Source organism: Ranitomeya variabilis, chromosome 5 (genome assembly GCF_051348905.1).
Source record: "Ranitomeya variabilis isolate aRanVar5 chromosome 5, aRanVar5.hap1, whole genome shotgun sequence".
In the NCBI taxonomy this organism is placed as follows: domain Eukaryota; kingdom Metazoa; phylum Chordata; class Amphibia; order Anura; family Dendrobatidae; genus Ranitomeya; species Ranitomeya variabilis.
The window spans coordinates 511774408-511846496 of record NC_135236.1 but is presented as its reverse complement, the minus strand read 5'-3'; the positions used below and the strand labels follow the sequence as shown (position 1 = coordinate 511846496).

Sequence of the window (72089 nt, the reverse complement as noted above, 5' to 3'; positions counted from 1 at the left end):
CTGATAGCGCTGATGAAGGCCTACCAGATGGCGGGAGACAAGACTGAGAAAATGTATACCGATTCAAGGTACTCGCATGGCATGGCACACGACTTCGGACCCATCTGGGCTGCAAGGGACTTCATCACAGCAAGCGGAACAACTGTGGAGCATCATGGAGCCATTAAGGACCTGCTGAACGCACTTCAACTTCCAAAAGTGGTGGCAGTACTAAAAGTCAAAGCGCATGGAAAACTAAACACAGTAGAGGCACGAGGCAACAATATGGTGGATATGACAGCCAAAGAAGCAGTCAAGAGAAGACAATATGGAAAAGTGGAAGAGGTCGTAGAGCCGGACGGCTACTACATAACGACTGAAGACAAAAAACCTGACAAGATGACATCCTGGGATCTGCTCAAAATAGCTGCAAGAGCAAGCCCCAAAGGACAAGAAGGAATGCTGGATGCAGAAGTGAGCAACACATGAAGAAGGAAGGGTATACTCAATGAACTACAAACTCTGTTTACCCCGAAGTATGTACCCTATCGTGGTCCAGTGGGCACATGGGCCCACACACAGATTAAAGACACAGATGAATGATCTGATTGGTGATTACTGGTTCGCTCCAGGGATCCCCACCCTAACAGCCAAGTTCACTAGCAGCTGTCTGACCTGCGGCAAATGCAACCCTGGAAGAATGGAGAAAGTTCCCACACATCGTCTTGCCAGGCCACTGTACCCCTTCCAGAGGATCCAGATAGACCACATCCAGATGCCGCCAAGTGGGGGTTTCAAATATGCCCTTGTGGTTGTGGACATGTTCACAGGATGGCCAGAAGCTTTCCCAGTGAGGAACCAGTCAGCAAAGACTACTGCAAAGAAGCTACTCTCAGAGATGAGATATGCAGCTATGGGGTCCCAGAAGTGATAGAGTGACCAGGGACCCGCATTCACAGCAAACCTCACATGAGAGATCTAGTCAGCAGTAGGGTCAGACTTAGCCTACACACTCCCAATCACACTACTCAGTGTTAGGCTGGTCTCACACTTGCGTTTTTGTCTGCAGCGTTTTTTGCACAAAAAACGCATGCGTTTTTTTCCCCTATATTTAACATTGAAAACGCATGCGTTTTTTTGCACATGCGTTTGGTCGCGTTTTCAAACGCATGCGTTTTTTGTCTGCATGCGTTCATTTTCAAAAATGCTACCTGCAGTATTTTCTTGCGCGTTTTTTTGCCGCGAAAAAACGCATGCGTTTTTTCGCGGCAAAAAAATGCATTGCTGTCTATGTAAACGCATGCGTTTTTAAGCAAATGCGTTTGTTTGCGCTAAAAACGCATGCGTTTTTATAGAAAAAAACCAGAAAACACACTGAAAAGCCACCCACCACCATCAAGGTGATAAAGGGATCCAAACCCTAACCCTAACTCTACCCCTAACCGTTTAATGAACATTTTCTGACAGTCATATTGCCACGTATTTAAGTGCCACGTATCACGTATTTCAGTGCCACGTGGCACATATTTAAGTGCCACGTATTTAAGTGCCACGTATTTAAGTGCCACATGCCACGTATTTAAGTGCCACGTATTTGAGTGCCACGTATTTAAGTACCACGTATTTCAGTTGCACGTATTTCAGTGCCACGTATTTCAGTCACGTTTAGGGTTTTCTTGTTTTTTCTTGTGTTTTTCTATAAAAACGCATGCGTCTAAAAAACGCATGCGTTTTACCGCGTTTACATGCGTTTTTCACACATGCGTTTTTTTTTAAAAACGCATGCAGACAAAAACGCAAGTGTGAAACCAGCCTTAGACACACTCCCAGAGGCCCAGCAAAGCAGTCACCGTATGAAATTTTGTTTGTGTCCAGTCCCAGGTTAGGGGTATCCTTTCCCTCGGCAGCTGACTATGTAATATGATACTTTGTCTGCTTATGTAATTGAAATCACCAAGAAACTTGCTAACATCCATTCTCGAGTTTTTTTCTTCATTGCCAGATCCAGATACAGTGTCCGGTATGCACTCCTAGAAGCCAGGAGACTGGGTGTTGGTGAAAAAGCTTGTAAGGAGAACACCACTCGATCCCAGATCTGATGGTCCTGCTCAAGTGCTGCTGATGACACCAAACTCTGTGAAGCTGGAAGGAAGACCCACTTGGATCCACTCATCGCATTGCAAGAAAGCTCCCCTACCAGAAGATGACATCCAAGCCAGAATGATGTTGCGGCCTGACCGAAAAGATGACCTACCTGATAAAGACTACACATCGCTCACTACACATGCTATTGACTAAGAGACTGATTGCAACGAACCCCCGTTAGGGACAGATCTCCTGACCGCCCATTTGCGAAAAGTCTGTACGGAGTGGGGCACAGGCGTTAGGCTTGTGTCAGTTCGCCGACAGCACAAAAGAGTTGCAGCGCTTTGGGACAGGAGGCTAGGATTAGGGCAAGTGATATCTAAGGGGGGCTTGTGATAGAAATATATATATCATGTAGATCTCACTTGCATGTATACTCCTCTATAATCATATATATATACTTATATGCTCACAGCTAATATATACATTATAATCAATGGTTTAAAATGACTGACACGAACTGATATAACCCAGACAGATCATATGGGGTTTTCCATCCCAAAAAGCGGAATAGTGTCAGATGTTTGGTGACTGCTGATCAGATGTCTCCACTTTGTCCTAGACACAGAACTCAAGTTTAGTTGCTTAATCCGCTGTCATATGAGCATTAGTCACAATATTCCATATATGTTTAGATAACCAATGACAGAGGAGCTAGACAATATGGTAATTAACTAACCACCCCTGACAACCCCTAACCACTCCTTTCTATGTGAAAATATAAAACTATGTATGTACAATAAAGTACCAGTATTGATGGGATGTTGTTCTGACACAATGGTGTTGCAGTCTCATTCCTTTGAGCGCTCAAAATACTCAGTCTAATTGGGAGCGGCCGCAGCACACACAGAGGGATAAATTTATCCAACCCAAGTATTTCCATAACAATGGTACCCTTCGCCACCTTCCTTCCCTTATTCTGCCCCGATGGATGAACAAATAGATTTGGATCAATTCTCCACAATTTAGTTAGTTTCAGGTAGTATAAAATCATACATCGAACATCCAGCATATGGGACTTTAACAAAAGGAGGGGCGCACAATGTCTTGTAAACGGTGGAAGTCAGACACAACTTCGGGCAGAAAGGGTGGATCAAGATTGAGAACTAAGCAATCATCTTTGACTATTAAATAGGGTTCTCTTACTGTATGGATAGTGCCTGTAGTTAGTTCCCCTATGCGCCTTGCTGTGGTAATAGCTACTAGGAAAGCTGCTTTAAAAGAAAGAAACTGAGGGGTGCAGGAGGATAAAAGTTCGAATGGTGGTTGTGTAAGGCCCTTGAGGACTACATTTAGATCCCATGAGGGGATGACAAGCTGTTTCCTAGGACATCATCTAAGGGCTGACACCATAAATCTTTTAATCCAATTGGCTAAGTTTTGGTCGAACACTGAACTTAGGGCAGAGACCTGAACTTTTAAAAGGTACTAGGCCTAAGGCCTAGCTCTAACCCCTTCTGTAAGAAGTCCATAATTTGTGAAATTTTGGGGTGAAAAGGGTCTGGTGCATTAGGTGTGCACCAGGAAGAGAATTTCTTTCATACTGTGTTATATATTGCATTGATGACTGGCTTTCTGGACGTCTGTAAGGTGGCATTTACTTTGTCCGACAGCCCCTGTGCACGCAAGACTTGGGCTTCAGTAGCCAAGCAGCTAACTTCATCTTCTGGGGATCTGGGTGATACAAAGGTCCCCGAGAAGATCTGCGTTTGGAGGTAAGTGGATTGGACAGTCTGCCTAAAGATCGATCAACAGGTTGAACCAGCTCCTTTTGGGCCACAACGGAACCACCAAGATGGTTGGAACCTGATCGTCACGGACTTTTTAAAGAGTTTTTGCTAGCATCTGGATTGGGGGAATGCATAAGCAAAGGCATCTATTCCTTTGGATCCTTCCCTGGGATTCAGAGAGAAGTAATTCTCGAGCTCTGAATTTTGACCTGAGGCGAACAGATTGATCTCTAGTAGACCCCATCTTGCTACAAGAATACGGAAGATTCCCTGATTCAAGCTCCATTTTCCTGGTTGTATGTCCTGCAGACTCAGGAAGTCTGCCTGAAGATTGGAGGATCCCTTCAGATGGATAGTTGTCAGAGAGGGGAGAGGTCTTTCGGCCCTGCAAAATATGGGGGTTGATATATTCTTTAAACTGTCAAATTTTGTGCTCCCCTGATGTTTGAGGTGAGTTACAGTGTTGACATTGTCTGAATATACTTTGACATGATAACTGATGATCATGTTGCCTGCTGAAAGGGTCTCCTCTACCGCCTTCAACTCCCTGAAATTGGATGATTTGGTGCTTGTCTCCAGACTCCAGTGCCCCTGAAAAGGGGTATGTAGTACTACACCTCCCCACCCCCTTTTGCTGGCTTCGGTTGTTACTATAATTAGGGGTGACAGACCAAGCTACTCCTTTTTGAAGATTTCTGGGGATCAACCACCAAGCCATGGATGCTTTTACCCTGCCCGGAATGTGAACCTTCCTGTTTAGAGAGCTGGGGACTCCATTCCAGCTTCTGAGAATATGGGCTTGTAAAGTCCTGAGCCCAAGATACTGACTGGATGCAGGCAGTCATGGAGCCTAGGACAGACATTGCTGCCCGGAGGGTAGAAGACCTTTGTTCCCTGAACTCGGATATTTTGGATATCAGACTTAGACAATGATCCTCTGGGAGGAAGGATGTGTGCTTTTCTGAGTCTAGAATCACTCCCAAAAACCTTCTTGCTGTGGAAGGTTGGAGCTCCGATTTTTTTAGATTCGGGATCCATCCTAGGGACTGTAGGATGTCTAGTGATTTCCGTACGTGACCCCTGAGTGTTTGAGCTATGATTAGCAGATCGTCTAGGTATGGTACAATACAGATGCCCTGCCCCCAGATGTAGGTTACTGTCTCTGACATAATTCTCGAGAATACCCTCGGTGCTGAGATGCCGAAAAGGGAGCATTTTGTACTGGTTAGTGCTTCACCTGCTGGTTTTGTAGAATCACAAACCTTAAGTACCTCCTGTGGCAAGGGTGAACGGGTACATGAAAGTAAGTATCCTTCAAGTCGATGGTGGCCAGAACAAAAAGGGTCCTATCAGTGGAATTGCTGACTTCACTGACTCCATTTTGAATTTTCTATACCACATGTGCCGATTGAGGCTCTTCAGATTTATAATGATGCGTGCATCCCCTGAAGGCTTCTTTAAAATGAAGAGGCAGGAGTATTGACCTCTTCCCCACTCCTTTGTTGGCACAGGTGAAATTACATTTGAACTCAGCAATTTCTGGAGACCTGATATCAAGAGGTCTTGGGCTCCCTTGGACGGAAGGGAGGTGACTATCAGACCCTGAGGAGGGGAGGACTCAAGCTCTATAAGGAGGCCCTCTGACAATATTGAGGAACAACTGGCAATCGGAAGTCGCCAGCCACTGATTAAAAAACCCTGAGAAAGCCCCCCCCCACGGTGTCGGGGTCATTGTTTATCCTGATGCTGCTGCTGGGGGACAAGGATGTTCCTGCCTTTCCCCTTAGCAGCAATGAGAACCGATTCAGCCAGGAATCCAGTTGCATTTTTCAGCAGCTGAAGGGAATCTATCAGCTCCCCTCTTGAGGTCCCTCTGGATATGTGACTATCTAATCAATCCATCCATCAAAAGAGGGATCTAGAGACACATGTGGCGGCTATATTAGTTTTGCGTGAGGAAGTGGGGGTTTCCCAGGATTTTTTTCAGGAGGCTCTCCACCTTTCTATCCATAAGGTCTTTTAGTTGAGAGGAGTCCTTGAAGGGGAGAGCAGTTTTCCTAGCTTCTCTCACAACTTGAACATCTACTTTAGGAACGTCCCAACTGACAGATTCACTTTGTAGAGGGAACCTATGCTTCAGCTCCGAAGAGGTACTCAGACGCCTATCCAGAAACTCTCATTCTTGGGAGATCAGGTTGATGTTCTCGTGGACCGGGAACCCCATTTGCCTTTCTGCTTTCAACCCTCCAAACATCTCATCCTGGATTGTTTGGAGAACCTGTTCCTCCTCAAGGCCCATAGTGTTACGAACTGCACTTATTAAATTCTCCATGTAATCTGTAGAAAATAAGTATTTTCTGGCTTCAGATAGCCTATGGGATGCCGGATCTTCCCATTTCCCTGAGGCCGAACTGTGAGAATCTGATTCAGAGTCCTCAACCTGCAGTTTCCTCTTTTTAGGGAGGGATGGTCCCGGAGGAGGGGGAGGTGTAAAAGGTAGCCAAGGAGGACTGGACCTCCTGCTTTACTAGGGTACGGATTTCATCCACGAGAGGGATGTTCAGCCCTAACCACCCTGTCCATACACTCCTGACATAACTTAATTTCCCACCGGGATGGAAGTTTTTTTTTTAGAGCAGAGGGCACATTTAAGGATTTTACTGGCTGGGTTTTTGTGTGCAGACTCGTCCACCTAGGAAGAGAGGGGAAAGAAGTATCACTAAGGGAACACCCCAATACGGATATTAGACCCAGACTAGGAACCCCCCCATTTCCAATACTTACTGGGGCAGCGCTGGGCTCTGCAGAAACACCTTCCATTGTAGGGGATAAGCCTTACCTGAGGGTGTCTTCTGGCAGGTATATATAGAAACCCTGCCCACAGCGCTGACAGTCATTCACCTCTTCCTCCCTGGGTCCTGAGCAGGCTTCCGCATGCTCTGCACGCCGTCCGGAGGCCACAGAGGGCCGAAACCGGAAGTTCATGCCTTCCACGGTGGATCACAAGACCCGGAAGTAACACTCGCCCTTTGATGACATCACTTCCGGGTCACCGAACAGCACGCCCAGGAGGAGGAAAGATCGGAGAGGTCTCGGGCGTGGGGATCCCTGGCCCGCTTTACCCTCACGGGGGCGCAGCTGGGCCAGGATGGTCCCGGAATCCACCAGCCAAAAGAGGAGATGGGAGCAACTAGGAGGAGGAAAGGCAGAGCCCACGACCACTACTGCCCAGCTATATTAAAACAAGGTAACTGCAGTTGCCGGTCACGCAGCATATCCAAAAACCTCTCCATGCTCCATGGGGGATAGGAAAGACAGTGGCAAGTAGGTGGAGGGAGGGGCTTTTAACCTCTTTGTGCTTCCTGTCCCCCATTAGGGCGTGGAGACAACCTCCTAGGTCGTGGAAGGTGACTAGAGAAAAATCCTTCAGGTACACACAAATTGCAAGGCTCGTTTTCAGTTTGCCAGGAGACTCATGGGAGATTTCCCAAATGTATGGAGGAAGGTGCTGTGGTCACGAGACCGAAATTAACCTTTTTGGCCAACAAGGTAAATGCCAGGTCTGGTGCCAAACCAACACAGTTGCCTTGCGCAGGCGTGTACTACGGAGGACACAGCATAAACTTCAATCCAATATTGCGGCCAGCATGCAGCCAGCAGGTAAGGAAAGGGTGAATCAAACACCCCAAAACCCCGCCCATATGACCGCAAACCTGTCCCGACAAATTCAGGTGACAGGTTCCCTTTAAGTAAACTGAAATCACAGCTCACAGTGCAAGTCTGACCAAATGGGAATCAAGAGGTCAAAGGAACTGGCCAAGGAGCTCAGAGACAGAATTGTGGCAAGACACAGATCTGGCCTAGGTTACAACAGAATTTATGCAGTACTCAAGGTTTCTAAGAGCACAGTGGGCTCCATAATCCTTAAATGGAAGAAGTTTGGGGCCACCAGAAGTCTTCCTAGACCTGGCCATCCAGCCAAGCTGCGCAATCGTGGGAGAAGAGCCTTGGTGAGAGAGGTAAATAAGAACCCCAAGATTACTGTGGTTGAGCCCAAGAGATGCAGTAGGGAGATGGGAGAAAGTTCCAAAGTCAACTATCACTGCAGCCCTCCACCAGTCAGACCTATATGGCAGAGTGGCCCGACGGAAGCCTCCTTCTATGGTTGCAGCTTATTGGTGACCTGGAGTCACCTCTGGTTCCAAGTAAAAAAACTGAAGCGTTGACATAACTCAGACTGTACATTATTTCCCGATGGGAGTTTGTTGGAAACAACCTTGCAAAAATTGAAAGAAAAAAAAATCCAACCGTAGAGGAAAGGAAAAAAAAAAAAAAAAAAAAAAGGTAAAATAATCTGCAGATATTACTTTTTTTTAAAGGGATATTTCCAATATACAATGGTGTAAATACACTCAGTTATGGAGTCAATTCTCCATAATTTTTACTGTCAAAGTGGCACTGCTGTACAGGGAGCTGTTCCGTTCACATACATGGGGCTGTGTTGCACTTCCCTACACTACAGGTAGATGGCAGTGCTGCTGTGGAGGGGAAAAAATCCTGCTGCCCCTGTTCTTCTGCAAGGTCCTGACAATCAGACCCCTTCTGATCAGTAAGTAAAATGCCATTATGTTTAATGTGGGTGGGGGGGGGGGGGGGAAGAGAATCTCCTTTAGGCTGGCGTCAGACACAACGTGTAATAAAAAACAAAAACCGGTCGGTTTTACAGAGGAGAATCGCAGAAATGTTCCCTGAACAGTGATCCGTATGTCATCCGTGTGCAGTGCAAGGATGCGATTTTCTCACATGTAAGCATCCCCGTGACATCCGTATGGCGAGATTTTCTCGCCGGCTTGCAAAATGGACATATAATGGATCCATAGGCTCAAATATTCATGAAAATATATCAGTGACACACATACCTCTGTGTGTTCATCATCTCAATAAATACATTTACATTTGACCAGCTTAATTTTCCTGAAATTACCTGCGCCCCCGACAACCAATGTGCAAAAATTTCGCACGGGCCAGCTAGTACTTATTAAAAAGTCTTGCAAAAAAACAACATACAAAACGCATGTAAACTTAAAAAGGCCAAGAAACATACCCTCTATGAGTGTTTATACCGCATAAAACACAAAAATATCACACTAGAAATCTAAATATCAAATATCGATGTGTAAGATTCTAGATATCAAAATATGATCAGAGCACCTTTTTGATCAATCCACATCAAATGATATAATAAATAGAAATGGTCTCCTCCAAAAACCTATTGATTTCTATAGTAATTGTACTGACTAGTGGAGCACAAAGAAATTGAGATAATGGCCACAAGTAGACATGAGTGAATATGTTCAACTTCCTCATTTGGCAAGCTATGGCGCTTACCGAAGACGCTGCAGCGGGAACCTGGAGCGCTAACATAATCAGGTGCCGGGGCAGCAGCTGCATGTGTCATGGCTGTGTGAGCAGCTGCGGAGCCGGACACCTGATTATCGGGAGCCCTCCAGATAGCCGGGTTTCCACTGCAATAAGCGCAATAGCTTGCCGAATAAGGAGGGAGCCAAACATATTCGCTCATGTCTAGCCACAAGAAATCACCCCTCCCCTCAGTATTGGCTTACATTCTGACAGCATTCATTATCCTTGGCAGTCTAAAACTGTATATGATATGATCATTGTTGCACCCAGTGACTGGTTGCATCGGTCAAGAGGATGTAGGGCACTTCATCACTGCTAGCAAATAAACAACCCCAAGAGAGGAGTTTCAGAGAAAACAGACCTAATATCTTACCTGTTCAAACAAATCAATAGAAACTAAAGTGCACACGTTGCAGAATTGTGGCAATTCCGCAACTCCTGCTGCAGAATGCTAGCGTTTTCCAAGTGATCTGAAGCATCGCTTGGAAAACTGATTGACAGGCTGGTCACACTTGTCAAACAGTGTTTGACAAGTGTGACCAACTTTTTACTATTGATGCTGCCTATGCAGCATCACTAGTAAAAGATAAAGTGTTAAAAATAATAAAATAAAAAATCATGATATTCACACCTTCCTGCGTCCCCCAGCAGGCTTCCTGCTACTCACAATGCTCCGGTGCCAGTAATGCTTTGCGGCATGACCCCAGATGACGTAGCGGTCTCGCGAGACCCAACGTCATCACAGGTCATTTTCGCAATTTTAATTCTTTTTTTAAACATTAATATGGTTCCCAGGGCCTGGAGGAGTCTCCTCTCCTCCACCCTGGGTACCATCCGCACATGATCCGCTTACTTCCCGCATGGTGGGCATAGCCCCATGTGGGAAGTAAGCGGATCAATGCATTCTTATGTGTGCGGAATCCCAGCGATTCCACACAAAGAATGAACATGCTGCATTTTTTTTTTCTGGAATGCGATTCCGCCACGGAAAAAAACGCAGCATGTGCACAAAAAATGCAGAATGCATTCTAAAAATAGGATGCTTAATGTATGCATTTTTTTTGCGAAAAAACATGAACGTGCGCACATAACCTTAGTTGGACCTGAAATTGCCAGTGTCGGGACAGCTAAAGTAAGGGAGCTGTCCATGGGCTGGGTCTGATACTATCAGTAATCCTCACTGACTGATGAAGATCAGTCCATAGTCTATGACCAGAAGCAGATCCTTTATTGTATTGTAGTAATGGACAACCATACCTAAATTGCTGAAAATGCATAATACAGCACATTAATGTGTAATGTTATTCCACGTAGGTAGTTAGACCTGTAGGAACAGTTTGTGCACAATGCAGACAAAGCTTGTTTCGTGAACCAGTTTGGTCTTGCTTGGGAGTGTTAATTACAGGAAGGAATGTGAAAGGCAGCATTGAGGAGGGGAACACTAGGAGGGAGATGTCAAAAGCAGAATTCTAGTGAATTACACATAATATGTAGCATGTACTTTGTAGGGCATATAAAGCATAACTGTGTGTCATGGCTTTGTTTTTTTTTCTCTCTCCCCAGAAGACTTAAGCAGGATTTTCACACCTTTTATTCTGTAGGTCTAAAGCACCCCCCCTTTACACAAGACAAATGTTGGCTAGTATCAATGGGTTCAGCTGACAGGCTAGTTTATATGGGGTCCTTGGACTGAAGGCATTGGGAATCCAGCATGTCTGATGTGGGACTGCCGGTGCTTTAATTCTCCTGGTTAATTAGACGCAGCGGGAGTCAGACATCCATTCTCAGAACACAGGAGCACGCCGAAGTACGAGACAGCTGTTTGAACCATAATTTGGGTGACAGCTGTCGAAGGTGTATGGGGGGGGGGAAGCTTTAGCGCAAACGCACCTTTAGGATATTTCCATGTGTGAAGGGGTTGGCCTTTAGCCCATTCTCTGAAAGTCAGAATTCATTGGAAAGATTACAGCCATTTACTTCTAAATGTCTTATTAGTAATGGGTGCACATGCTTGGACACAAACAGTATCTTTGTGCGCTTGAATACTATGCGCGGGTTGTTCAAACAGCCACAACTGTGGCGCCTCAAGGAAAGTATTCAAGCACGCCGCAGAAGCTCTACTAGGACAAGAGCACACCCGCACATCACTGAATGGAAACGTGTCAGTGCTTTTGGCTAAGCACACCCAAGCTTACAGAAAACTGTCAAAGGCAAAAGTATTACAGATTTTCTTCCAACATTAAAGTTACAACCTTCTAAAATTACTAGTCACCAACACTTTACAGCAACAATTGCATTTCCAGTGAAATATTGATGTAGGCAGTTATAAAAAGTCTGTTACATTTCTATCTACACTTTGGTTTCAGTAACGCTTAAAAGAAAATCTGTCAGTAAGATCAACCCTCCTAAGCCATCTATATGAGCATGTAGGTCATAGGTAGCTGAATACAATGATACCATTCCAGAGAAACATTTTCTTATATGTAAAGGAGCTGCTAAGATCTATGGGCCAGATATAGATCACCCTGGGACTGTAGCTCCAGAGCTTATTATAAATAATAACCTGTGTGAGACATGTGATTCGGGACAGCAGACTGTCCGTCATTACATGTCTCACACTGGTAACCCTTTTATTTAAAAGCTCTGGAGGCAGAGTCTCAGGGAGATCTATGTCCAGCCCATAATGTGTAAAGGACCCGTGAACACCTAAGGAAAACATTTCACTGCAATAAGTCATCAGGTTATTCAACTTCATATGACCTACATGCCAGACAGCTTAGAAGGGTTGATCCTACTGCCAGATTTCCTCTAAATTAGTGATACACATCCAGCCCTAAAAGTACTTTAAGGGTGACCAATGGCAGCATGGTTATGCACACAAAACCACATTGCCAATGGCTACCACTACATGTGCCCCAAAAGCATGACTATACCAATTGTCTCATGTTATAATACTAGAGGCAGTTGCCCAGCATATCACACTAATAGGAGTCACAAAACGTTAACCAAGCCATTGTTTAATATATGTATTTTGGTTGGAGTAATTAACCACAATCCATTTACCAGCATGCATTTTGCTGTGACATTAACAATGCCTACACATCCTCCATTTTTCAGGGCAGTCTGACCGGCATGTATAATAACGTACGTTATCTGCTTGCATCCGTTCTCTCTCCCCCACTAACAGGTCATTGCTTTACAATTGCACTACAAAAGCCTAATGCGGCAATACCCTGAGCATACAATAAAAGGGGTACTGGAATGGCCTGAATGTGTATGACCTGTAAATCGGAAGAATCATTGGAGGCTATTGTCATTTATTTCCACTTTCCAGCATTAGACTTGGAGCCACATCATCACTTGCTGACATCAAAAGAAGAACATTACACTGCTGAGGAATAACCAGTAGTTTGATCTTTATTTCTAGTTGGGCATAGTCAGAAGTCAGGCTGTACCAGCATACTGCTCCTCTATATAGATGCTCTAAGTGGGTCACTGGAATCCAAAGTGATAGGCAGTTGCTGAAATTCACGTGAGAACGATCTGCATGCATGTACCATTCCCCAAAGTCCTGCACATTATCCGTGTGAGCCATTCACAGGATTCCTGCTGTAATAAAGACATTCTGAAAACACAAGTAAAATTAATAGCTCACAAAGACATTGCATGTCAATCCAAAAACTCCCCTCTGGGCTCATTAATTAAATAAGACCATGAATAGCCATATAGAAGATCTTCAACCTAAAGCATCGGCAGGTTACCCTCCCAAAACCAGCAATAGCTGGAATATAAATTTCCTCTCCCCGAGTGGCTATCGGAAGTAGGGTTTGAGAGGAAACACCCTGCCTAATTGTCAAAGCTGGCATCATTAAACAGGTCAAGGTCCCTAGCACATTATTGTTCAAAATCAGGTTTTTGTGTTGCATTTGTTTAATTAATACAATTAGCAATCTTGCAAATTTCACACTTCAGACTCATACTTCAAATCCATTTCAGAAAGGTTCCTTATTAAAGGCAGGGGTATAAAGGGAGGCAACACCTCTGTACACAAGATGAAGGGTCCACCAACCACAATAGCTGGTGTCGCGGTGGACCCTGAACTCCCACCTTTCACAGTGACCTTTGCTCATTAGACACTTCAGTGCAAAAGACGGTTCAGTGTCTGCTCATTGTGGCTATGAACATGTACCGTTACCTGAAACAGGAGCTTGGAGTCTAAAAAACCCAGATGGCCAATGTGAAAATTGCAAGATTATGATTTTTTTAGTCAAATTGTGATAGGAAAAAAAAACGGTATTAGCAAAAATATTTAGAAAATCCATCTAACACAAAAAGAAGTTTAAACAATAGGTCATTTACTGATGATCGCTTCCCTTTGCGCTACATGGCCCCTTTTGCCAGCAAAGAGGGCTAGAGACCGGCTTTCTTTTGAACTGCACTGCAGCAGACGACCACCGAATAAACGTCTTTGTGAGAAAGCTTCACTAAAACGAGTAATACATATATATCTGTCTGAGTGAAGGACATGAATGAGTGAACACAGGATAATATACGTAACGGCTGCTTAGATTTGAGCACCATAAAGAAAAAAAAAAAAAAAAAAAAAAGAGGACTTGAAGATGGGTTTATGCCAAAGCAGTATTAGACTAGTGGCTACAAGGAACACTACACCGCCAAAAACCAGATACAGAGCTGTATACTGTGTATGGCAAATGCTTTCCATATCAGAATCGCAGAACATTGCGCTCTCAGCATTGCTGCTCACTTAGTCATCCTCCATTTGTTCTACACGTTGCATAGCAAGAAGTGTTTCTAGTGGTCAGTGCCACCATCATGAAACGGTACAAACAAGTCATGGATGTCGACATGGGAAGCAGCTCCTGGTCATTTTAGTTGTGCAGCAATTTGATAATGGCTACTTTTCGGGGGACATTTCCCCCCTCAAGTATCATACTAAGCACTTTACTGGCAGAAGTACATGTCAAGTCCAACCACCTTTTTAGCAAGATCTCAAGAACATTAGCAGTCATTTCAACAATAAAAGAAATAAATGTTCACTTCTCTATTTCTGGAAACTTTATGGATTATTATTATTATTTAGTTTTTAATGAACTTGTAAACAAACAGAAAGTGTCGAAAATAAAAACAAAGATCCTGGATGAGGTTTACAGTGATTACATTTCCTAAGCCACTTAGACAAGCTTTAAATTTAGAGATGGTAACTAGGTTGTGACAAAGATGCTGCAGTTTGCTTTGTACAAGGTATCTCCCATTCTCTTAAAAAGGACTGCTGTGGAGAAGACGGCCGCTTTAAAAACACAGAAGCTCGGTTAGATTATCTGCTTAAAATTGTAATCTTTGGTTACATCAGGGACATTTATTGGTTTCAGATTATCAAGAAACGGCAGACCGCTGTGGATGTACATCAAGTCGGGTTTGTTTCTAGGAAGAGAAGCTGCTATGCCAGTAGATCCTAATAACCTGGAGCCACGTGGTCACCATAATAACCAGACAAGGTGACAGATCAAATAAAGTTCTAGCTGCTCATTCACTGTAGGAACACCTTCTTGTTCAGCAAGTGGCCTTACAATGCAACAGCTAAGAATGTTTTAAGTGTACAACTTAAAAAAAACAAAAAAAAACACAGAAGTGAAGAAAAAAGGGGGGGGAAAAAAAAATTCAGAACGGAGTTTTCTCTTTAGACTTGAGTTGTCACAACTGTCTCTAGGAAACCAGTTCATGTCGCTCTTCTGAAGAAGTCGTAATCAGTGTAAGGTTCAAGAGGTTAACCATAGGAACAAAAATAAATTGGCATGTGCACAATTTCTTCCACCACTCTGTTGAACGCCATATAACTGAACCACCCGTCCCACGCTTTCAGGAGGGAAAAATTGCAATCAAAGAACTGGACACCATGTTTCACTAATCTTAGTGATATTCACAATTATTAACAGCAGCTACAAGTCGGCACAACGATGCCGCAGGTAGACTGAAATTAAGTTCCTTTTACACCAAGTAAATGGTCTCCCACAACAACTGGCAAGTGTACATATGAACTAAAAATCTCTAGGCTTTAAGGGAGTGACGGGTCCAGCTCGTGCCAGGAACTGCAATGTCTGCTCCTTGCGTATTCAAAATCCTGTAGGAGAGAGGGAGATAGAAACACGATTTACCAACTTGTAAGCAGAAAAATGCAAAATGTCACAAGTGATGAGCAAGACCAGAGAGAACAGATCAAAAGTAAAAGGAGGAGGGGTAGACTGATCTTTATCCCAATATGCACCACCACAAGACCACAAACCAGATGAGGGCTTTTACATAATACCTGCAAATATTTGTCCAATTCATACTGTGCTCAAACAAAACTCACATGACTGGCATTACAGCAAAGTAACCCTGGCACATTGCATCTTCAAGGCATCACTAAACACCCAGGCATCTAGAAGCAAACGACTCCCTATGTGGGTGCCAGGGAATAGGCTCTATCTTCAGGCAGGCCAGGTGGGAGAAACAGAGCTCACACATAAAGGGGCAGATTCAGACACAAATTTAAGCCAGAAACCTGACAAATGCAGAACCCACCCCCCCAAAAAAAAAAACCTTAAAAAAACCCAAAAAAACTGTTGAGCAAACATTTTGCGACTTTCAATTTAATCAGTTTTGCTGAGATGGGTATAGTTGGGGCATTATAGGGGTGCAGTCACATCCGCCAAATTCATCAAAAAGGGACAAATAGCTATTCGGGAGCTGTGCAAGCCACTGAGAAGAGGCGCCAAATTTATTAAGTGGCATGCGCCTCAAAGGAATCCCATCATGTCGAAAAACGCTATTAGCCTGCAGGTATTGGTCTAATCTGTAGGTTGACGGCATTCAAAAGCTGTGCGGCTGCCTCACTGAAAGCTCGGCTACTGGGAAGAAATGAACTTTATTCCTCCTGACAGCCCCTGGCTTTCAGTCGTAGAGGCACAGCTTCAGTCACTGCTCAGTACACGGAGCAGTGGCTGTAACCAATGTATTCGATATGACAGGTTCCATTTAATGAGTTCAGCAGCTTCTACTCCAGCAAGATCAATGTGGTCTGAGTGTGCAGTATGTCAGTCTTGGCCCCATAGAGTTAACAACTTTAGTATTTCTTGTTTAAATGGTAGCTTGCCCTGCCCTGCATAAAGCAATGTATGTGATGCAAGTCATTAGAGCTAGAAACATGTCCCCATGTGAATATTTTCATAGGATTTTGCATAATGGCAAATGTAACATCCTGCTGGATATTATGCACCAGGCCCAACTCTGCCCTACAAGAACCAAAACAAATGCTTTTGAATCTAATGCAAGGGGACGTTGAACAGAAAAAAAATAAAAAAATAAAAAAAGTTCAAAGGAGGTAGTCAAGCACGCCTCCTCAAGCCTATATTAGCAGCTTTGTCTGTGCCTTTAATTTGGTGATATCTATGCAGCAAGGCAAAAAAAATGGAGCTGCAGTCTAAAGATAGAGGCAGTCCCTTGTCTTCCTAAAATGCTGGGAGGGGGACACTAGCAAGTAAATCTGTTTTCTTATAGCAGGGGGCTTCAAAAACAACAGTATTGTGAGCCACTGATGTGATCAAGGAAAGCTCGACCCGTCAAATGTTCGCAAAGCCAAGCAGTCACAACATCTTTGTTTGCCATATTGTGCCTCAGAATGAAAATGTATGCGGGGGCCTATGTTTTTCAATGGGAAGGGCATGGGAGGGGAGTAGCTGGAGTGCGCATTCTTATCTAAAAAGTGCCTTATAATATCAAATATTTAAAAAGTTGCATATCCAAATGGTCATCAACATAGGGCAGAAGCTGAGTTCAGGAATAGATGGTCAGTGCGAGTGAGTTGGGCACACAGGCATCAGCGTGTACAATGTTTGCGTCTTCAGCTCTATCCTTGTCACTGACAGGCTGTGTAAATCTAGTAGGGGCACAAGACTAAACCCGTGGACTGATATTGTAAAAAAAAAATCAACGTTCTGGAAAAGTTAATAGGTAGTTTGTAGCAATTGTCCTGCTGAGTTAAGACAGCCGTCAGTATCAGTGCATCAATAATACAAGGCCGGTGTTGTCTGCACCCATGGACACAAGTACCAACAAAACGCTGTAGCTAGGAAACTGACCAGCAATGGAAGACAAACTCCATATGGTGCAACAAAAGGTGGGGTAACAGCAAACATATCCTGGAAGGCTTCGAATTCACTGGGTCCTACAGTGAAAAGTGACGTCAGATAGCAGATAACTGGGAGCTCAGCACAAGGCATTATTCTCTATTAACCATCATAAAACAGGCTCAAAGAGCAGTCTGGCTGGTCTATCTGGAAAGCGGGGAATTCATCACACAAGATGACGGGACAAATCAGAGACTTGTGAGTGATCATGAATACACCACCTAGAAGATACCTCTGCTTCAAGCCAAGAATACGCAACCTAGAACGGTCAGCACAATTACTGCCCTCTACATTCACCTAGATTTATTCTTCATGCCAACAATGAAAACATGCATCTCGGAAGCATCCACAGGATGGTTGTGTTTTCCCGATAGCAAAGTATTAGCAAGAAAAGGGTTACAACACAAGATTTAACTGCTTAAGGGGAGAGCGCTAAGTAATGTCTGCCTTTCCAACAAAATCCAATTAGCTGGCCTTAATCTGTCTACACAAAAAGGTTCAGACTAAATGAAAGTCAAATGTCCAAGAAAGGCCAGTTCACAGGGAGGACTGTCAGATGTCTCCTGTCCAGGGAACAGTTCAGAGTCCATATGAAATAAAGCCGAACACATCACTAATCCTACAATTTCCTCCAGGTACAGTACCAACAAGGACACATCTATAATCTCTAACAGCACAGAGCAGAGAATGGCGATACACCAAAAAGCTTTTACAGGGTTTGGCGTATTTGCTTCCAGGACACTTAAATGATCCCGTTCTGAATCCTTAGTGACTGGTTTGGCTCAGTCTCCTTCTGAGCATTTATTTTCTATTATCCCCAGCCCTGGACAGACTTCCACATTCTCCCTTTTCGCCATAAGCTTCACTGAGGTTCGTCGGCAGCAGACCTGTGGACAGCGACATGTTAAATATGTGCTACAGACACAAATAACCACTGACCTGAGAACAGTAAGGGTGCACATAATGTAGAAACAAACATTGGTCTTGCTCAGCAAACATTATAAAAATGACATAAAGCTCATTTGCAAAACAAAAAAACAGACAAATGGTTAACAGACAAAAGCTGTATGGCTTGTGTGGAAAACCGTGACTGTATAGTACTAAGACTAAAATCATTCATACATCCTTCCAAGTGACACGAAGACCTATAGAAGGTTTCCCTATGTTCCCCATTCCATTGGGACATCGTTCTGACTTCGGGCCCATTTGGACAGGCCAGGCCTAGCTGTTAAACAATGGCCGACTTGCTATGTCTAAGCTACGGTCTAACCACATTTTCTAATAGTTCTGTCAGCATAGAATGATTACCGTATATACTCGAGTATAAGCCGAGATTTTCAGCCCAAATTTTTGGGCTGAAAGTGCCCTTCTCGGCTTATACTCGAGTCACGGTCTGTGGCAGGGTCGGCGGGTGAGGGGGAGAGAGCGCTGAGGCATACTTACCTAGTCCCGGCGATCCTGACGCTCCCCCTGCCCGTCACACTGTCTCCGGGTGCCGCAGCTCTTCCCCTGTACAGCGGTCACGTGGGACCGCTCATTAGAGAAATGAATATTCATTTCTCTAATCAGCGGTGCCGGTGACCGCTGATAGAGGAAGAGGCTGCGGCACCCGGAGACCAGCTGTCTGGGGGAAGGAGCGGGACGCCGGGAGAAGGTAAGTATCGCATATTTACCTGTCCACGATCCACACGCCAGGCGCCGCTCTGTCTTCCCGGCGTCTCTCCGCTCTGACTGTTCAGGTCAGAGGGCGCGATGACGCATATAGTGTGCACGGCGCCCTCTGCCTGATCAGTCAGTGCGGAGAGACGCCGGGACCGGACGCTGGGGAGCTGCAAGCAAGAGAGGTGAGTATGTGTTTTGTTTTTTTTATTGCAGCAGCAGCGTTATATATGGCACAGATTTATGTGGAGCATCTATGGGGCCAAACTGAACGGTGCAGAACATATAGGGCACAGCTATATAATGAGCATCTATGGGGCCAAACTGAACGGTGCAGAGCATATAAGGCACAGCTATATAAAGAGCATCTATGGGGCCAAACTGAACGGTGCAGAGCATATAGGGCACAGCTATATAAGGAGCATCTATGGGGCCAAACTGAACGGTGCAGAGCATATAGGGCACAGCTTTATATGGAGCATCTATAGGGCCATAATGAACGGTGCAGAGCATTCTATATGGCACAGCTATATATGGATAATATATGGGGCAATAATCAATGGTATGGAGCATTATATGGAGCATCTATGGGGCAATAATGAATGGTATGGAGCATCAATTTTTATTTTTGAAATTCACCGGTAGCTGCTGCATTTTCCACCCTAGGCTTATACTCGAGTCAATAAGTTTTCCCAGTTTTTTGTGGCAAAATTAGGGGGGTCGGCTTATACTCGGGTCGGCTTATACTCGAGTATATACGGTATATCAGCAGCACATTCAATGTTTACACATTAAGAGGTGCTGGTGAAAATCAAACTACTGACGCGTGCCTTGCTCCTCAGGCCCATGTGGACAGAGTGATAGTCTGGAACAAGTGGTTTTAGAAACTCTTGTTTGCTGACTATAGGCCAGTCTGTACACCGAATCTGTAACGCACACAGAATCTGTGGATCGTGTATAACTAGCATCTATTTGCAACAAATCCCTGCTCTTCAAGGTTTAGGAGTTTAATGGATGGTCCTACTTCGTATCGGACACTCATCTTTGTATGGCTGTCAGTTAATGATCAAGTCCGCCCACTGGACTCCCAAGCCTAGAAATGGAATGTATAAAATACAAGCCATCCTGACCTACAAACCCGGATAGATATTAATTTGCACTACTACATCTACAGCTCTATAACATGCTGCATGGTCAATGTGACAGGTTTGCTTTAAACAGAACCAGTCATGTAAAAAAAAAACAAAAAAAAAACTCACATAACATTGTGGGTTATAGCTAAATTAGTGACAAATGTATAATTGGTGGAGAAAGGTTGAACTTGATGGACCTAGGTCTTTTTTCAACCTATATAACTTGCAGATATGGGTTAGCAGGATCAACATTAGAGCCAGCTGAGCGGTAACGGAAACGGTGACTGGAAGACTTAAGGCCCCGTCACACATAGCGAGATCGCTAGCCTCAGTAGCGATCTCGCTATGTGCGACACGTACCAGCGACCAGGCCCCTGCTGTGAGATCGCTGGTCGTGTCGGAATGGCCTGGACCTTTTTTTGGTCGTTGAGGTCCCGCTGACATCGCTGAATCGGTGTGTGTGACACCGATCCAGCGATGTCTTCACTGGTAACCAGGGTAAACATCGGGTTACTAAGCGCAGGGCCGCGCTTAGCAACCCGATGTTTACCCTGGTTACCAGCGTAAATGTAAAAAAACAAACAAACAGTACATACTCACCATCTGATGTCCGTCAGGTCCCTTGCCGTCTGCTTCCTGCTCTGACTGAGTGCCGCCGTACAGTGAGAGCAGAGCGCAGCAGTGACGTCACTGCTGTGCTGTGCTCTCACTGTACGGCGGCACTCAGTCAGAGCAGGAAGCAGACGGCAAGGGACCTGACGGACATCAGATGGTGAGTATGTACTGTTTGTTTTTTTTTGTAACCAAAGTAAACATCGGGTTACTAAGCGCGGCCCTGCGCTTAGTAACCTGTTTACCCTGGTTACCCGGGTGCTGCAGGGGGACTTCGGCATCGCTGAAGACAGTTTCAACGATGCCGAAGTCGTTCCCCTGATCGTTGGTCGCTGGAGAGAGCTGTCTGTGTGACAGCTCCCCAGCGACCACACAGCGACTTACCAACGATCACGGCCAGGTCGTATCGCTGGTCGTGATCGTTGGTAAATCGCTATGTGAGACGGGGCCTTTACGCTGCTGGGGGGGGGAATAACGTTAATTTCCTCCAGGCAGAGGCCTTGAGTGCCGGTGTCCAAGCGCTATTAACCTGCAGATATGCGGTTATTTTACATGACAGGTCCCCTTTAAGAACGAGGCAGTGACAATGATGAGTGAGGAATGATGGTCATGTTACATCTCAGTTATGGTTGCAATGTAACCAGGGTGGATTTGATTTAAATCTAACTGATTTAAGTCACGATTTAAATCACGATTTAAATCACTAGTCAGTAAGGCTTGATTTAAATCAGTGATTTAAATCAAAGTTTCTACCTAAACTAGTTCTTGCTACTTTAACATGCAAGTAGATGAAGATTTTTAGAATCACTTTTTATATTACTTTTTTCTCCCCAGTTTAATGGGTTAATCATTCATATTTGGACACCACTGTTCTGTTGTACTTAGGAAGGAGAAAAATAATCCTGACCTTAATAACAAGTGAAATAGATTTATTCAACTGAAACAATAACAACATTACAGCATAAGTTATTTGCTTAAACAAACATCCATGTTTGTTAACTAATTTGGCTAAACAAAATATATATATATTTTAAGAAACTTAAGACTGTCAGCCCAGCCGACACATGAAAAACTTACATACTACTGTCCCTGCTGTCCTCTGTAGCTCACTTGTCGTCATCTTCATCATCATCATCATCTTCTTTGTTCCTATTCATAGTCTGGAAAAGAAAAACAAGCTTTCCTGCTTTATTGGGTCCCAACCGATTTCTCAATTTAGAATGAATGAGTCCAAAGGAAGAGAATATTCTTTCAACACCTGCAGAAGAAGCTACTGCTGTTAAAAGTGAAATCATTACTTGAACAGTCACTAAATCCAAGCGCTTAAGTGACTTCCACCAGTTTACTGGTGTGACCTTCCTTAAAATATCTTCAGCAAACATATATTTCTTGAATGGTTCCCCCTTAGCTCTGAAGTTTATTATAGTTGGCATTAAAGATGGATGATTGATGGATACCCATGTCATAGCCAACTCCTCTTCCTCAGCACTTAGGTTTTGACCCTGATATTGGATATTGACAATATTTGCCAAAAAATGAGCTGGAGTCAGTGCTTGTCCCATTCGTTTGTTTACTGCTTGTAATTTAATTCTGTCCATGTGTAGTTCTGTTTTTAAGTGTTCACTCAGTTCCTTCCAAATTTCAACAGCATCCGCAATAAAACAGCTATTTTTCTGTATTTTGTTTAAAGCTTGAGAGATGGGTTTCAGGAAGCTCAGCATATGTTCAACATTTCTCTTAAGCCCAATGTTGAGGATTTTGGCCGTGACAGTGCCATCTATTTTATCTCGATTTTCTTCACAAAGTGTCATCAGAATAGGCCAGTTTTTGATATACTGCTCAAAACAGTCCACCACAGAGTTCCATCTAACATCTTGTGGGAGCGTTAGCTTGGTTCCACCCATCCTTTTCAGAGCTGCTGCAGCAAAATGATTATTACGGAAGTATTTAGCAATTTCAACAACATTAGCCTTTATTTCTGGAACACTTAAGTCTTTGGCTAAGAGGTGCAGCAAATGAGCACTGCAACCATATGTTATTAGCAGCTTTGTATTCCCTCCCTGCTCTTCTAAATCTCTTCTCATCTTGGATACGTTTGCAGCATTGTCAGTGACCAAACTGCGTACTAGACATTTGAATTTTTGTTCACATGTCGTTATAGCTTTTACTGCCACTTCTTGTAAGTATTCTGACGTGTGTGCATTTCCTGACGTAGCAGTTGTTTGTGCAAGGAAGACTTTACCTTCTTCTGTTGTTATACAAGCACATACAATAGGATCATTGTGGACATTACTCCACCCATCAATACTTAGGTTAACAATTTTACCCTCCAGAGCTGTTGCACATTGCTCCATTTCTCTGTCATACACTTGATCCAGCAGTTTCCCTGCAACATCAGCTCTGCTGGGTGGACTGTATCCTGGTCTCAGTGACTGAACCATATTAATGAAATGTGGGTTCTCAGTCAGACAGAAAGAAGAGTTCGTTGCATAAATAAACTGGGCAATTTTTTCATCAATCAACTCTTTCTAATCTGCTAGTTCTTATCACAAACCTATCTATGGTGGTTCCAGGAGGTAAAGGTTTTTTCTTCCTTTTGGGTGATGGTGATATGTGGCTGTGGGTGTCTGATGATGATGCTGCTGCTGCTAATGAAGCACTATCCTGGATGGATAACTCTGAAACTGTAGAACAGGATGATGGTGATCTTGGAGGTGGATAGTTTCCAGAATCCATGAATTCCCCTAAACAAAAAAAGTCAATGCTGTTATTTTATTGTTTATACAATTTCTGCTTAATGTACACAACACATCACTGCCCCTGCCCCAAAAGGAATATTTGTTTTTCTTCATAACTGTACCAAATGACAGTAACATGCAGTAATAATAATATAATTTTTCTCACACATGACAGTTCAGTCTTTAGAAATATGATTCAATAAAAATGTTTACCAACCTGAAGATCCTGCCTGTTCAGAAGTGTTTCTTTGGTCATCTTCATCACCGCACTTCTCATGATGTTGCCTCATTCGCGCCACCAGGCCTTGCATCTCTTTGTTGCATCGTTTGCATTTTGCACGCATTTGCACTTCTGAACAGGCAGGATCTTCAGGTTGGTAAACATTTTTATTGAATCCTATTTCTAAAGACTGAACGGTCATGTGTGAGAAAAATTATATTTCTTATTATTACTGCATGTTACTGTCATTTGGTACAGTTATGAAGAAAAACAAATATTCCTTTTGGGGCAGGGGCAGTGATGTGTTGTGTACAATAAGCAGAAATTGTATAAACAATAAAATAACAGCATTGACTTTTTTTGTTTAGGGGAATTCATGGATTCTGGAAACTATCCACCTCCAAGATCACCATCATCCTGTTCTACAGTTTCAGGGTTATCCATCCAGGATAGTGCTTCATTAGCAGCAGCATCATCATCAGACACCCACAGCCACATATCACCATCACCCAAAAGGAAGAAAAAACCTTTACCTCCTGGAACCACCATAGATAGGTTTGTGATAAGAACTAACAGATTAGAAAAAGTTGATTGATGAAAAAATTGCCCAGTTTATTTATGCAACGAACTCTTCTTTCTGTCTGACTGAGAACCCACATTTCATTAATATGGTTCAGTCACTGAGACCAGGATACAGTCCACCCAGCAGAGATGATGTTGCAGGGAAACTGCTGGATCAAGTGTATGACAGAGAAATGGAGCAATGTGCAACAGCTCTGGAGGGTAAAATTGTTAACCTAAGTATTGATGGGTGGAGTAATGTCCACAATGATCCTATTGTATGTGCTTGTATAACAACAGAAGAAGGTAAAGTCTTCCTTGCACAAACAACTGATACGTCAGGAAATGCACACACGTCAGAATACTTACAAGAAGTGGCAGTAAAAGCTATAACGACATGTGAACAAAAATTCAAATGTCTAGTACGCAGTTTGGTCACTGACAATGCTGCAAACGTATCCAAGATGAGAAGAGATTTAGAAGAGCAGGGAGGGAATACAAAGCTGCTAATAACATATGGTTGCAGTGCTCATTTGCTGCACCTCTTAGCCAAAGACTTAAGTGTTCCAGAAATAAAGGCTAATGTTGTTGAAATTGCTAAATACTTCCGTAATAATCATTTTGCTGCAGCAGCTCTGAAAAGGATGGGTGGAACCAAGCTAACGCTCCCACAAGATGTTAGATGGAACTCTGTGGTGGACTGTTTTGAGCAGTATATCAAAAACTGGCCTATTCTGATGACACTTTGTGAAGAAAATCGAGATAAAATAGATGGCACTGTCACGGCCAAAATCCTCAACATTGGGCTTAAGAGAAATGTTGAACATATGCTGAGCTTCCTGAAACCCATCTCTCAAGCTTTAAACAAAATACAGAAAAATAGCTGTTTTATTGCGGATGCTGTTGAAATTTGGAAGGAACTGAGTGAACACTTAAAAACAGAACTACACATGGACAGAATTAAATTACAAGCAGTAAACAAACGAATGGGACAAGCACTGACTCCAGCTCATTTTTTGGCAAATATTGTCAATATCCAATATCAGGGTCAAAACCTAAGTGCTGAGGAAGAGGCGTTAGCTATGACATGGGTATCCAGCAATCATCCATCTTTAATGCCAACTATAATAAACTTCAAAGCTAAGGGGGAACCATTCAAGAAATATATGTTTGCTGAAGATATTTTAAGGAAGGTCACACCAGTAAACTGGTGGAAGTCACTTAAGCGCTTGGATTTAGAGACTGTTCAAGTAATGATTTCACTTTTAACAGCAGTAGCTTCTTCTGCAGGCGTTGAAAGAATATTCTCTTCCTTTGGACTCATTCATTCTAAATTGAGAAATCGGTTGGGACCCAATAAAGCAGGAAAGCTTGTTTTTCTTTTCCAGATTATGAATAGGAACAAAGATGATGATGATGATGAAGATGACGACAAGTGAGCTACAGAGGACAGCAGGGACAGTAGTAAGTTTTTCATGTGTCGGCTGGGCTGACAGTCTTAAGTTTCTTAAAATATATATATATATTTTGTTTAGCCAAATTAGTTAACAAACATGGATGTTTGTTTAAGCAAATAACTTATGCTGTAATGTTGTTGTTGTTTCAGTTGAATAAATCTATTTCAATTGTTAAGGTCAGGATTATTTTTCTCCTTCCTAAGTACAACAGAACAGTGGTGTCCAAATATGAATGATTAACCCATTAAACTGGGGAGAAAAAAGTAATATAAAAAGTGATTCTAAAAATCTTCATCTACTTGCATGTTAAAGTAGCAAGAACTAGTTTAGGTAGAAACTTTGATTTAAATCACTGATTTAAATCAAGCCTTACCGACTAGTGATTTAAATCGTGATTTAAATCAGTTAGATTTAAATCAAATCCACCCTGGCTTACTGATAGGCGAAGGAGCTTCATTAAAATATTCCCAAACTGGGTCTCTTTTACGGCCTGCTGCCATTATAAGGAAAGAATGTAATACACCTCAGATCGTATCGTACACACAAACAGATCCAGACTTGTCTGTCTGTGGCTATGCTGCAGTATTGTGCTCAAAGTTTCACTTTCATTTTCTTGTCTGCTTGCCCTTCCTCCTCCTCACACTTAGATTCACATTCTTCTTGTGTTGTGCAGATCTATTCCACTCCAAACAATCAGAAACATATTGTCTAACTTCTTGGACTTGGCACTGAAGGGGTTGATTCTGTATTCATAGGTTTGTAGAACAATAGGATTAAGGTCTTTTTCTCAACTCTGTTCATGTTGTAACATTTTTGCCGTGAAGAAAAGGCTAGGACCTCTGCGGAGTCAAATTCAGTTTTGAGAACTGCGTAAGTAAAGCGAGCGTCTGTGATAATATAGGAGAGAAACTGCCCACTAATCCTACAGAAACCTCTGGAAGAGCATGGCATTGTGAATGTTACACATATACAGCCTTTATTCTACCGAGTTTAACAACTCAGCTTTATCTCATGATGGAAGAACCTATGGATGGTAAAATATTTTCCTCAAAAAGCAGTTTATTGAAAAAAATCCGATTTAAACCAAAAAAATCCGATTTTTTTGATTTTTTTTTTTTTAAAAACCATTAATGATTTTTATCCACCCTGAATGTAACCTTCAGTCAGGTACACACCAGAAAGCTGGCTACCTGAAAACTAACATTCACTGGTGCTAGGGCTTTACCGACCCTGTCCTATTGGTTACAAGTGGTACACACACACACACGACCTACAAGTAAAGCTACTTTCACACTTGCGTCGTGTGACGTCCGTCGCAATGCGTCGTTTTGGGGAAAAAACGGATCCTGCAAATGTGCCCGCAGGATGCGTTTTTTTGCCCATAGACTTGTATTGCCGACAGATCGCGACGTATGGCCATACGTCGCGTCCGTTGTCCACTGGATGCGTCGGTATTTGGCGGACCGTCGGCACGAAAAAACATTCAAGGGAACGTTTTTCCGTACGTCGCGTCCGCCATTTCCTACCGCGCATGCACGGCCGGAACTCCGCCCCCTCCTCCCCGGACTTTAGAATGGGCAGCGGATACGGTGAAAAACTGCATCCGCTGCCCACGTCATGGCAAATTTTCACAACGTCCGTTGGTACGTCACGCCGACGCTTACCGACGGACCCGTACCGACGCAAGTGTGAAAGAAGCCTAACAGAACCATGTCTAGATTCTGGCAATTTCTCAGACAATGTCCGCATTCATTAGGAATGGGCCTTGTGAACAGCTAGGGCAGCTGGTGGAGAGGCGCATTGACACAGTTGCCTGGTTTCGTTGGGGGAAATGCTACATGCTTTGTGAGCAGTCACTTCTCAGATTCAAGGCCTTAACATTTTAAAACAGTCACAATTTTCCAGCAATTTTGTAGAGTAGAGACCCACCACATTTTACAAGCCTGTAGTCAAAAAGGGACCTGCAGCATGCCACAAGTCCCTTCTGCAACAGAAAGGCCAGAAGAAAACACCACATAGATTACAGCGAGGCAGAAATCTGAGCTCCCAATAATCTTTAAAGCCTTAGGTCCAGGAATGTGAATTAAGAGAAGGCTCCACATTCGCACCACCAATAACTGGCCCCCACATTTGGAAAAGGGAGTTAATACATGAAAGAGATGCAGTTAGAATGACCCCAAATCCCAGAAGATGAGAGATTTCTAGATATTGATACACAAATAAGGAAATTTGAATTTAAAGTTAGTAGTCAAATTCTCCAAGGACGTCTTTTTATTTATTTTTTTTGTTCCTTTTATAGGCCAAATTGGTTGTAAAACACCTCCTCAATCCAACACTGAATTGTGAAAATCCAAATTGCGCTTTTTATCCCTAACAATAAATTTGATTTCCCTGGAACGTCTCTTGGTTCTTGGCTACTAACCTTTCATGTTACTCTTGGATTTGTCAGTTTGCTTGCCTGTGGGGGTTTGGGCTTGCTGGCCCTGCCCACTGGAGGAGGCTGCTTGCTGAGCTGCCTTCTGCTTCAACATTGTCCAGTCAAATGTGTAGTCATATTGGTGATTCAAAGTTCTGGAGAAGAACGTAAAACATGGAGTCAGATACAAACAACCCACAATCACATAAGTGCTCTACACCAAAGTCACATTTACAAGAGTACTGTACAAAGCTGGTCCGCAATGCTAAACACAACGGTAAGACCATATAAATACCTAGTGGAAAGGATTTATATTAAAAAAGGTTATGCCCTCGGAGCGTATGGGTAAAACTTTGCCAACAAGTGTGGAGAATGCTAAGGCTCTGGTGGTCAATGCCTGCTGTGTTACATGGGCTGCCTCTGTCCTTAACAGCATTGCCCAGATGTTAACCATTTAGATGATGCTTTAAGCAAAGAAAAAAAACACTCACTTATTCCTATCAGCCTCTCAGCACTATTTTGGGAAACCGATGGGTTACTTTAAGTGATGAGCGAGTATGCTCGTTATGCCAGATTTCTGAGCATGCTCGGAGATTTAGTTTGTGTCGCCGCGGCGGCTAGACAGCCTGAATACATGTGGGGATTGCCTGTTTGTTAGCCTGAACACATGTGGGAATTTCCTAACAAACAGGCAATCCCCACATGTATTCAGGCTGTCTAGCAGCCGCAAATCATGCAGCTGTGGCGACAAAATATCCGAGCACGCTCAAAATACTCGGAGATCACCCGAGCATGCTCGGAAATCTCAAGTAACGAGCATACGCGCTCATCAATAGTTACTATTACAGTCAGTCATGTGGACTTTCAGCAGCCTTCTTTGTACTGCTGTGGTGGCCAGCCAAAAGGCTAAGCTTCATAGGAGGCTGCAATTAACATAATATAGTGCAATCAGATCATTGCAACCTGAATTTACTGGAAAAGGGAAGCCATCATAAAATTATTCTTTTTTAAATGACATTTTTTCTGAAATCACAATGTTAATTAAAATTGTAGCTTTCACAGTGGCCACTGAGGCCATTGTATACTTGAACATGTCTTTTGAGGAAGCGTTCTCAGCAGGCTCCTTAGTAGAGACAGGATTACAATGACCGGTAACTCCTCTAAACACAGATAATGCATGATCCAACATTCACAATAGATATCACAGGTGTCCCTGCTCACTTTCCCATCACAGACTCATTAGATGTTTCCCTATAAAACAAAGTTGGGTCCTGACCATTGTGGCTATGTACATATTACTTTAGGCTCCTGTGCGAAAACTGCAAGCTCGCTCACTTTTTTTTTTTTTTTAACTTTTAAAAACACAGAATATATCTAAATAAAAAAACCACACTGATGAGACCAACAATCGTACTGTGTAGAAAAAAAAGATAATTTCCCCCGACGATCAAGAGTTTTGCTCGTTCAAGGAGGGATAGGCAGGATGTTTAGATTGCAAGATAATCCGAAAATGAGCGGGTTATTTAAACACTCATTCACAATTATCTGGCAGTGCAAAGCCCCTTAACACAAATCTAATAGAGAACTGTCTGGTGTACAAACCTGAACAAAATTCGGAAGAGTTGCCGCAGGTACATGTAGTCTGGTGCCTCCTCAAAACGCAATCCACGACAGTAATTGAGATACATAGCAAACTCTGCAGGAAATCCCTATTAAAAGGATAATATGAGGTTAAAAGGAAAAAAAAAGAAACCCAAGTTATTGCGCTAACCTGTACATGACAGTCCTATCTAAAAAGCAGGAAGTATGGAATAAAGCTTGATATTCGATATTGACCACTTGTATGGACAGTCTAATCACTGCTCTATTGGAGCATGATCTGAACATAGCCCAATTTCTCATCGCCTATTTATGGCCGGTTAGCAGCGTTCTCTGTACCTCACTGTTAGGCTAGGTTCACATTGCGTTATTGGGTGATCGCTAACGGACAGCAATGCACGGCGAAAATGTCGCAATTAACGCCGTGCAACAGGTCCGTTAGCGCACCCATTGACAGCAATGTTGTTTCTGCCTGAAGCGCATCGCTAGCGCGTGCCTTTTTCGGCTCGCGCTAGCGATGTGCCGCTCTTTTGTGGCGCGCCTCGGACGCTGCTTGCCCGAGGTCCGTTCCCCGCTCTCGCAGATCGGGGATCTGCAAGAGCGGGGACGTTAGCGCAATCCACTAAACGGATTGCCCTAACGCAATGTGAACCTAGCCTTAGACATTTCCATTCTAAGCCACACACTTATGTAGTGGTTCTCATTTTCTTGTACAGTTGCTTACCTTACACAAAACCTCAACAGGAGTAGACATCTTCTTTTCACTAATCTTTTCGTATTTTTGTTTCTTGGTTGCCGCCTGTGGAACATGTGGTTCACAATATAAAAAGGTTGTGCAATACAATGTTAAACAGGATGGACACAGGCAAACTGGACATTAGAGATAAAAGTGGAAATAAAGGGGTGGAGGATGGGGTACATTCAGAATAAGCTACACAAGTCTAGCTAATGAAGGTGAAGAACATTGCCTACCTTCAATCCTTGCCAAGGAAGGCTGGTTCTGTTGAAATACATTAGCACATATCCTAGAGATTCCATGTCATCACGACGACTATTGGAAGGGAGAAAAGAGGGAAAAAATTAGGGGGGGGGGGGGACAACACGCGTATCCAGACCTAAAGTATTTGGTGAAACGTGACCATATTATACAACATATTGTAATATTGGAAGAAATGTGTACATTTTGGCACAAATGCTCAAAGTTTGTTAGTGATGCATAGATACAAGAAAGTATGACAACAGGCTCTATAGGAGTAATCAAACTTTTTGGGCACCGTTCAGAACAAAATGTTATTAAAAACAGGACAAAAATGCACACACACTAACAACTGATGGTTGTTTCCTTGAAGGGAACCTGTCAGGTGCCCCCATGCCCTCCAATCCAGAAGCATTCAGCTATGTGAGATTACACTCTCTTCCTAAGCAGCCCTGTATAACATCATTCAGTTACATAAATGCTTTAAAAACTACATTTATAAACGCAGCTTTTCCTATGCTAACGAGGGCTTTGACTGGTCGATTGGGCGTTAGTTGGCCCAGACTATGCAGCTCTTTCCATGTTATCATGCCCCTGTGGGAGTGATAGCATGATTTGCACAAGCGGCATCATCACTGCGTCTCTGAAGCTGGGTGCACACTTCCTGGCTTTAAATTCTGAAGGCGGCTTCATGCCACGCGCAGCGCTCGCCTCTGAAGCCGGGAAGCGTACAGCCAGCTTCAGTGATGCTGTTGCAATGACTGGAGAGCACAGATTTGTATGAGCTGGTGACAACCATGACTAAGGCCCCATCTACTAGTCAAAGTGCTCATTAGCATACGAAGAGCGGAGGTTATAAATGCCTTTTTACAGCATTTACCTGAATTCTGTTATAGAGGGCTGGTTAGATCACACATAGCTGAATGCTGCTGGAATAGAGGGCATGGAGGACCTGACAGGTTCCCTTTAACACATTGCATCATATTGCCAGTGACGGGTCTCTGATCTGTGTGGCATCAGTACTTCACAGGGGAATTTCAGGGTAAAGATTTTAATTCTAAATTAAGGCAATACAAGCAAATTTACGCAAATGCATGGCATCAAATCGTTCAAGTTCTGTGTTGCATGGTACCATTACCTTTGCTCAATTCCTAAGTGGGCATTGATACTGGCGTAGCGGGCTGTGCCAGTCAAGTTTTTGTCTTCTCTGTAAGGTATGTGCTGCCTTGTTCTGTTGTCTCTGTACTTTTTGGCCAGACCAAAGTCTATAAGGAATAACTTTTGTTGGGGAAAAGAAAAAAGTATTACTATCAAGTGCGCAGAAAAGCAGCAGAGTAAATCGGGAGAGACATGCACCGATTACCCAGAAAGTCAGTCACGTAGGAGGAACAACCAGTTCTTGGACAGGATTGATAGATTATATATGGAGCATTATTGTGCAGCGAAAAGCTGTGACCCGGACACAGAGCTAAATCAGCACTTCGGACACTTCATTGTCAAGATGTCATTACTTTGTGACCGGAAACATCAAGGGTATGTGCACACATCCAGCATTTACTGCAAATCTGCAGCATAACAGAGCTAGTAAAAGAGGCGTCAAAGCTTGTTAAGGCCGGGTTCACATTTGCATCTGTGTGCGCAGTGTACGATCCGCATGTCATGCGTACATATCGTTAACATTATGTACGCAGGGCCATGTGTTTGCATGCATATGAATGCGACGTTTCGCGGTGTCCGGTGAACGCAACATGTTGCATTTCTTTTATGCGTCTATGGGAACGCATTGGTATGCAAAGACATGCGTACGCATGCGTTCGATTCGCATGTGTACTTTAGACTGCGCATGTCCATAAAATGATGTCACCGCTAGTGTTGAGCGATACCGTCCGATACTTGAAAGTATCGGTATCGGAAAGTATCGGCCGATACCGGCAAAGTATCGGATCTAATCCGATACCAATACAAGTCAATGGGACTCAAGTATCGGACGGTATCCCTGATGGTTCCCAGGGTCTGAAGGAGAGGAAACTCTCCTTCAGGCCCTGGGATCCATATTAATGTGTAAAAGAAAGAATTAAAATAAAAAATATTGCTATACTCACCTCTCCGACGCAGCCTGGACCTCACCGAGGGAACCGGCAGCGTTGTTTGCTTAAAATGCACGCGTTTACTTCCTTCCGTGACGTCACGGCTTGTGATTGGTCGCGTGCCGCCCATGTGGCCGCGACGCGACCAATCACAGCAAGCCGTGACGTAATTTCAGGTCCTGTATGCCTAATTCTGCATTCAGGACCTGAAATTACGTCACGGCTTGCTGTGATTGGTCGCGTCGCGGTCACATGGGCGGCACGCAACCAATCACAAGCCGTGACGTAATTTTAAAATGCGCGCGTTTCCTGCCTCCCGTGACGTCACGGCTTGTGATTGGTCGCGTCGCCCATGTGACCGCGACGCGACCAATCACAAGCCGGATCGTAATTTTAAAATTCTGAATGCCTAGAATTAGGCATTGAGGACCTGAAAATTACGTCACGGCTTGCTGTGATTGGTCGCGTCGCGGCCACATGGGCGGCACGCGACCAATCACAAGCCGTGACGTCACGGAAGAAAGTAAACGCGCGCATTTTAAGCAAAGAACGCTGCCGGTTCCCTCGGTGAGGTCCAGGCTGCGTCGGAGAGGTGAGTATAGCAATATTTTTTATTTTAATTCTTTATTTTACACATTAATGTTGTTTCGATACCGATACCCGATACCACAAAAGTATCGGATCTCGGTATCGGAATTCCGATACCCGCAAGTATCGGCCGATACCCGATACTTGCGGTATCGGAATGCTCAACACTAGTCACCGCCCCTACCATGCGCATAAAAACCGCAACCGCATGACAAAATGCATTTAAACACATGCACACGCAGCATTTTGGTTTGCGTCATGCAGATGATACGCTGTGGACACATACAATAATGTGAACTTAGCCTAAGAAAGTATGTGCAAAACATGTCAACTGCTTGTGCAGAGTTCATTGCGATCACCCTTTGCAATGCAGAAAGTGAAATCTGTATGTAAAAAAAAAATGCAGCCTGCTACATGTGTGAACATATCTGTGAACTTTTTTTTTTTTTTTTTTTAAATAAAAATGTAGCTAAATGGCAAACTATAAAGCCTAAAAATGTTCTAAATGTCACAAGACTGGACAGAATTTAGAAACATGTGTCTGAGATGCATAGGAGTACGCTGCCTGACCAGCCTCCTTACTGGCCCCATATAGGCCTATGAGGTGGTTAGCTCTGGTCAGGAGACACGATTTTTGGTTCAGGTAACTGATCCAAGGACCATCCATGCATCTTAGACTCCTAAAACTGGCCTAAAATGTCCTGACAAAAAAAAAAAAAAAAAGAGGTCATTTAACGATCCCCGCAAGGATTATTTGAGATAAAGAGTAAAGAAAATATTGATAAGACCTGTAAGTCCGATTTGTGCTCCTTTAATGTTAGAACTACAGATCCCTAAATGCAACTCAATTTCTCCATGTATACAAAGAAGCCCCATATTATGAATCCATGGCAAGTTTATTCAAGCAACCTGGGGTCAGAGACATCAATTTGCATTCTTCAGCTAGCTTCCTAATAAATGCGCCATGCAGTCCCTGTTTACAGGTATCCGCGAAGTTCACAGAACAAACATGCACAGACATGCAGAAGACCTAGCCATACTGCTGATCCCATTCCTCAGTCTAACCACAGAACTTTCCAACAACATATTGAGGACTGACAAATGGTAATACTAAAGCTGGACGCTCAGACAAGCGTCAATTCACACACGGCAGACTTTTGGACATTTAACGGGCCTCAATAGTTCTGTTCATCTGAATAGGGCTTCACGTCCACGGTTCTCTGCAAGCCACATTCAAATAGAAACACATTGTGGAAAACCCCACAACACAGGCCACATGTGAGATCACCCAGAATATTCATGCATGTCGAATTAAGGTCTTTCCAGCAAGATGCAAACTAATGAACATAAGAGTTTGTGGTGCCCACTGTCAAGCAATCTATAGCCATAGACCAGACCACCATAATGTCATTTTCTATGCCAGGCTACCAAACTGATGTGCTCCTTTGGTCTTCTTTCAAAAATGCAGCTGTCAACCTGATGGCGATCTAAAGACTTAAGACCGCCTCCAGGTGATAAAGTTTGTGGGGGACAAGCTGCTGGTACCCCCATGATCAGCAAAATGGAGCACTTTTAGTCATGTTTTATGGGTCTTCTGGAAAAGCACAGCATTATTTAAGCGGTGGTCGGGCATGCATGCTACTGCTCCATATAAACGTTATGTTAGCGTTATGGTCTGCTCATCAGTGGGGGTCCGTGTCGTCTACACCAGAGAATCCCTTTAAAAGGGTCTCGCCAACATTGTTTGAAATGCTATAACAGCGTATACTAAAATACTTTGGCCCCGATTCATCAGAACTGGCGTTTCATAGGTCTTGATAAAGCATGAACTGGAGTAAAGACACGCCAAAAGGGTTGTCCAAGCAAGACCACTGCGACCTGTGATTGGCTGCAGTGATCAGGAACTAGAGTACACTGCTGATAATTTACAGCACTTTCATGGTATAAATGATAAATTTGTTTACCGTGCTGCCTCCTAATTAAGGTTCTGCCAATCAGTTCAGGCAGCGTTTGGGTGAACATTTGATGAATTGGGGCCTCAATGTTTATAGATGCAACCTCATGTCTAGGCTTTAGTGCATCTCAGCAAACCACCTAAGTTAGTTTTGATACAGTAGATAGCTTCCTATGTTGGCGTGTGACTAAGTGGATGAAGGAGCCATGCATAGCCATTGAAACAAACAGCCAGCACTTTCACACAACACTGAGCCCTTATAGGAAGCTGTCCTCTGTGGAAACCAACATGCAAGTGGATCATAGACCCTATTAGCAAGTGCCATTTTATAGCCTTTCAAGCAATTGCACATGACTGACATGTGGCAGATGTTAGCACAGCACATCAGAATGAGCGATGCCATAGAGGAATGACTATTACGGTACTGAACAGGCAAGGTCGATAGCTTATTTAGGTAGCAATTTAGAGCAACCGCAATCCGGAAGAGGACGAGCCAGCACCATCACCAAATGGAAACATGTAAATTACATAATAGCAAACTACAATGCAAACAGTAGAAGAAAAAAAAAGTCACATTGAATGGTGTGGAAACATTGTGCCCACACAGAACACTAAACCCTTGATTATATCCAACATTACAACGTGCAACTTTGCCAACAGATGACGGGCACAGACAAGTCCAAGGCATGCAGTGGTTCACTTCCTAAGAGGGATCTGGTCTTCTCGGAAGCATGCTCTTATGCAGGTAGCACAAAACGTGGAAAAAAAAAATTCTATAAAAACATTCAGCAATAAATAAAGCGTACACATTCTTAGTAATGTTGCATGTTTGCCAAGTATGTCTGAATAATGCCAACATAAGAGGTGCTTGTGCAAGGCCTGGATTGTTTGGTTAAAATAAGTAGAAGGGAAAAACTAAGGATAAAAAGCACATGAATTTGGGGTGGAGGGTGGAAAAGGAGACAGTTTTCAGACCTGGTTTAATCCTGAGAAAGATGGGTCCTGAGAAGTACTAACAGTCATGCTTCTTTTCCTCTTCCCCACTGGAGATTCGAAACACTGAACAGACAATAGAGGGTGGCAGTGCATCAAACAGTATTGCTAACATTGCAACAATGGCCGGCGCAGACAGGCAACACCGAGGCGGTAACAGGGGAGTCAAATGCCATCCTCCTTCCACCAAGTAGCTAACTATGGATAATTTCAGTTATTTTTGTTTTACCCCTTCCAAATTCAATTTCTACCAATTTTCCCAAATTTCAGAAAAGGTCATTTAAGGTCATGATACTGCCAATTTTCAAATTCGGAAGCAATTCACAGATCCCTTCCATAGCACAGAGCGCCTCTGTTAGGGGAGGCCAGAAAGCAGCTTCTTCATTTCCCAAAATGCCCTTCCTCAAAAACCCAATCACATAATGCTACAGGAAATCTTCAGTAAGGAAGAGGTGTAAGGCATTTTGTTACCTGATCATAGTGATAAGCATGCAGGCCTTTTTACTACAGGAGCACCATATCCGGCAGTTAGGAGGACCTTCCTGTAGGGGATAGTGATGCTGGCTGCTAGGTGGTCCTGCCACCTATGGCATTGGATGACACCCTCCCATCTATAATAAACCATGCTCATCTGTGGAATTATTGTTTTGGTTTCTGCCATCTGGACTATGGATGTTAGAAATAACTGCACACAAGATGCATGCTTGGGGTATACATGGTATCGGCAGAAAAGGAAAAGCCACAAAAGGTGAAGGAAGGGATTAAAAATAAAAAGGAACACAGGAATTTAGGAGTACCAGGGGGGAACAATTATTTTTACCCAACTCAAATTCCATTATGTGTTCTTAAACTCTGCATTTAAGAAAACCAATATAGATGGACACAGGGCTATAGGAACCTGCTATTTAGGCTCCACACACTTCTGATCCTCTAAGCAGCTCACACGAAGGGCAAACACCTTGCCTTAACATTTTACAGATAAAGGGAAATAGGAGTAGTCAGTAGTATTTGACAACATTTCCTTCCCACCTAAACACGTAAGGCTAACAGGCAGAGTAGCCTCCTCCATTCACCAGATCTGAGCTCAACTACAAGAGGATGGATCTGTATGGCTCTTATTCATAGATTAAAGGGGATTGACCACTACTAGGACATCCCCTTCTTGATCCAAATGTTTGGCCCCCATAAAATAAAACCTATATTCCCCTCCCATTCCAGCAGAATCAGCACTCGCGGTCCCGGGCCTCAACGGTCGTTGTTGTGACAAGTGACACCGGCACCCAATCAGCACTGGCATCACTGTCTCTGCCTTTGGACAATTCAAACATGAAGAGGAAGTTCAGGCTGCGGCTGATCTCAGACTTCCTCTTCATACTCAATCGACAGGAGGCGAGGACAGTGATGATGGCATCACAACAACCACACAGGAGCCCCAGGAGACAAAGTGCTGACAATGCAGAAACAGTCAGCATGGGAGGTAAATATAAGCCTTATTTTCTGGGAGACAAGCGAGGGGTATGAGAAGACATTGTCCAAGTAGTGGACAACTTCTTTAATGTAAGGAGTACAAAACATCAAGTGCCCATTCTTTACATAAAGAGACCAGTACTTGGGACAGGTGACCTTGTGTTTTAAAAAGCCAAAATCTTAAAAGGTCACCACCATTGGGCAGTCATTTTACTCTTTATGCATCTGTTCATGAGACATGCATGAATTACGTGACTGAAACATTCACTGGCTTGTGGCGTTAATGTAGCTTTAAAACCAGATATCCATCAACACTTTAACCCCTTAGTGACAAAGCTAATTTGGTACTTAATGATTCTGACCACTGTCACTTTGAGGTTATAGCTCTGGAACGCTTCAACGGATCTTGGTGATTGAGTGTTTTTTTGTGTGACATATTGAACTTCATGTTAGGCTACGTTCACATTTGCGTTGTTGGGCGCAGCGTCTCCGACGGATACCGACGCATGCGTCATGCGCCCCTATCTAACATGGGGGGCGCATGGGCATGCGCCGGTATGCGTTGTCTGACGCATGCGTCATTTGGGCGCAACAGTCCGAGCGCAGCCGACGCTACATGATGCAGTTTTTCTGCGGCCAAAATTCATGTAAACGTTGAACGTATGCGTCAAAAAACGCTGTGTTGTGTAAGCGTTTTGCGTTGCGTCGGCGACGCTGAGCCCAACAACGCAAATGTGAACGTAGCCTTTGTGGTAAAATTTCTTCGATATAACTTGCATTTATTTATGAAACAAAAATTTGGCAAAAATTGAAAGTTTTGCAATTTTTCAGACTTAATTTTTGTACCCTTAAATCAGAGAGTGGTGTCACAAAATAGTTAAAGCGAACCTGTCATGTTTGACCGCTATAAGATGCGGCCACTGCCTTTCAGGGCTTATCTACAACATTCTATAATGCTGTACATAAGCTCCCGATCCGACCTGAAAATAAGATAAGTTTTAATATACTCAACCGGGGGGGCGGTCTGGTCCAATGGGTGTCGCAGGTCCAGCACCTCCCATCTTCTTATGATCGCAGCCGTCCTGCTTGCTTCATGTCTCCTGACATCGCGCTCTGGCGTCCTTTGTCTGCCCTGTTGAGGGCAGAGCAAAGTACTGCAGTGCACAGGCGCTGGGCCTCTCTGACCTTGCCTGGCGCTTGCGCACTGCAGTACTTTTTCCTAAAAGGGCAACCAAAGTACGCCTGCGCCGGAGCATTATGACGGGAAGCAATGCAGCAAGCAGGAGGGTGACGATCATAAGAAAGATGGGAGGCGCCAAAGCCAGACCTACGACACCCGGGGGGGTGGTCCGATGGGTGAGTATACCAGGTCGGACCGGGGGCTTATATACAGCATTATAGAATGTTGTAGATAAAACCTGAAAGGCAGTGGCCATATCTTATAGCGGCCAAACCTGGTGACAGGTTCACTTAGATAACATTTCCCACATGTTGACTTTACATCAGCACAATTTTGGAAACAATTTTATTTGTTAGGATGTTATAAAGGTTAAAATTTGACCAGCGGTTTCTCATTTTTCCTACAAAATCTTTTTTTTTTTTTTTTTTTTTTTAGGGACCACCTCACATTTGAAGTGAGTTTTGCAGGGTTGGTCAATATAAAAGAAAATACCCAAAAGTGAATTCTAAAAACTGCACCCCTCAAGGTGCGCAAAACCACATTCAATAAGTTTATTAATCCTTCAGGTGCTTCACGAGCGCTAAAGAAATGTCGAAGGGAAAAAAAATTAACATTTACTTTTCTCACGAAAAAAATTTAAATTTGAAACTATTTTTTTTTTTTTATTTTCCCAAGGGCATCAGGAGAAAATGGACCACAAAATTTGCTGTGCAATTTCTCCTGAGTACGCCAATACACCATATGTGGGGAAAAGCCAGTGTTTGGGTGCATGGCAGGACTCAGAAGGGAGGGAGCACCGTTTGACTTTTTGAACGCAAAATTGGCTGGAATCAATGGTGGCGCCAGGTCGCGTTTGGAGACCCCGTGATGTATCTAAACAGTGGAACCCCCCAATTCTAACTCCAACCCTAATGGAAATAAATACCTTTTTTTAATTTTATTATTTTTAGCTAACTAAAGGGGGTAGATTAAGGGGGGTTTGATTTACTTTTAGTTTTTTATTATTTTGATGTCAAAAAGACCCTATCACAGTGATCAAAATGAACCAAAAGGAAACATTTCCTATTGTTGCCGGCCAGCAGATTGCTGGAGTTAAGATGAGGCCTAGTCACAAAAGGAGTGTCCCCACCGGCTTCTGCCCTCCTATATTGGCAGGTCTCTCCCTACCACGTATGGGTGGGCAGGGATAAGCCAGTGACCACATACCTCTGAACAGTCATCTTAGTCACACTGTCTCTGTAGGTTTTCTCTGAAACCCCACAGGAGTTTTAGTTTTCACAGTCATGTATTGTTTCAGTCTCTGACGTGCTACCAGCGCTTCGGACAGCTTAAATCAGCTGCTAGTCTCCCCTTATTACCTGCAGTTTTAACAATGCTACTGTTAAGTTATCAGCAATCTGAAAATTACGCCATCTGGGAGAAAGCCCACTTTATCTAGAAACACTTCCAACACAGACAGTAGTTGAGAAAGTGTCTTGAGGGATTAGACAATCAGAAGTGTGTTTGGAGTAAACAGGCGTAAAGAATGGGGGAGGTATATTGTCTGTCCTCTTGACAAGTCTAAGAGGAAATCATTAGTGTAAATATTATACCTGATAGCCCAAGAGTGAAAGGCAACCATCACGAAAAATAAAACCTGGTCATGTACCACTGTTGAAATTCCCAATTGATGTAGAGAGCCCAAAAGGAAAGAGTTCTATGCCGTCATGCTGGCTATGTGCACACGTAGGAAATGTGGTGCAGAATTTTCTGCACTAAATCTGCATCTCCTGGCAGAAAACGCAGGTGCAGATTTGATGCAGTTTTTGTTGTGGTATTTGTGCAGATTTTACCACTGCAGATTTTTATCATGGAGGGGTGCAAAAACGCTGCAGAATTGCACAAAAGAAGTGACACGCACTTTGAAATCTGCAGCGTTTCTGCATAGCTTTTTTTTTTTCACATTGATTTACATTATACTGTAAATCACAGTGCAGATCTGCATCATAAATCTGCATCGTGTGCACACAGCCGATGACTGTTAGGCTGTGTGCACACGATGCAGATTTAGTGCAGATCTGCAGCGTTTTTTTCTGCTGCAGAAACGCTGCAGATCTGCACTGTGATTTACAGTACAATGTATAAAAAAAAAGAGCTGTGCACATGGTGCAGAAAAATCCGAGCAGAAAAGCTGCAGATTTCAAAGAAGTGCATGTCACTTCTTTTGTGCAGTTCTGCAGCGTTTCGGCACCCCTCCATGATAAAAATCTGCAGTGGTAAAATATGCACAAAAACCGCATCAAATCTGCACCTGCGTTTTCTGCCAGGAGATGCAGATTTAGTGCAGAAAATTCTGCACCACAATTCCTACGTGTGCACATAGCCTAAGGAAGTTTGCTCCACTCGCTCAGCCCAGAATGACAGCGGTCACCCAGCTTGGGCAGAAACGTGGATATAAGGATGGAGGAGTAAAACAAAAACGGTTTCCTTTTTGGCATATGGAGACATGTACATCTACAATGACACCCCAGGACACGGATGCATGAGATTTATTTTGTGCAGTACAATTGCCACATCACAATTACTTGCCCTAATATAGCAAGGTTGGGATCTGCAGCACTGCTTAGACTGGCTATACATATCAATAGGCTGTCGGATAAATGATGGTTCGACCAACTTCCTTACACTTCAGCGCTCGTTAGTTAGCCGTCAACAAATCAGGTGGCAGTCTGAAATTAGACATGCACCCAATAGCTTATTTCCAAAAACCAGTCGGCCCACGTCCCCATAAACAACTGGCCATAGGCCGAACTTGTTGATATCAGCGGGTTCAGCTGACCTCAGCCTAGTGTATGGGGACGTTAAGATATAGCGTCATCTCAACAGTACAAAATAAAATGGCAGCAAGAGATAATAGGCACCACTGGCCTTTTTAGAAATTAAAAATGGATTTACGCTTTGAATCGGAAAAGGGGAAAATAACAGTGATGCTGGAAACTGAGAAAATAGAGTTTAAGTCAAGATAGTTGCCCATTTCTGTAATGTTTGTCTGTATTATATATATTTAAAAAAAAGTGGGGTGTGGGAGGAGAAAAAAAAATATTTAGGGAGGAAACAGCACCTCTGCTGGGACCCAGTTCACTTGGCATGTTCTGGCCTCGAGTTGGCATTCATACAGGCAAACAAAGGTAAACATTACCCACAACCAGAAAAAAAAGAGTACAATTGGCAATCCTGCTTCGGAAAAGTCGGTGTCCACATTTATAGTAAAACTGCCCCCAGCTGAATGTTATGCACAGCATGCTTATTGATTTGCCAATTGCTGCCTGTCTGCCCGCTTTTTACATATTGGTACCTTCAATGAAGCATGTTATGTTTGCTCAGAAAAATACTAAAGAAACTATATTAAAAAAGCATGCAAAAATAAAGAAATTCATGACCCATAGCAGCAATCAGGAGAGCTGCAATTAAAATGAGGTATGCAGAGTGTCTATATAATCCAGTGTGCCCAAATATATATGTGCCGAGCACTAAAGGGTACCTAAGGGGGCTATAATGTCTCTTAGGCCATGGTCCCACTAGCAAACCACATCCGAAGCGAGTATATCGGATGCGATATGCTAATGACCCTCGGCTCCAGCTCTGCTGCGAGCGTGATTTAAGTGTCCGTGCTTTGATCCTCTCACATGACGGGATGGGAGCACAGCTGTGGAGGAGATGGAGAAATTACTTTATCTCCTCTGCGGCCGTCAACCATGGAAATCCCACACACTCTGCTGATAGTCGAGTGCAGTGCAATGTTTCACACAAACACCCATAGATTTAAATGGGTGCATGCAATCGCAGCATGCTGCGGGGGGGTTGTTTGTTTTTTTCAGTATGATCGCGATCAGAAAAAAACACCACTGAGAACAGAACCATAGGATTAAATTGGCATGAATGCAATCTGATTTTTAATTGGATTACATTGCTTCAATTTAATCACAAGTGGGGGCAAGCCTTTAGGTGGTCATCCTTTGTCGTATATTCCTATTAGATTGTATGTGTATGCATAACTCCTTTTAATTACATCTCAACTGATATACTGGGTTTAGTAAAACTGCTATATAGGAACATATGACTATTTGTCTCATTTCAGATTAAGAGAGGATGTGACAATGATGAGGGGTTATATACAAAGAGGATCTGATGAAGAGATGACAAGACAAAGCCACAGAAAGCGATTATAGGCGACGGACAGTCCGCACACAATACTAACCTTATTACAATGACGCCCGATGCCCATTAGGAAGTTGTCTGGTTTGATGTCTCTGTGTATAAAATTCTTTGTGTGTACATATTCAATTCTACTGATCATCTACGAACAGAAAATAGAAGAACACTGAAAACTTAGTCCGGTTTAGATGAAAACTGAGAAGCAGTACCGGGCACAGATGCCAAACGTACAGGGCTGTGTCTGGTAGAACATTCACTGGAGCACCACCACTATAAAATCAGCCAATAATCAGCCAATGGGTTTAATGAAAGTCAGACTCCATTCAATTTCAAAAGCACCTCTGCAGCATTTTTTTTTTAACTGCAAGCTGGAGTGGTGCTACTAATGTAAGGACTCAGCACTTAAACTTATACTTACCATCCACCATCTTCTGCTGTTATTCGCTTACTCTGGTTGGTCTCTAGCAGTTTGTGACCTGCTGGTTCACTCCAGTGTTTGCTGAGGGAGTCGGAAGTGTCTTTTCAATGCAAGTCTATGAGAGTCTTGCCCTGGGTCACATAGACTTACATTGAGAGCTTGTGACCATAACCTCTGGTAAGTCAGAAGTTGTGATCAGAAGGCTGTGCGGGACCGGGAAAATCTGAAGACAGTGGGTGACTAGTACAATAGTAGGGTCAGGGATCTTAAGGTTAAACAAACAAACAAAAAAAACAAAAAACTGGAGTAGTGCTTTACTAATGATTGAAAAGGCTATGAAAATTCTGCAGACCTTAAAAGTGGCATTCCAGTTGCTGAGTGGCAAAATGTTAGCACAGGAGATCACTGACATTAGTTGTTCGACTGCCATCAATCGCCAGAATGGGTCACTTTTCTCAGCAGTCTCAATGGATTGCCGTTGTGCATTCTTGGAGGCTGCACTAGTGATTCTCTATGAGACATCCGGAGAAGGCTGAGTACTGTATGCCTTCTCCAGCAGTTCTGTAGAGAACAGAGTAATTGTCAAGATAGTGCACCGCCATGAGTCAGGGGACAAAAGTGCAGTGTCCTGGCAATTGGTGGAGGACCACAAACAACCTAAAAAGTTTTTCACCTATTAAAAAAAAGAAAAGTTAAATACCCCTTTAAACTACATTTGAATTTAAGTCAACTAATAAAACACACACATAACTTCATATCAATGGGTTACCTGGTCTGCTAACATTAGCACAGTTTTCATAGTGAACCTGCGTGAACAAAAATTGAAAAGATCTTCGAGACTTGGCCCCAACAAATCCATGACTAGAACATTGTAGTCCTTTTCCTGTCCATACCACCTAAAAGACGAAGAAAAACTCCAATGACTGATCTTCTGAAAAAGGGAATAACTTATACTACATTTGTAGAAATAGAAGTTTAACAAGTGAAAGGTAAAGCAGTGACCAATGTAACATTTGTACTAAAGCTGCACTATAGTAGTTGGCAGTAGAAAACCTACAGCTTCTCCTCAAGCCTCCTCCCACACACTTTAGGTGGCCATCGGCTGAAGGATGTTTTGGTTGACAGCCATCAAAGCACACTCTTGCATATACAGAGAGCGCTCCAATGTTCTCTATGAGCGATCCACTGTCAGACTTCTCTCAAGGAGGCTCGTCACAGGGAGAAATTCCGAATTATTAACTCCCGTAACCATCTGTCATACACATTTGGATTTCGGCAGAGTCCATCTATATCAGTGGGGTTGGTTGATGATAATCTGTATTGGGGGGAGGGCGTATGCCATATAATCATATACTTGACCACTACGTGAGCTCGCAAGCCACATACACATTTTAATTCTGATGCTAGATTGCCCCCATTCACTTATGACAGAAGTGCGCTTGTTACAAATCTGGCATGATTAGAGGGTTGTGGAACATTTTCAACATTGTGGTCAAGTGTTTAATGGCTGATTCACTTAGAACAAGACCCTACACTTACGATGCTCGCCAACCAGTAGGTTGACCCTTATTGTTGGGCAAACAGAATCGCCTAAGGTACTTCCTAAAGTGTATTAACGCTGCACTGGAAAATGATCAAACGGTATGTCAGTTATTATTATACACAGATGACTTGTTTGTGGTACATGACCGAGGCCTAAGATCGCCCTTACAGCTTTTGGGCTTCCATTACCATGCCATAATCCCTAGTGCCACCTTAGCTGCATTATGGCACTCGAAAATATCTGCAGCAGCAAATTTCTACTTGTTAACAATCTGGCCCTGGAATTTATCCTGTGCAGAGACAAAGTTGCAAATATGTCTGCAACCTGATTCAGAGAGGTTGATGAACATCCTTTTTCTGGAGTAGTCATTATGTCATATCACTACAATGCCACCATGGCACTTAATATTTCAGCTTCATCCAAAGCGCTTATCAAATTTAGGACACACATCCCCTTGGGATCTTATGTAGAGCGACTGATGTGCTGAGAAACCATGGTATTAGCTCCATATCTACAGCATATCAGATACTAGCCCACAACTCAGCAATATACAATACAGATACAGTGAATTTGTATATGGGAAAGAGGCACATTCTCTTGCTTCCCTCCTGGGGTGCGTAGGCTAAAATTCTGAAAGCACTGTTTTTTTTGTAAAGTCTTAAAGCAAAATATATTAAGTATTAAAAAAAAAAAGGAATGCTGCAAATATAAAGCTATTTAATGAGATTACAGGTGAAGCCTTAACAACTGTAATGTGTTTTATGACAACTGTCTTCATGCAAAATCTAGGAGTAAAAAGTTCTGTCTTTGTACATTGCTACAGAGAAAACGTTTCCTGCCCATGCCTTTCATAACACATACACTTTGATCCTCCTGATCTGAGCTCCACCTATGCCCAACCCAGCACGTCATACCCTGACATTGCAGACTCTTCAATAATACTCCACCCTTAGACTGTAGAAAGGTGGACACATCATTCATATGCTGAAGAATGCCTCATAAATCTCACTGTATATGCTCAGAGGACAATTCCTAAAACACCATTTCTGAGGATCTGTTTTAGTAACCTTATCTTTCGAGTATACTGGCCAAAGTAGCCTAGGTTAACCCTGTGCACTTAGATAACGAGAAGCAATGCAAGCTGTGCACAGTAAAATGGAGAAAACAGCACTGTGCACACAATTTACCCACTAACATTTAAAAGAATACATCAGAAAGTCTTACCTGATGTGTGGTATCCCCACGCCACCTTGTAAGATCTTATATAACTTGCTCTCATACAACAGCTGAGGATGGCGAGCTTTCTGGGACTCCAACTTTACAGCAACCTCCTGAAAGAAAAATAAAGAAGTCAGACTAAGAGCCGAGCCTCCAAACATCATTGTATATGGGTCACCATCCAGGCATGTGCCACAAGCACTACAACAGCACCAATGGCACAACCAGTACCGATCAGGGGATGATGGCAGGAGTAACGCAGGCAACTGACAGATGAAGCATTTGCAGAAGGAATGGTTGTTTGCACAAAAGCATGTAAGCGCTTCAATACACAGGAAATTGGGTCATGCCATGTTACCGCCATACAGTTGACAAGGTTGGTGGGATTGTCTTACCAATGTGAATGGTGTCGTAACACAGCTTACTGGTAGATACAATGCCTGCAGATACATTCAGCTGACTTGGGGAGACCGCAAATTCTAAAAAGGTATTGTGACAACCAAAAATGGTCAATTGTTTAAATCAGGTTTCATGTTGTTCACATCTTGTTTTGTTTAAATCCAAGGTATAAAATCCACACTTCAAAAAAAAAAAAAAGTTCCAGATTGACTCATTTGTGGATTCTAACCATTAAAAATACATCAAGCAGAAAAATTGGGCGAGTAGACCCATATGCCGCACTCACGCATCAGTGCGTAAAGACCCATGAAGCATGGACATTTCCTGACAGCAACCATTCCATACATCATGGTCCGTAATCAGACTGATGCAGAACAGGATTTTCTTGATTTTTATTCAAATTGGCTATATTTAAAATAAAAAAAAAAAATTAAAAAGTAATGAAATCTTCCAATTGTCACTGAGCACCAAGTCACTTCTGTAGTAATCACTTTCCATTGGTCATCTCGTCACTACAGGCAGGATTACAACAATGTTGTGCATATAGAATTTACCAATAATATATATATATATATATATATATATATATATATATATAAAAAATTACTTTCCACCTTTTTTATATATTTATATAACCAGAAGAATTTTTTTTTTAGAAAATATATTTGTTAAAGTCTTGTTGTAATTAGTAAATGTAATATTTATGGCACTCCACTGATGACTGCAGATCCCATTACAGCTGACTGAATCCGCCGCATTTCTAGTGTCAGCTCCTTTCACGCTCAGATCTCAACACTTGAGTTTGCACGCAACTCTTCAGGATGGCATTTAGACATTACGTGGTCAGGAATAACCTGCGCTCCAAGCTTGGAGAGAATCATCTGGGCTTTTGTAGCAAGAGGTCCATCACCACTTACTGAACACATGGCTCCCCCCAGGAGGAGCAGAGGGGCGCTACCCTATCCTGTGCTCCGAGGTTTGTGCCATTACAGCAATTACACTTTGTTGCCAGCCATACCTAAACAGCACTGTACTGTATATTTGTGTTCACCAGATCTGGGGAATACATATAGGTTATTTTATTCATAGGCATCTTTAATTTCAGCTTTTTGTTTTGAACTGCCCGGTCAAGGGGAATGTAGAAAACAAGTGTAGTGTTCTTCCTACCGTACATCACCTGCAAGAGGTAGACATGCAGGAAGAGATTGGAAATTAGAAGTCATTCCACCATGGCAGAACCATCACTGGAGGTCAGAAACCATGGTCCACAGCATTACTCAGAAAAGTGTAAAATAAAGAAGGGTACAGCTAAACAATTTCAAGGGGGAGGCAGAACTCTCTAAAGGGCCCATCAATTGGTTGGGTGCCATCAGAGGCTCCACACATTGGTGCAAACTGTGTGCCCTATGTTTCTACCCTGCCATCCATCTGGAAAGGTACAGAACATGTATGCAGCAGCCCACCCACTCTCACAGGCCTGATTCCCTCCAATTACAGTAAGCTCAAGGCGTGATTGCTGCTTATGACCCCCACTGTGATAAAGCATAGGCAACATCTGCTCTGTGATGACCAACTATCAGGAAGGTGCGTGTTCACTGCGTAGCCAAACCCAAGAGGAAGTGACTCACTGAAGCCGTGCCAGGTAGCATCAGCCTCGGGTTAGGAGGGGATTCACTGTTTAACCTACAACTTCCCCTAGGATTTACAGATAGGTCAGCTTTACAACGTGCAATTACTGGGGGAGGGTGAAAACAAGGTTTGGAGGCCACTGTGTATTCGATTGCCAGATGCAGCTTCTCCCTCTGACCCACATATGGTCTGTGATACAGACACCAATAACTACGCTGTGGAGCCAGAGATCAGAAGCCATACTGGATCCTCTGTGGTTATTGGTGCATCATGAGGGGAAGACGTATGTGAGAATCAACCCAACAAAAGAAACAAACTGATCAGGAAGCCAGCGGTGGAGGAAACACTTGCGGTTCACACTTTTACTCTGGGCACTTTAAGAAAAGAAAGCTCATCACCAGTAAGACCAGTATGTGACCGTCACCTTCTGTTAATTCACCATGTTATTGGTTCTATCTACGCCGACAATGGCCATGACTATAGCTCTCCATACACACTGCCATCTCTCCAGACAGCCCATACACAAGACAGAAAGAATAGGGGACTGGAGTCCAACCTCACGACCCTTGTGCTGGGCACTTACTGTCAAGGGACAATCAGGAAGGCCCCAAACACTGCAAACAAGACTTCTATGGGGGCCTAATGTTTCCTTCATAACCAATGATGCCACAAAGTGGTACAGACTGCCACCAGCTCCATGGCCAATTTCACAGGACAGGAAATAATCAAGTGTCTCTATACAGGTGGTGGGGTGTCATTTTACCCACCGTTCCAGGTTTCATGGTGGCCATTCACTGTTCATCTAAAATACATAGCCTGCTTTTATCTAATATCTGAAGGTCTTTGAATCATGTATTCTCAACTTCTCCAGATAAACCGTCCTGTACTACAGTTCTGGAGCCAGAATTCTCCACATCTACAGCCACCTTACTATTACATGCCTGCACCCAGATGGGCACAACCAAAAGGCAGCCGGATACCAGTCACAGCTGACCAACGTTGTGCTCAAATATCACCAAATACCATGATCTGCCACAACACGGCCATCACTAGACGTTCAGAGACCAAAGCCACCAGGTAGCCAGACGCAGGCCTGAGCCCAGGACGAAGCAACCAAGGCCTGGAGAGTCAGAGGAACCAAACACACGAAACCTCTAGAATCATCAACAGGAGTCTGCCCACCGCCAGCCCCGTCCGCCCGGTGTCCCAGCTCCCCACCGCCAGCCCCGTCCGCCCGGTGTCCCAGCTCCCCACCGCTACCCCCGTCCTCCCGGGGTCCCAGCTCCCCACCGCTACCCCCGTCCTCCCGGGGTCCCAGCTCCTCACCGCTACCCCCATCCTCCGGTGGTCCCAGCTCCCCACCGCTACCCCCATCCTCCGGTGGTCCCAGCTCCCCACCGCTACCCCCATCCTCCGGTGGTCCCAGCTCCCCACCGCTACCCCCATCCTCCGGTGGTCCCAGCTCCCCACCGCTACCCCCATCCTCCGGTGGTCCCAGCTCCCCACCGCTACCCCCATCCTCCGGTGGTCCCAGCTCCCCACCGCTACCCCCATCCTCCGGTGGTCCCAGCTCCCCACCGCTACCCCCATCCTCCGGTGGTCCCAGCTCCCCACCGCTACCCCCATCCTCCGGTGGTCCCAGCTCCCCACCGCTACCCCCATCCTCCGGTGGTCCCAGCTCCCCACCGCTACCCCCATCCTCCGGTGGTCCCAGCTCCCCACCGCTACCCCCATCCTCCGGTGGTCCCAGCTCCCCACCGCTACCCCCATCCTCCGGTGGTCCCAGCTCCCCACCGCTACCCCCATCCTCCGGTGGTCCCAGCTCCCCACCGCTACCCCCATCCTCCGGTGGTCCCAGCTCCCCACCGCTACCCCCATCCTCCGGTGGTCCCAGCTCCCCACCGCTACCCCCATCCTCCGGTGGTCCCAGCTCCCCACTACTACCCCCATCTTCCGGTGGTCCCAGCTCCCCACTACTACCCCCCATCTTCCGGTGGTCCCAGCTCCCCACTACTATCCCCATCTCCTGGTGGTCTCAGCTCCCCACTACTACCCCCATCCTCCGGTGGTCCCAGCTCCCCACTACTAGCCCCCATCTTCCGGTGGTCCCAGCTCCCCACTACTACCCCCCCATCTTCCGGTGGTCCCAGCTCCCCACCACCAGCCCCATCCTCCGGTGGTCCCAGCTCCCCACCACCAGCCCCATCCTCCGGTGGTCCCAGCTCCCCACTACTACCCCCCATTTTCCGGTGGTCCCAGCTCCCCACCACCATCCCCATCCTCCGGTGGTCCCAGCTCCCCACTACTATCCCCATCTCCCGGTGGTCCCAGCTCCCCACTACTACCCCCATCCTCCGGTGGTCCCAGCTCCTCACTACTACCCCAATCCTCCGGTGGTCCGAGCTCCCCACCACCAGCCCCATCCTCCGGTGGTCCCAGCTCCCCACCACCATCCTGCCAGGAGGCGGCCGCCAGGGGGCAGTGCGCGCTGCTCCCGGCCCCTTACCTCGCCATTAGTGATGTTGATCGCCAGGTAGATGTCCCCGAAGGAGCCGGAGCCGATCTTCCGGACCAGCTTGTATTTCCCTCCGACGATAAACTCCGCTTTGGAGCCGCTGCTGCTCGCCATTATCCGGGGAGGTGAGGCGACGATAACTCCAGAGATCAGCCCCGCCGGATCACGTAGACCTCCGGGAGGGAAGATGCCTCGGTTCCCGGAGGGCTCGGCTTCTCGGTCCTCTTTGTTAGGAGAAGGCGGGGAGCCGCGTCCTCCCGCTCCCGACTCTCACTATCCCGCTGCCCGTGCGATAGGCGGCTCCTCCCGAGCCTCCCGGAGCCCTAAGCGCCGGGTTTCTGTGGTCTTCCCTCCGTTACAGCCGCAGCCCTCCGCGCTCTCCTTAGGCCGCCATCTTGTGTTCTCTCCTTCCTGCTCCCCCTAGCTTTCTCTCTCCCTCACCACAAAATGCCCTCCTCCGCGCCGCAGTGCACGCTGGGTACAGGGGCGGGACGCGTTATCCCAGCAGCGTCCTCACAGTCTGTGACTCCGCCCCCTCCTGACACGCGTCAGACGCCAGCACTCAGCCGGATGGCGGCTCCGCCATGTTTATCTCGGGCAAGCCTGTCAGCGCGCCCTTCCACCTTCGGTAGTCCGAGCCCTGGGAACACCCTAGGGCTTTAGTAACCTTCCGTCTATCAGACACATTTGTCCTAATGAATACGAAACACATTGGACTGTCGTAGTCGTCAGTGTGTGCACCGGCTAAATGGCGGGGCTGCAGTGACCACAGCACAAAATGGCGGCTCGCTCCACCCGTTCCGCAGTGACCTGAGGGGAAAAATGTCCTCGGTTAGGTGGGGTAGTGATGTAGGTGGGGTAGTGATGGACGGCTCCCTCAGCTCCTGTTTTCGGCACAGCTTTCCTCCGGACATTGTTAGGAGACTTTTTTTTAATCTTGTATTTACTCACATTTTTGCTCCACATTCTTCATATAGAACTCGTGCTTCATGAATTTGGTTCACAATTTAAAAAAAAAAAAGGTTTATGTTTTTTTTCCTGGTTTTGCCGCGTTTTGAGGTAAAAAAAAAGTCTGAAAAAAGTTCCACAATCTAAGGGTAAGTTCACACGGCGTTATTGCTGCTTTTTTTTCTGCAGCAAAACCTGATCATTTCTGCAGGAAAGAAGCTGCGTCAAAAACGCAGATTTAGGTGCGTATTTGGTGTGTTTTTTGTTGCATATTTGGTGCGGGTTTTTTTCCTTTTTGTCCATGTAATGTACTTGGACAAGTCAATGGGTGAAAAACGCAGCAAAAACGCTGAAAGAAGTGACATGCTCTATGTCCAAAAAACGCAGCAAAGCACAAAATACTAGTCTTACAAAAAACCAATGTGTGTGGATTTCTGAAATCTCAGGCTTTGCTGGCACTGGAAAAAGCAGCTGAAAATTAGCATAAAAAAACGCTGTGTGAACTTAACCTAAAAATGCCTAAAATGTAAAACTGACAAATCTTATTCCAGGATAAAAATGTAAGAAAAAGGGCTTCCCAAAGCGCTGCCAAGGATGTAGGGAGAGTTTGGTTAGCTTATTAGTAATGAGCGAACGCGCTGGATAAGGTGTTATCTGAGCATGCTTGGGTGATCTCCGAGTATTTGTTATTGCTCGGAGACATAGTTTTATTCAGTCGCCATGACAGCACAACGAGAGGGGATCCGCCCTTCAGGGACAGGAAACCTCAGGCATAAAAAGGGCGGCACCTCACTCCCCCGCCAGTTGGTTTCCTGTCCCTGACGGGGAACCTCTTCAGGCAGACCCTATGAAGAGGGTTGAAGATTAAAAGAAGAGATCCCACGTCTGACAGACCGATGCAGGTAGCGGGGGTCCCCTACCTCGGTCTAATCAGGTTGTGGAAGCACCACACGGCAGGGGCACTGTCTGTGTCGGTGACAGCAGAGAGAAGCGGCCTCTGAGGGTAGCCGACTTCTATTGTGGGCCGCATGTACCTGGTGAGTATTGGGGCTGCTGTCCTGGGGTCGTGCCGGCCGGTGCCTCAGGGGATCTGTGCGCTATTCCACGGGCGCGCTGTCTACTCCGGGCGGCACTGGCGTCTCCTCGCGCGTGTCGGCCGGCGTTGCTGCAGTCGCAGCCGGAAGTGACGTTTCCGGATGTTGCGACGGGCGGCACGGCTTGATGACGCGACGGGGCAGGCGCAGTAGTGCCGTCCCCGAGTAATGGCGGCGCCCTGTCGTCCGGATGGCGCCGGATCTCAGGGGCGTTGCGGGGGGGCCCTGGGGAGCGTGCCCTATTTGCACTAAGTGCAATTCGCACCACCTGGATTCCCTGCTGTCCCCCATCAGGGGGTGGTACCGTGGGGGTTTATTAAGGAGCTCGTGTGAACTGCAAGCTGCTCCTGATTCTTCATTTCTGCAATGGATTCGTCGGACGGAGCATCGCGGCAGCAGGAGCAGCAGCAGCAGCATGAATTGAAAGAGCCTCAGGTCAGCTCCCAGCAGCGGTCTAGTGGCAGTAGTCGCGCTGGTGGAGCTAGATCGGCTCAGAGATCATCAAAGTCCTCAGGCCGTAAGAAACCTCCGGCTGATAAGGACCCCCCAATTACGGTACCATTCGCTACAGGGACGGGTAAGTGAGCTACGTGAAAGTATGCCTTCTGATTGCTGTCCCTCCTTGTATTCCCTCTCTCCTTATTAGGGGAGAAAATGTACCTCCAAATCCAAGCATAGGGAGTGCGCCATATGTACGGAGCCACTTCCAGAGGGACATAAAAAGAAGCTGTGCAAATCCTGCATACAGCATCTATTGGAGGAGGAGGCCCCTGACCTAACGTCTACTCTTAGGGACCTGGTTAGACAGGAGGTCAGAGATTCCATGAATTCCAGCTCTCAAAAAAAGGTCACCAAAAGAAGGAAAGAAATTTCATCCCCAGTGTCAGATGTGGATTCTGAGTCAGGCGGTGTGAGCTCGGATTCACTTCCGTCTTCATCATCCTCTGAAGGAATAGAGTCCAGCCGAGCCTGTCTGTCGCTAGATAGGGTTAATCATCTAGTGAAAGCTGTTAACAACACCATGGGGATTGAGGAAACTCAGTCTGAAAGTTCTATTCAGGACATCATGTTTAAAGGCATAGACCGTAAATCCAAAAGGTTTTTTCCGGTAGTAGAAAAAATCAAGTCACTGATTACGAAGGAGTGGAAAAAGCCCGAAAGGAAGGGGTCACTACCACCAGCTTTCAAAAGAAGGTATCCTTTTGAGGAAGAGGCTTCGTCTTCTTGGGACAAGGTCCCAAAATTAGATGCTGCGGTGGCCAAGGCGTGCAAAAAATCGTCTCTCCCATTTGAGGATTTAGGCAACTTGAAAGACCCGCTTGATAGGAAAGCTGATGTGTTCCTTAAAGGAGCTTGGGAGACATCTGCGGGATCTCTGAGACCAGCAATTGCGGCCACCTGCACGGCCCGGTCGTTGATGGTGTGGCTAGGCCACCTGGAAGACCAACTTAAAGATAAAACTCCTAGAAGTGAGATCCTGTCATCTATGTCCATAATTCAGGATGCGGCAGCCTTCCTTTCCGATGCATCAGCGGATTCCGTCAGGCTGGCCGCAAGATCCTCAGCCTTATCCAATGCAGCCCGCAGAGCACTCTGGATAAAATGTTGGCCAGGAGATTTGCAGGCCAGGTCAAAATTATGCGGCATCCCCTGTGAGGGGGTTCATTTGTTTGGTCCAGTGCTAGATGAGCTGCTTGAGAAGGCTGGTGACAGTAAAAAACGATTCCCTTTTTTGGGAAGACCCTTTTACAGGAAGGATTACACCAGAGGATGGTCTTATCGCCGAAGATCCGAGAGGGAGCCGAATAGAGATTCGACCAGATATTACAACAGCAGACGAAGAGGTAGAGGTTATATGTTTAACTCCTCTCGAGACTCCAAAAAACCTCAATGACTGGCGGACCAGGTGGGTGGTAGGCTTCTAGCCTTCTATCCAGCCTGGTTGAAGATCACCAATAGTCCATGGATCCTCAGTATCATCAAAGAGGGCTTAGAGTTGCAGTTCCATCAGATGCCTCAGGACAAATTCAAATTAACTCCTATCCGTTCTTCTTCCGCAGAACAATTGGCTTTGGAGTCAGAAGTCCATGATCTCCAAAAAAAGGGGGTTCTGATTAAGGTACCCACAGAGGAACGAGGTAAGGGGTTTTACTCCCCTTTATTCCTGATTAAAAAGCCAGATGGGTCGTATCGCACCATCATCAACCTTAAAGGCCTGAATGAATTCTTGCTGATCCCATCCTTTAAAATGGAATCTGTGAAAACAGCAATAAAGCTACTTTTTCACAATTGCTTTATGGTCGTCTTAGATCTGAAAGACGCCTATTACCATGTCCCAATACATGTAAATCATCAGCGCTTTCTCAGGGTGGCGGTTTCTCTTGCCGGCACGGTACAGCACTTTCAGTATCGAGCACTCCCTTTTGGTGTTGCAGTTGCACCCCGGGTTTTCACTAAGATCATGGTAGAGGTTATGGCACACCTTCACGAACAAAACATACTAATAATTCCATACTTAGATGACTTGTTAATTGTGGGACGTTCAGAGTCACACTGTAAAGACCAGTTGGGAAAAGTGATAACAGCATTACATAGCTTAGGATGGGTTATTAATCTCAAAAAATCGCGTCTTCAGCCCGTAACATCACAGGAGTTTTTGGGTCTTATTGTGGACTCGGTTCAGCAGGAATGTCGCCTGCCGGACTCGAAAGTCCACAGTATTCACCGACTGGTCACCAGAGCAATTAATAATCCTGTAATCTCCTTAAGGGGGGCGATGTCACTTTTGGGTTCTCTTACTTCGTGTTTTCCGGCAGTACTCTGGGCACAATTTCACACTAGGACTCTGCAGTGGGATGTGCTACATAATTTTCGTCGGCTGGGCGCTAGCCTAGATAACAAATTTTCTCTATCGGTTGAGGCCACTGATTCACTAGTTTGGTGGACACACATTCCAAATCTTCGTCGAGGAGTACCCTGGTCAAATCGGGTCACGCGAGTAGTGACAACTGATGCTAGCCCCACGGGTTGGGGGGCTCACTGGGAAGATAATTGCGTGCAGGGATTGTGGTCCCAACCTGAGCGAGCGTCATCCTCCAATCTAAAAGAATTGTTGGCGGTAGAACGTGCCTTAAACGAGTTTCTTATACCTCTACAGGGTAGACATGTCAGACTACTCTCTGACAACCAAGTGACCGTTGCCTATATTAACCACCAGGGAGGTACGCGGTCTAGATCATTAATGGATGTTGCAAATCGTATTTTTCAGATGGCCGAGAATCACCTGCTCTCCCTTACAGCGCTCCACATAAAGGGAAAACTAAATACCAGGGCCGATTATTTAAGCCGCAACGAGCTCAAACAAGGGGACTGGTCTCTGAAACCGGCTGTCTTCAATCAGATCGTACAGTTATGGGGATGTCCGGAAATAGATCTCTTTGCCAATCGTGGAAACAGAAAACTACATCACTTCTGTTCCCTAAGTCCAGGGGACAACCCATACGCAGTCGATGCTCTCTCAATCTCCTGGAACTTCAGGCTCGCCTATGCTTTTCCCCCTCTAAATCTGATTCCTTTAGTTCTGAGGAAAATTCGGGAAGACAGGGCCCGAGTGATTCTGATAGCCCCGTTCTGGCCCAGAAGATCGTGGTTCCCATGGCTGAGAAACATGTCCATTTCCCAGCCATGGATCCTACCAGAGATACCAGACCTCCTCTCCCAGGGTCCAGTCCTACACCCACGAGTAACCAACTTACACCTAACAGCGTGGAATTTGAGAGGTCACTTCTGAAGGGGAAGGGATTCTCTAAAAATCTTATCAATACACTGCTAAAAAGTAGGAAAGCCTCCACGACTAACATCTATGTCAGGGTCTGGAGAAGATTCCTTTCAAGTTCGGGGGCACAAATTGATCAAAAACCTAATATTACGCAAATTTTAGAATTTTTACAAAGGGGCCTAGAGATGGGTTTAGCCACCAGTACCCTCAGAGTTCAGGTTTCAGCCCTGGGGGCGCTATATAATACTGACTTAGCCAATAATCACTGGATATCTAGATTCTTCAAAGCTGTTACCAGATCCAGGCCAGTTATTAAACAAAGAATAGTCCCATGGGACCTAAATCTCGTGCTCTCAGCTCTAACACAAGCCCCGTTCGAACCTATTGATACTGTTCCAATCAAAATCCTGTCGGTCAAAACAGCCCTCTTAGTTGCCCTCACGTCTGCGAGAAGGGTTAGTGACCTACAAGCATTGTCGAGACAGCCTCCATATATGCAGTTTAGGGAAGATAGAGTGATTATGAGACCTGACCCCCTTTATCTTCCAAAGGTTGCCTCAAAATTTAATAGATCCCAAGAGGTGGTCCTACCTTCTTTCTGTTCTAATCCCTCTAATGATAAGGAACATCGGTTTCATTGTTTAGACGTACGTAGGTGTCTTCTCAGATACATTTCAGTAACAGACACCTGGAAAAAAGATCACTCCTTATTTGTATCCTACCAGGGAGTTAGGAAAGGGCTTAGAGTATCGAAAAATACACTATCCAGATGGATTAGGGAGGCGATATCTCTTGCTTATACCGCAGGTGGCGTGGAAATTCCGGAAGGTATAAAGGCTCATTCCACTCGAGCGGTAGCCACATCCTGGGCTGAGAGAGCTGACGTGTCGATTGAAGACATTTGTAAGGCGGCCACATGGTCTTCTCCATCCACCTTTCTTAAGCACTATAGATTAGATCTAGGTGACTCCTCCGACCTCACATTCGGGAGAAGGGTGCTGGAGGCAGTAGTCCCTCCCTAGTCACTTTTTAACTTCTCTGAAAGTCTCTCGTTGTGCTGTCATGGCGACTGAATAAATACGTACGCTACTTACCTGGTAGCAGTGTTTTTTCAGGAGCCATGACAGCACCCTTATATTCCCTACCCTTTTCTTTATTGGGATCAACACTTCCTGTAGTAATTCCTAAGTTTACTCACTGGGTGAATTGTACCATATTTAATATTGTTGTGTATTACTAACCTAAAAGGTCCGCTTGTACTCTGTAAACCAACTGGCGGGGGAGTGAGGTGCCGCCCTTTTTATGCCTGAGGTTTCCTGTCCCTGAAGGGCGGATCCCCTCTCGTTGTGCTGTCATGGCTCCTGAAAAAACACTGCTACCAGGTAAGTAGCGTACGTATTTCTTCACCTCAGTTGCATGATTTACGGCTGCCAGATACCCTGAATACATGTGAGGAATGCCCGAGCAACGAGTATACTCGCTCATCACTACCTGTTAGGCACTGCCTGAAAGAGTAGGTGTTCGGTACGGATGCGGAACTTTACTGTTCGGGTTTGCCCATGTCTAGTGTGTTGTGATCTGTTCTAAAAGGGGGAGTTTCAGATATTTGAGCTCTTTCCTGTGCTCAATGACTTTATGCTTGGACAAACGATGTGTAATAACACTATTCCATGTATCTAATTTAGGGCTGTGGAGTTGGAGTCATGGAGTTGATATAACATGGTCCGACTCAGACTCCTAAAATATAATAAATTGGGTACAGTAGTTCAATGCAGTTTGTAGGGAATATTTTTTTCATAAGAATTTGGGAAAGTTATGAAATGTTTCTTTAAATGTCTGTTCTACTCCTGATCTAAGGTCTAGACTTTTAGCTGAGATGAATCTGTACTGTAGTTTATGTTCATGATAAGTAGTGAACTCCTCTAGAAAAACAAACACACATGGAAGGAATGCTTGCATTCATCTCAGAACTTCTGGAGTAAACAGGAAGGCAGGATTAAGCTAAGTACTTCTTAAAGCATATCTAAACTTTCAATAAACCGTGCATAAATCAATAGTCCAGTATATGTTGTCTCTGTATGCTTCATGTTTTAGTTTGTTTTTCCTCCTAGCTGATGTTTGGAGAAAATAGCTGCTCCGATGACTTATATACACTATACATAGAATATGAGGGGAATAACTGTTTTCTAACATCTCAAATACGGAAATACAGTAGCAGGATCGATGAGAACATATTTTTTTGTGTGTGTGTTCTGGAATATGATTCAGCACAAACATGCTCCCTCCTCCCCTCTTCAGAAGCTGTGAAGGAATATGATGTGAAACATTTAGTGAGCTGTACCCCCGAGACAAGCCTGACATTGAAAGTTCAGAGTAAAGCTACCTAACAACATATTTTACAAACTTTATACTTATCATCTGTCCTATTGATTTATGCAAAGATTGTTTTATTTAAATCCTAAATTATACAGTGCATGATTCCCTATTGTTGCAAGAATTACCTTTTTTTTACAGGACAAAATTATTTTGAGTGAATTTACATAATTACAAAATGTCTAAGAAGCATCTTATGAAGTCAGCTGTATTTGAGCATTTCACATTGACTCAAGAGTCAAGATAAAAAACATTTTGTGTCAGTGTATAAGAGACCCAGATGAAAACAAATGCTGTGATGCCAAAATCGGTGCATACTCAGGCAGTGATAAAAATGCTCCTTCAAGAGAGTCCAATCTAAAAAGACATTTACAACACTGCCACCCAGAAGCTTACAGAGCTACGATTGAAAAAGATCACAGCAGCACCAAGAAACCAGAGACCAGCACTTCCCGCCAGGCAAAGGAGGAGGAAAGAGTGACTCAACCATCAGTTACAAGATATTTTGTAAGTGACAAAGTTACTGTAAGGGTATGTGCCCACGGTCCGGAATCCCGGCGCTTTGGACGCAGCGGATATCCCAATCCGCCCAAAGCGCTGCCCCCCTTTTGTATGCGCGGTGATTCCGCATCACCACATCCTATACATAGACTGTTATTTATCTTGCAGAGACTGAGCGTCTCAGCAGGATAAATAGACATGCGGTCTAGAAAGACGCGCCGCATGTCCGATTATGCGTGTTTGTACTCATAGTGGAGATGGGATTTCATAAAATCCCATCCACTATGCTGTAACATTTGCATGCTGCGGATTGGAAGCTACCCTAACAATGACAGCAGATATGTTTAAAAGACAGCTCATCGAGCTTGTTGTGAAGGACAGTGCACCATTATTATTTGCATGACCAGCTTTTACAGCTCTTAATGGAGAAATGGCCTGCAAACTTGGTGTTTCTCTGGAAAGAGAAAGTATTAGGCCGGAGTCACACTAGACGGACAAGTGCTATGCGATAAACAATCGCAGAGCACTCGGACTAATGTTAATCTATGGGACAGCTCCTATCATCTGTTGTTTTCTCAGCCGTATTCAGGATCCGAGTGAAATCACAGCATGCCGCGAATGTCAGCATATCTCGGCCGAGACTCGCCAATGCAAGTCTATGGGTGCGAGAAAAACTCGCACACCACACAGACCCATCAGTTTGACATCCGTATGGCATCTGTATGCAATGCGATTTTAACATGAGCTTTTACTTAGAACTGCTGTATGTAAAAGCTCATGTTAAAATCGCATTGCATACGGATGCCATATGGGTGTCACACTGTTACTAGATGCGAGGAAATCACATCCTCGCATTGCACACAGATGACATACGGATCACTGTTCGGGAACATTTGTGCGATTTTCGGCCGTCAAAATCGGACCGATTTTTTTTATACAGTAAGTGTGACTCCAGCCTTAGAAAATAAGTGATTGAAGAAACCCTTAACCAAAAGGAAGATCTTAAAACAACTCTCCAGAGACACTTTGTGTTCTTAAAATGGATGCCTGAACACGTCACAGAGTGAACTATTTTGCTATCAACGTTCGATATGTTTGTGACAACAAAAAAATTGTTACTAAGATGGCGGTAGTAAAAGATACTAAAGCTCATCACAGCAGCCAGTTTCTCCAGACCCTAGTGGAAAAAGGCACGATTATGAACTAAAAAAACAACAGGTTTTTGCTATGGTAACTGATAATGCTTCTAACATGATAAGTACAATTAAACTGATGAATGTGAATAATGAAGGTGAACAGCAGCTAGAAAAACATTTCACATTCAGTATGTTGGAGATGGAAGGCCACAGTCCTCTTCCCATAACTGAGGGACAAACATATATTACTACAGAAGAACAGCAAAATGATTCTTTACAATTAGATGATCTTGTTGAAGCTGCTTCACACCTCTTTCCTATTCATCACATGCCCTGTGTTGTACACACTCTGCAACTGGCAATAAGAGATAGTCTGCAAGAGGGACATGCTGGAACTCTAATTAGCAAAGTGAGGAAATTGGCTATTGTTGCCAGAACCCCTAATATTGATTCCATGTTGAAGAGACGCGCTGGAAAAGGGGCAATTGTGTATCAAGCCATTCGGTGTGGCAGCACCTATTTAATGATTGAGCAATTGCTTGAGCTGAAACCCTTCCTTGTAGATATGGCCAACCGTCAGGAAACACTACATAATGGACATGGGTGGCTGAATTGAAGGAATTGCTTCATCACCCATTTACAGTGACTAAAAGGTTACAAGCTGAGGATTTAACTCCTGGCATTTTTATAAAGGAGTGGAAAAACTTGTTGTTTTGCCTGTCCAAAAGACTAGATTTAATCGCCGATGGCATTGCTGTTTCAATGAAATGGAGAGAGACACTGCTATTAGAAAATAAAATTCTTCTGGCAGCTGTTTATGTGGACCTGAGTCATTGTATATCGCTAAATGATCAACAGCTTAATAAAGGAAAAGAAGCTCTGATTGAGGTAGCAGTTAGGATGAGTGGGCTACAGGACTACCAAGAGCAAGAGGACTTGGGTCCTGCCAATGCTGCCGTTCCTTCATCCTCATCAGAGGAGTTTGATTTCGACAAGTATTTGGACGACATGGAGCAGGCAAAGCGCTGCTGCAGGGAAAAAGATTCCACTCCCATAGAAAACAGATTGACCATATTTCAGCAAAATTTTTCACTTGCTCTCAAAGAAGCAGAAGAGTTCAATCGTTTATCAAAACTGACTGTGCTCGAGGCAATTCCTTTATACCCTGAAATTGTTAGAGATATTGCCCATGTGGTTACTGCTTTGCCACCAACTCAAGTTCGTGTAGAAAGGTTGTTCTCTAGCCTTAAGATAATTAGGTCAGATTTGAGGTCATCTATGAAGGAAGATCTGATGGAGGCAATACTATTTCTTAGAGTAAGAACACACTGCGGTGCGGGATCTCGAGCCTGGGCTACATGCAGGCGCAAGATGAATATATCAGGTGATGTGAGTTGAAGGGCAGCACAAACGGCGCATGCCCGAAAAAGGAAAGCACAGCGCAGGCGCCGGGGACGTCACTGAAGACAGGAGGCGGCGCACTGAGGGGCTGACTGACGGCTGGGAGGCGGTTGTGTCGGGGGGGGGGGGAAGACGTGTCCCCTGGACAGACTAAAGGTATAGTGCGAAAATTGTAAAAATTAATATTTCAGCGTTAGAAGGGAGCACAAAAAGAAGAGTTACCTTGACAGAATACAGCCTTAGTGCGGCACAAGGTGGCTCTTTTACTTAAAGGGAACCTGTCACCCCGTTTTTTCGGTATGAGATAAAAATACTGTTAAATAGGGCCTGAGCTGTGCATTACAATAGTGTAGTTTGTGGACCCCGATTCCCCACCTATGCTGCCGAAATACGTTACCAAAGTAGTAGTTTTCGCCTGTCAATCAGGCTGGTCTGGTCAGATGGGCGTTGTGTCTTCCCCCAGATCTTGCGTAGTTTTCCGTTGGTGGCGTAGTGGTGTGCGCATGTCCAAGGTCCCGAATCCTGCACAGGGGTGTGAAAATAGCAGCGATGTCCGTTATTCCATTGGTGATCGGTGGGCGCGGCCGCAGAGTTCGCATCTCGGCTTCACGAAAATGGCCGCCGCGATAGCCATCTGCGCACGCGCGGATGCCCGCGGCCATTTTCCTGAAGCCGCGGCCAGCAGAGCGCCGCTTCTGCGCACGCGCGGCCAAAGCAAGATGGCCGCGCCCACCGATCACCAATGGAATAACGGACATCGCTGCTATTTACACACCCCTGTGCAGGATTCGGGACCTTGGACATGCGCACACCACTACGCCACCAACGGAAAACTACGCAAGATCTGGGGGAAGACACCACGCCCATCCGACCTGACCAGCCTGATTGACAGGCGAAAACGACTACTTTGGTAACGTATTTCGGCAGCATAGGTGGGGAATCGGGGTCCACAAACTACACTATTGTAATGCACAGCTCAGGCCCTATTTAACAGTATTTTTATCTCATACCGAAAAAACGGGGTGACAGGTTCCCTTTAAACACACCGGGGGGGGGGGGGGACAGGTTCCCTTTAACGACTCCACAGCCCTGGTATCTATGATTGTTCATTCTGCTGTGAACTGCTTGTGTTGTGTGACTGACCTAGTTGAGGTTACAGTCACACTGCAACAAATCACATAATTGGCGTTACAGTTTAAAAATTGATTAATATGATTAATAGAGAACATTTCCTCTGTGACTGTGGATGAGCATATTACAACTGAGACATTTTGTTTCCTCACAATCGGTAGCAGTGAGTCGCCGGTGTCTGTGCAGTGACACCGGCGACTCACTGCTACCTATTGTGAGGAAACAAAATGTCTCAGTTGTAATATGAAGCCAATGCCGATAGGCAGAAAAAGGTGCATATAATTAATCGCGTGAGTGCAAGTGCTGGATTCCGGCGCCACAACTGCACGTGCCATGGCACTGTGATGTACATGGGATGGGGTGGTATGCAAATTAACACCAGAGGCAGAGTTTCCTTCCAGGCACAGCATGCTCTGGAGCCTGGAAGAACTAATATTACATTTCTCAACAACCAAATCGCAGCTATGAGGCATACAGGAAGGACTATAACCTGTATGCCTATAGTAATAGCATAAAGAGAACTTTTCAGGTCCCCCATGCCCTCCAACCCAGCAGCATTCACCTATGCATGAGTAAATTCCCTGCCTAACCATCCCTCTATACTATTTTTCTGTACAAATGAGGTTTTAAAAAAAGTATTTATATTGTCCCCATTTTCTCCAGTCACCTTCCACGACAGCAGTATCGGAGGATGTCTCCCCGCCCTAATAGGGGACAGGAAACAAAGAGGGTAAATACCCCTCCCCTTCCTGCAACCACTAGTGTTTTTCCTGTCCCCTATGGGGCATGAAGAGGTTCTCTGATAGTGCTGCCGTGGCCGGCGATCGGGAGCACTGTTACCTTTCCAAAGCCGGGCAGTCGAGGTCGGGGGCTCCGCTCTCCTCCTTCTGACTGCTCCCATCTCCGTGACTGCCACGCGACTTGGGACCCTCTCCCGCCCTACCCGCGCCTCCTTCGGGAGGCAAAGCAGGGCGGTACGGTGCTCCGGGGTCCTCCTGAGCTCCCCGTCTTCCTCCTTCCTCATGCTGGTGCTGGCGCGCGCGCACCGGAAGTGACACGTGCCCGAACTTCCGGTTTTTCCCCGGCGCCTTACACCGCAGCTCCCGCGCGCGCCGATCAGCGTCCTGGCCAGGACATCCAGCGGCAGCATGGACGGGCGTCTCTGACCCCCCCCCAAACGGGACCCTAACGAGGAGGAGGAGCACCACCAATCTCGCTGGGAGCCTCGGTATACTATTTATTCCTGGCTAGGGAAGCCTCCAGGTAAGACCTCCTGTCTGTGACCCTCTGTAGTCACAACCTCTGACCATATGGATGGCGACAAACCCCTTCACTCTGCTGCGGAGCCCAGCGCTCACCCCCCTGCTGTAAGTAGTGGGATGATGTCCCTTGCTGTCCATATTTTAATTTAAGCGACTTAGCACGACTTTCTCTCTCTTTTAGGGAGACAAAGTCTCTGCCCCTAAGAAGGCCAGCCGCAAGTGTGCTGCATGTGCGTCCAAGCTTCCCTCCACATATAAAAAGCTCTGCCAGCCATGCACAGACGAGATTCTGCGTGCTGAACAGCCCTCTCTTATGGACAGCATCAGGACTCTCATCAGGCAGGAAGTGCAATCTTCCATGGTGGCTTTTTCCCAGCCTCCGACACCACAGCCTCCCCCTGCTAAGAAAAGGAAAATAGCCCCGGTAGTCTCTGACTCAGGAGAATTGCATACTTCTGATTCAGGGGACCGTTGGGAGAATGAGAGTTCTGCCTCTACCTCTGCTCCCAAAACAGACAACAAAAAATATCTCTTTTCCTCCGAGGATTTGGAGGAATTAGTGTCTATGGTGAGGGGCACCATGGGGGTGGAGGAGGAGGTGGAGGGCCATTCTGTACAGGATGACATGTTCGGGGGGTTAAAGCCCAAATCTGTGAAGGGATTCCCCATACATGAAAATATAGAAAGCCTCATCCTCCATGAGTGGGGCCTTCCAGAGAAAGGGTTAAACGACCCATCAGAACTCAAGAACCGTTTTCCCCTTGAGGGAGACTGTTCTCTTTTTGAAATGCCCAAGGTTGATGTCCAGGTATCAAGGGTAACCAAAAAAACAGCCCTGCCCTTTGAAGATTCCTCCCAGCTGAAAGATCCCATGGATCGCAAAACTGAGAGTTTATTGAGGAAATCTTGGGACACCTCAACTAACCTACTGAGATCCAACGTGGCCTCAACATGTGTAGCTAGATCCTTGTTCCTCTGGCTGCGTACATTGGAGAATCACCTGGTACAGGGTACACCCAGAGAAGAGATTCTTAATTCTCTCCCTCTGCTCCAGAAGGCAACTGGATTCCTCGCGGATGCTTCCGCAGAATCAGTACGGGTTGCCGCTAAATCAGCGGTTCTCACTAATTCCACTAGAAGAGCTTTGTGGCTTAAATCCTGGGGAGGTGATATTACCTCAAAGTCTAAGCTTTGCGGTATATCTTTCCAGGGTCATTATGTATTTGGGCCGGTCCTGGACGAAATCTTGGACAAAGCTTCAGATAAGAAGAAGGTCCTTCCGGAACAAAAAAACCCTAAAAAGCGTTTTTTAGTCCCCCCCGTGACCAAACCCCCCAGCAAAATTACAGGGGTAAGGGCAAATCAGGACGATGGCGTTACCCCAAGGGAGGAAAAGCCAGAAACATCCTGGTCCCCCAACCCACTCAGACCTCTGAAAAACAATGACTGCTCTCCGGTCGGAGGTCGACTCTCGGGATTCCTCTCCCAGTGGCAGTTGATCACCACAAACCAGTGGGTCCTGTGTACCATACGGGAAGGCCTAAGATTGGAGTTCGAGAGCTCTCCTCATCGTCTGACTATCACTTCTCTACAATCCCCAGGACTTCGGGAAATTTTGATGCCAGATATCTTAAACCTGCTTCGAGCGAAGGTGATTTCCCATGTACCACATTGGGAAATAGGAGAAGGTCACTACTCCCACCTCTTCTTGGTGAAAAAACCCTCCGGGAAACACCGCATCATTATAAACCTGAAACCTCTAAATCAGGTAATAAAATACCGAAGGTTCAAAATGGAATCGATCAGATCAGCAATCCCGCTGATCGGTCAGGACTGGGTGATGGCAAAGCTGGACCTGAGGGACGCATATTATCATGTGCCGATACACCCAGACCACAGAAGATTCCTCAGGTTCGCGATTTCCCAAAACTAACGGATCGACCATTACCAATTCAATGTTCTTCCGTTCGGAGTCTCGTCTGCGCTCCTCGAGTCTTCTCCAAGATCATGACAGAAGCGGTAATCTTTATTCGTCAACAGGGGGTTTGTATCATTCCATACCTGGACGATTTTCTTATCATCGCCCCATCCACTTCACGTCTCAATCAGGATGTGACAAGGGTCCTCGACATCCTAGGATCGCTCGGGTGGATCCCGAATCTGGAGAAATCAGACCTCCAGCCTTCTCCACAGAAGAAATACCTAGTAATCCTGGATTCGGAGAAGAGAATGTCCTTTCTACCCAAGGACTGTCAGACCGATCTTGTCCGCAGGATCTCCAGGTTCAGAAATCAAAAAACCCCGACTCTAAGAGACTCTATGTCAATCCTGGGTTCATTGACATGTTGCATTCAAGCAGTCTCCTGGGCCCAGGCCCATACGAGAATACTTCAATCACACAACCTGACTTACTCAAGAGGACATCAGATGGCCTTAACCAGGAAGATTCCCCTTCCCTCTCGTGTGAGATCCCCTCTGTCATGGTGGCTGAACTCCCAAAATCTACACTGAGGAGTCAGCTGGGATCAGCTTCCTCTCAGAGTACTCACAACAGACGCAAGTCAGAGAGGTTGGGGCGCCGTGATAGAAGGCTTCCACTTCCAGGGGTTGTGGGCCCCAGATACAAGACACAGTTCCTCAAATCTGAGGGAACTGAAAGCAGTGGAGGAGGCACTGAAAGCCGCATCTGTCATCATCCAAGGTCACCATGTTCGAGTGATGTCCGACAATATGACCACCGTGGCATATCTCCGACACCAGGGGGGCACAGGACACTCGAGCCTGAAGTTAACTGCTGGAAGGATTTTTTCCTGGGCAGAAAATCACCTTATGTCAATCTCTGCAGTACATATAAGGGGATTAGACAATTCCCAGGCGGATTATCTCAGCAGGAGGGACTTCCATCCAGGGGAGTGGTCTCTAAACCAGGATGTATTCCTAACTCTAGTCCAGAGGTGGGGGACTTTCGATGTGGACCTGTTTGCCAACATTCGGAACACAAAATCGAACACCTCCTTGACCCCCTCAAACGAGGCACTAGGTCTGGACGCTTTCTCCCACCCCTGGGAGTTTACCCTGGCATATGCCTTTCCACCAATACCATTGCTACCCAGGACATTGCAGAAGATCCGGACGGATCAAGTCGCAACAATTTTGGTAGCTCCATTGTGGCCAGGAAGGAGCTGGTTCAGCGCACTGACAAGCATGTGCCTAGAAGGCCCGATTCTGCTTCTACAGAGACGCGACCTTCTTCAACAGGGTCCCCTAACCCATCCAGACCTACACAAACTAAAGCTGACAGCCTGGTTACTGAAGCCGAGATCCTGAGGGCCAGAGGACTCTCGCAGGCAGTAATCGATTAAAACCCTACAGAAAAGTAGGAAACCGATAACGAACGCCATTTATGGCAAGATATGGAAAAATTTTTCATCGTGGTGTGCCCCGAACGGACCGGATCCTTTTAACCCAAATATTGCGCAGATTCTTCAATTCCTACAGAAGGGCTTAGAGCTGGGGCTTTCACCTAGTACCCTAAAGGTTCAGGTGTCAGCTCTTGGTGCTTTCTTTGACCGGGATCTAGCAAGCCATCGATGGGTCAAACGATTCATATAATCGGCAATCAGAATCCGTCCGAGACTCCAGATCCATACCCCACCTTGGGACTTAAACCTGGTACTAAAAGGTCTGACCGGGGACCCCTTTGAACCCCTTTCAGCATCTAACTTAAAGATCCTAACCCTGAAAACGGTCTTCCTGGTAGCTATCACTACTGCCAGGCATATAGGAGAATTACAGGCCTTATCAATCCAGGAAACATTCCAGACCATAACTACGGATAGTATAATCCTCAAATTAGACCCCTCCTTTACACCTAAGGTAGCTTCAAACTTTCACAGAAATCAGGACATCATATTACCTTCTTTCTGTCCAAATCCCTCTAATCCAAAAGAAGAGGTCTTTCACACCCTGGACGTCCGCAGGGTAGTCCTGTTCTACCTCCAGCAAACGGAAGATTGGAGGTTGGATCAAAACCTGTTCATCCAGTGGTCAGGGCGTAATAAGGGCAAGAAGGCAGCCAAAAGCACAATCGCTAATTGGATTAAGCAGACCATTAGCCTAGCATACTCTTCTCAGAAGCTCTCACCTCCAGCTTCACTGAAAGCCCACTCTACCTGCTCAGTCTCAACTTCCTGGGCAGAAAGGGGAAGCGCATCAGCAGAGCAGATATACAGAGCCGCCACCTGGTCGTCAATCCATACATTCACCAGGCACTATAGGCTCAACTTCAACAGTGATCTAACGTTCGGCAGACGTGTTCTGCAGGCGGTTGTCCCTCCCTAAAGAAATTAGCGGTTGGTATCAGTCTGATACTGCTGTCGTGGAAGGTGACTGGAGAAAATAGAATTAGTTCTTACCGGTAATTCGGTTTCTAGGAACCTTCCACGACAGCACTAATTTCCCTCCCTATCTGATTTAATTTTATGATTCCTGCACTTAAGTGGTAACTATACATGCTACGGTAAGTAGAAAATACTTGGCACTCTGGAGAGTTTTTTTGCAAGTTTAAGAAATAGATTTTTATTCGGTGCATCCAGCTCAATATTTAAACGTTTTCGGTCTGTACAATCAGACCTTCATCAGAAATAGTTGTGAAAACTGGAGACCACAGTATGTGTGTGTGTGGATATACACACAACGGTCAGAAGACAGCAGGGAAGCAGGAGCGCTGGGCGTCTTACTGCTGGTGGCGATAAGTGAAAAAAGCGCTGAAGAAGGCGAGAGACTGGCAGGGACAAAAGCGCTGAGACCGCCAGTGTTAAGGACGCCGTGCCGCGAGGATAGATGCGCTCCTGCTTCCCTGCTGTCTTCTGACCATTGTGTGTATATCCACACACACACATACTGTGGTCTCCAGTTTTCACAACTATTTCTGATGAAGGTCTGATTGTACAGACCGAAAACGTTTAAATATTGAGCTGGATGCACCGAATAAAAATCTATTTCTTAAACTTGCAAAAAAACTCTCCAGAGTGCCAAGTATTTTCTACTTATGTTTGACGGGTTGGATACCTAACTTGGGCACCTCCAAGAAGCCCTGAGTGCCGTGGTTCATATCTCTATACATGCTACGGTGTCCAGAAAAAACACTGGTGGTTGCAGGAAGGGGAGGGGTATTTAACCTCTTTGTTTCCTGTCCCCTATTAGGGCGGGGAGACATCCTCCGATACTGCTGTCGTGGAAGGTTCCTAGAAACCGAATTACCGGTAAGAACTAATTCTATTTTCTATGCTAATGAGGGCTTTGACTAGCTGATGGGGCGTTAGTTAGCCCTCTTTCCATGTTATGATTTCACCTTCCCTCATACGTCTATATCAATGGAGAGAAGTTATAGCTCTTGGAAGGAGGGAAAAGTGAAATGGCAAAAATGAAAATTTGCTGTGATAAACCAATTTTTCCATTTAAGTTTGTTTACATCCATTATAGCATCCACTTTTGTTAAACACCAGTGTGAACCTAAGGCCTTGACCACTCCCACCACCCTTTAATTTGTCACCTGATGCATCAGCTGACTGTCGGTGATAGAGCAATCTGTGTTGACTAAACCTGGAGTAAGGAGTTCTATGGTTGCAGTGGTGAATCTGCTGGTTTCGTGGAGTTCGTTGTCCTCATGCCTTTCATCTGCTGTGCTTTGCAGCAGAGAAAGTTGTTAAGCTAGGTGTGGTGTTTTTACCTTGTCCTTTTCATGTTTGTCACTGTCCTCTGTGTTTGTACCATCTGCAGTGGTGAGGCTAGCGTCCTTGCTGGCCAGTGCACTCGCCAGGGTAGTGTGAGGTGACAGCGAGGGACGAGGTTCGTGACAGCGACAAGGGGGGGGGGAAGGACCCACTTAGGGCCTTAGGGAAGTGCAGGGTCAGGTAGGAGCAGGAGGTGTCCATTCCTTATTGGTAGGGCCTTCCTCTCCCCATTACCATCCCGTTCAGTGTTTGTTGGTCTGTCCGCTGACCCCCCCCCCCATTGGGTCGTTGCATTTCGTGACAAATACACAGGTTAAAATAGAAACAATGCTATTGATATAGAAGGGTTCATGTTTTATCTTCTCTGTTCTACATTTTGTTTTTGTATTACCCAGTCTTATAGTCTCATAGTCAATTATTTCATACTTCTTATCTCATATGCAATGTTTATAAGATTCTGCAAAAAAACATGTTATGGGTACATGATAAATAAAGTCATCATGGCCTGGGTAATGGGGGTAAATGAGTTACATTGTTTATAAATGGTATAACAAGTAATATTCTCAGTGTAAATAAAGAGAGTTGTTATGCTCACAACAATGTGCATTCTTTTCTCCGAGTGTTTGTTATTTTGAAGGGCCTATTCTCTTAATTTGGCCTCACTGGTGATCTAGCATATCTGACTTTGGGTCAGAAAAAAAATGGTTGCCACAGTTTTGGCACCCTAACATGAGACCTTGGTAACCAACCTATTCAGAAGCCATATGTGGGAGTTTCCTGAGAGATAGTAAATTCAATTTCCAGCTGCAGCAAGGTAAGCTTCTATTTTCACTCCTTGTTTTTGTGCTTTCAGTCTCTGTAATGCTGTGTTTTACATTATTAAAAAAATCGGGATAGTTTGATCATTTTTTGCTTAGTAAAACCTGTCTGGCTACTACCGTTAATATTATTTTCTACATACCCTATATACTTGTGTATAAGCTGAGTTTTTCAGCACAGCCGGTGCCAGGAGCCGTCGCACACATCATACTCACCTACCTGCGCGTCCTCGGTGCTGGCACTGCTGTTATGACCTGGTGGTTAAGAGGCCACACTGATATGACCTGGTGGCTAAAACGCAACATGGAACGAGCTCTGAGAAGGTGGTATCTCTACTGACCGCAGTCCCTAATCCTAACAACAACACTAGTAATAGCCGTGGGATGTTCCTGACTCTCCCTAGACACCTCTTCACAGCCTAAGAACTAACTACCCCTAAAGAAGGAAATAGAAAGCTATCTTGCCTCAGAGAAAACCCCAAAAGGAAAGACAGCCCCCACAAATATTGACTGTGAGTGGAGAGGGAAATGACGTACACAGAAATGAAATCAGATTTCAGCAAAGGAGGCCAATACTAAACTTGATAGACAGAGAGAAAAGGATACTGTGCGGTCAGTATTAAAAACTACAAAATCCACGCAGAGTTTACAAAAATGAACTCCACACCGACTCACGGTGTGGAGGGGCAAATCTGCTTTCCCAGAGCTTCCAGCTAGCCTGAATATGACATAGAGACAAGCTGGACAAAAAGAGACATATTTGCAGAGCAATAGAGTCCAAGCAAATGGACAAACAAGAACTAGCAAAAACTTATCTTTTGCTGACAAGGACAGGCCATATGAGAAATCCAAGGAGAGAACCAAATCCAACCAAGAACATTGACAGCTGGCATGA

General features: G+C 45.0%; 1 protein-coding gene across 5 annotated transcripts; it reads right to left on the bottom strand.

Moving 5' to 3' along the window:
- Nucleotides 1-12667: 12667 nt before the first annotated feature.
- CSNK1A1 (casein kinase 1 alpha 1) lies at nucleotides 12668-51738 on the bottom strand. Of its 5 annotated transcripts, none has more exons than XM_077265758.1 (11): nucleotides 51009-51651; nucleotides 46481-46587; nucleotides 44483-44609; nucleotides 43339-43437; nucleotides 36437-36520; nucleotides 31971-32110; nucleotides 30829-30907; nucleotides 30581-30655; nucleotides 29860-29966; nucleotides 28264-28412; nucleotides 12668-15414 (listed from the first exon to the last, which is right to left on the bottom strand). In XM_077265758.1, exons 1-11 carry the CDS (start codon nucleotides 51129-51131, stop codon nucleotides 15407-15409), a joined length of 1098 nt encoding a protein of 365 aa, XP_077121873.1. In that variant the 5' UTR covers nucleotides 51132-51651; the 3' UTR covers nucleotides 12668-15406. The 5 variants fall into 5 exon arrangements, with proteins under 5 accessions (XP_077121873.1, XP_077121875.1, XP_077121878.1 ...); XM_077265760.1 differs by having other exon boundaries at nucleotides 28300-28412; XM_077265763.1 differs by lacking the exon at nucleotides 36437-36520 and having other exon boundaries at nucleotides 14341-15414; nucleotides 28300-28412; nucleotides 51009-51738.
- Nucleotides 51739-72089: the final 20351 nt, after the last annotated feature.

What these genes read in the sequence shown, in the direction of transcription:
- CSNK1A1 (XM_077265758.1), bottom strand. Translation starts at nt 51,131, where the DNA reads ATGGCGAGCAGCAGCGGCTCCAAAGCGGAGTTTATCGTCGGAGGGAAA. An exon ending in TCAACATCACTAATGGCGAG is followed by an intron (nt 46,588 to 51,008) that starts GTAAGGGGCCGG and finishes TTTTTCTTTCAG; the next exon opens with GAGGTTGCTGTAAAGTTGGA. An exon ending in CTGTTGAGGTTTTGTGTAAG is followed by an intron (nt 29,967 to 30,580) that starts GTAAGCAACTGT and finishes TCCTTTTAATAG; the next exon opens with GGATTTCCTGCAGAGTTTGC.